General features: G+C 31.8%; 5 protein-coding genes and 1 long non-coding RNA gene across 8 annotated transcripts; all 6 read right to left on the bottom strand.

The window, feature by feature from the left end:
- Positions 1 to 7,413: 7,413 nt before the first annotated feature.
- Positions 7,414 to 10,705, bottom strand: LOC114370086 (transcription factor bHLH111-like). 3 transcript variants are annotated; one of them, XM_028327371.1, is made up of 7 exons: positions 10,273 to 10,705; positions 8,952 to 9,693; positions 8,717 to 8,845; positions 8,534 to 8,599; positions 8,336 to 8,401; positions 7,873 to 7,911; positions 7,414 to 7,767 (listed from the first exon to the last, which is right to left on the bottom strand). In XM_028327371.1, the coding sequence occupies exons 1-7, from the start codon at positions 10,578 to 10,580 to the stop codon at positions 7,600 to 7,602; spliced, it is 1,518 nt and encodes a 505-aa protein (XP_028183172.1). In that variant the 5' UTR covers positions 10,581 to 10,705; the 3' UTR covers positions 7,414 to 7,599. The 3 variants fall into 3 exon arrangements, with proteins under 3 accessions (XP_028183172.1, XP_028183171.1, XP_028183173.1); XM_028327370.1 differs by having other exon boundaries at positions 8,534 to 8,605; positions 10,273 to 10,704; XM_028327372.1 differs by having other exon boundaries at positions 8,534 to 8,605; positions 8,961 to 9,693; positions 10,273 to 10,703.
- An 18,326-nt stretch (positions 10,706 to 29,031) lies between these two features.
- Positions 29,032 to 37,059, bottom strand: LOC114372408 (peptidyl-prolyl cis-trans isomerase CYP21-4-like). Its single transcript, XM_028329941.1, has 8 exons — positions 36,853 to 37,059; positions 36,223 to 36,379; positions 35,670 to 35,709; positions 35,399 to 35,449; positions 34,982 to 35,067; positions 30,390 to 30,521; positions 30,121 to 30,271; positions 29,032 to 29,617 (listed from the first exon to the last, which is right to left on the bottom strand). Exons 2-8 carry the CDS (start codon positions 36,372 to 36,374, stop codon positions 29,531 to 29,533), a joined length of 699 nt encoding a protein of 232 aa, XP_028185742.1. The 5' UTR covers positions 36,375 to 36,379; positions 36,853 to 37,059; the 3' UTR covers positions 29,032 to 29,530.
- A 7,485-nt stretch (positions 37,060 to 44,544) lies between these two features.
- Positions 44,545 to 47,270, bottom strand: LOC114370911 (trihelix transcription factor ASR3-like). The gene is made up of 2 exons (XM_028328314.1): positions 46,262 to 47,270; positions 44,545 to 45,209 (listed from the first exon to the last, which is right to left on the bottom strand). The coding sequence occupies exons 1-2, from the start codon at positions 46,974 to 46,976 to the stop codon at positions 44,887 to 44,889; spliced, it is 1,038 nt and encodes a 345-aa protein (XP_028184115.1). The 5' UTR covers positions 46,977 to 47,270; the 3' UTR covers positions 44,545 to 44,886.
- Positions 47,271 to 50,016: 2,746 nt separating this feature from the next.
- LOC114370664 (membrane protein PM19L-like) lies at positions 50,017 to 51,539 on the bottom strand. The gene is made up of 3 exons (XM_028328056.1): positions 51,294 to 51,539; positions 50,766 to 50,943; positions 50,017 to 50,579 (listed from the first exon to the last, which is right to left on the bottom strand). Exons 1-3 carry the CDS (start codon positions 51,418 to 51,420, stop codon positions 50,339 to 50,341), a joined length of 546 nt encoding a protein of 181 aa, XP_028183857.1. The 5' UTR covers positions 51,421 to 51,539; the 3' UTR covers positions 50,017 to 50,338.
- A 6,072-nt stretch (positions 51,540 to 57,611) lies between these two features.
- Positions 57,612 to 58,289, bottom strand: LOC114369358. The gene is made up of 2 exons (XR_003657613.1): positions 58,025 to 58,289; positions 57,612 to 57,843 (listed from the first exon to the last, which is right to left on the bottom strand). It is a non-coding gene; the product is annotated as an uncharacterized LOC114369358 (long non-coding RNA).
- Positions 58,290 to 60,275: 1,986 nt separating this feature from the next.
- LOC114369301 (ABC transporter G family member 21-like) lies at positions 60,276 to 65,168 on the bottom strand. The gene is made up of 5 exons (XM_028326506.1): positions 64,626 to 65,168; positions 63,326 to 64,133; positions 61,749 to 61,919; positions 61,479 to 61,657; positions 60,276 to 61,187 (listed from the first exon to the last, which is right to left on the bottom strand). Exons 1-5 carry the CDS (start codon positions 64,866 to 64,868, stop codon positions 60,534 to 60,536), a joined length of 2,055 nt encoding a protein of 684 aa, XP_028182307.1. The 5' UTR covers positions 64,869 to 65,168; the 3' UTR covers positions 60,276 to 60,533.
- Between the last annotated feature and the right edge of the window lie 6,921 nt (positions 65,169 to 72,089).

Below are 72,089 nucleotides of genomic sequence, written 5' to 3'. Positions count from 1 at the left end.
AACAAAATGATGGAATGACATGAGCTATGTTTAAGTTATATTTCATTTATATGAAATGTATATCTACATGTTGTCTTGTTTCTCTCTATTAGCTAGGAATGTGATAACTCACTTCCCGTGTGCTATTTGTGTTTGGATCCTATGATGATCTCGAACCTTGTGTTCGTGAAAACAGATGATTAAATGAATGACTATGAAGAACCTTATGCTAGAGGACACGTGAACACAATATTGTAATAGGATGTGACATTGGGGTAGAGGTTTCTATATTAATTGTATGAAGTCTTGGACGACCTTGTTTTGAGTCGAAATGATTTATTATTTATTTTGACAAGTTTTATTATGATGTTAAAAAAGTGAATATGAGTCTTTTACCCTTTTGAAAGACTTGTATTTAAATGTGTTTTAAAAACTTTTAATTAATTCTGATTTATTATTTATTTTATTATTAGTACATATATTTGAGGGGTAGAGGACGTCACAATAAGAATAATTTTTAAAATATTATAAATTTAAGAATTTTGTAGGTCAGGAAGCGCTTTATTGTTATTTTTTAAAGTCTAATTAGTCTAAAGTGAATGTTCTCACTACGGGGTATTGTGAATTTATTTTCGTTGTTTAACTATTCAATTAACTTTGTAAAAAAAAAAAAAACTACTATTTAATTAACGACTCATCTTAATTCATGTTTAAGATTTTCAAAACTTTTCAGAGATTTCCACTTTGACTTTGAAAGTAGAATTTTGTCAAATGATTTGCTTTTCTTTATTAATCTTTGCATTATAAATTTATATTTTTTTAAGAACCTCTTAATAGTTTTTAATAACTATAAATGATTTTATTTAACTTTGCAACTCTTAAGTATTATTGAAGGTTAATTTTGAATATTTGACATCGAAACATTTAAAAGTTAGAGGAAAATTAAATATTTTATTTTTGTTACTATATTATTAGTATAAAATATCTATTATTTTTTTTATTTTCAATTACTAATTTTCAAGATTTAAATTCAATACTTTATTTAAAGGATTCAAATTTAGTTTCACTCGCTGCACATACATGTTGATAAAATTCAAATTAATGTCCTTCCTTATTGCAATATTTTTTGAGTAAAAATATTGTATTAAAAATTCTGAAAAAAATATAGGATTAAATATATTTTAGGTTTATGATAATTGATATATATAAACTTTTATTAATTGATGATATAATGCTATCTCAATGATTGATATATATTGCAAATATCTTAACATAGAGTGTGACACTTTCTATCCCGACATACATATAAATAAGAAAAAAATATAAAAATGTGAAATTTAATTAAATCAATTTTATTTAAATCATGTAAATAAATCCACTTGGGTAAAAGGGTCGCATTCGCTTCACTGTTACTAGATAAAACTTATTAAAAATATCTCTAGATTAAAACAAGGTCGTCCAAGTTTACAAAAGAACTCAAGTTAAGCAGCAACATGAAATAAAGTAAAATAACATGTTCAGAACATCATGCAATTGAAATAGAAACCCATAGCACGAGGTTCTTTAAACTCATCTACTTAGTCATCTGCTCTCATGAACACAAGGTTCGAGATCATCACAGGATCCAAACACAAATAACATATAGGGAATGAGTTATCACATTTGTAAATAAAATACGGATAAACAAATACATAAGCAAAATACATTATAGAAATATTTATCATATAGTTCAACTTAATACAATTTATGTCACTTCATTACTTTATCATTTAAAATTCATTTTTTCAATTATCAACCACATTACACATGAATCACACACTCGGATCAAGACGTAATAACACTCACTAATTTCATAATAAATAATTCACGGACGTTATGCAACAATTATACTAAGACTCAAGCTTATATGCAATGTGGTACCATGTCAGTGAAAAACAACACCAGGGCGTTTAGAAGTACATAACAAGACACGCCACATAATGGGTATATCAGGTCACTTTTACTAAGTAAAATTATAAGGTGACCAGTCAGAGTCACTCTATTTTGCGAGAATACTCCAACCATATGGAGATCAACATAGGCTTATTGGAGCACTCAAACCGAGTGTATTTACCCCAAGGCCTAGATTCTGAAGAATCCGTTAGGGTCTCACCTTTTTTATTCAAGTTCAACCCCTAAAACAACTTTTGCACACAGACACTACTCATGAATTATACAATACCCACGACCTCACACTTGTTTTCAAATATGTTTAACACATTGTGCTATAATTTTACACATTTGGTTCCTAACTTGAAACCTTACACTTTTCTTTTAACATCTCATGCATTGCGCTACAATTTAATACCTCATGTTCCTAACTTGGAACCCTACAATTTCCTTTTAACACATCATGCATAAACACTTTTTTCAAGGTAAACACCAGTTGAGTTATTGTATAATTCATAACTTTTGCACACAGGCACTGCTTTTGAATTATACAATACTCATGACCTTATGAATTATACAAGTAATAGCACATCAAGTATTAACCACACACTTATTCATAACCATATCCCATGTCCACAATTTAACATCTCACAATGTCACAATCCACCATCACATGCATGTTCACGTGTATCCCACAGATTAACACATGTTCAACTTGTCACTTATACTCAATCTCATTCACAATTTCATAATTCCAAAACGGTATGTTTTTACGTCTCATGTTTATTTATACATCTTCATAACATTCATAAAAATATTCATAAGGTAAAACATACACATGTACATCAAATCTAACCATGATATTCTCAAGTTCCAACACTTGAATAATTTTTCAGAATCATACTATAACAACACTACAATATTATTTACATCAAATATATATATATATATATATATATATATATATATATATATATATATATATATATATATATATATATATATATATATATAACTAGATAACTAGCACACATCATAGTGAATCATGAATTTCAAAGTAAGCTTTCAATGCACCAATTCCAAATAATTATATGAACACTTAACCACACACACACGCACACACACACACACATACATGTAACTAACATGAAACAAGACATAAATTCAAATATATAAAAAAAGTAGAAAGCAAATTTATTGGACTCAATTATATAAAAAAATTATCATAAGTAAATATTAATTATATAGTAACTAAAGTTGCCACTGAAAATACCTTTTCAAATGAACATGCATAATATGATATTATTAACATGAGTTAATCTCAAATATTTTTAAAACAGATATATATGTATATATAAATGTACAAATATGTATACATGAATTCATATATATATTATCTAATAATACACCACACAATCTACTAGGAATCTTCTGTCAATTTCAATTATAATATTAATTCCAAACTATATATAAAAAAACTCCCAAAGCACGAAAATGAGAAAATACAAAATTAATATCTCACTCCCTTTTACGGTAAATCCCGAAAATACAAAATCAATATCTCACTCCCTTTTACAGTAAATCCCTCCTTACTTAATTTCATCAAATCACACTAATTAGAGAAAGACTCAATTTCTAGGGTTTACACTTAACAAAAAAATAATCAATTTCACAATATTTTCGTATCGGAGCATCAATTGGTTCGTCAAACACAATCAATTTGTACTTATCATTGTACAGGAAGAATTAAAACACATAAAATATCCCAAAAATTAACCTCAATTTGATCCTCTAAGAATCCCTACACATGTTCACTCTAATCTCAATTGCAATAAACTCATCCCTTACCTCTAAGCGGGCTCACGTGTGTAGTCTATCAGCGATAGCGACATCTCTTGCGGTTCACTAAGATTCCTCAAGCTTTTTCCTTGGTTTCTTTGCTAGGGTTTCCAAGCGTTAGAGAGAAGGAGAATGGATTTGAGCTTCAATTTCACTGTCCCCGTGTGAGGGACATTTCTCTTTACAGACATTATTTCGTAAATCCCAACGGTGAGAATGTATGAAAATGATTTTTGAAGGTGTTGTCCAAATTTCAATACCATCCAACAGTTAACGAGTTCAACATCGTAGTTTTACTAAGACAAATTTGAATGTGTACAGAAAAAAGAAAAGATTTTGGAAAAAGAAGAAAGAAGAATGAATTTGATAGGAAGATATTATTATTTATAGCTAGGATAGTTTGAACCTATTATTTACTCTATTTTTCTTTATTTTATTATTTTATAAAAATAAACTCTATTTTACTCCTTATTAAATGAATAAATAAAACATTATTTTTATTTTCTAAAAATACATTTATTTATTTACTTTAAAACCATTATTTTAATTAATAAAATTATTTCTCCTTATTTATTTAATTACAAAAGTCTCATTATTTTCTAAAACTCTATTTATTTTTAAATATTTTTTTAATTCATTTTACGAAAAGTGAGATATTACACAAAAACTTAAAACAAAAAAAAATTACATAAGAAATCCAATGCAATGAAAATTTATTAAAAGTCCAAAACAAAAATAAATTATTTATCATGAAACCAAAACATATTTAAGTTAAAATATAATTATATTTTTAGACAATATATGTGTAGCTGCGCTCAAATTGTCGTTTATGTATGTGTGCACGAGGTGCGTGTCTTGGTTCTCATTATATGAAGTGCGACTGGAAATCTCCAAGTGCACCACCAACGTTGGCATTTGGCCATTTGCAAATTATGCTCATCTCTCCTTTGACCACTTTTCATCTGCGCATTGCCTTGCGTCATCTTTTCTTCTAGAACCGCTACTTGCTCTTGTTCAAGGATCCTCAACGTGTGAATGGACAACTTTTTTTTTTTTTTTTTAACGTGACCATTTTTTCCAGTTATATTATAATTGATGATTCAATTGTTTTAACGGAAGAGATAAAACCCTCTAACTTGTTTGTTTAATTGGTTGCTGTATTTGTGTTTGCAATCTTTCATTAAGTCAGCCCAATATTCTTGAAAAAGTCGATCGTACGTGTCGATCTAATGTCAGTCAGTAGCGAAATTCAGTTATAATTTAATAAAATAAACAGTTAACTACAGCATAATTACTTACAATAATTTCTTTTTTATCAAATGAAAATGATATGAAACAGATTTTATTTCTTATTTGTGGGTTTCTAAGCTACTATTTAAAGTCGTATAAAAAAAAGCTACTATTTAAAGAAAGCATTATTTCGATTAGACTTCTAGAAAAAAGAAAGTAAAAGTAAAGGATAAAGACATAAAATTGTCCGTAAAGTAATGCAGTACTAGATTAAATTAAGACATTAAAAGAGAATAACGAAAGAGAAAATGAATTTGATATATGTCTAGGTTATAGTTTGATGTACAATTAATTTATATGCCTATACAAGTAGTTGACTACTTATCTCTACTAAATATGTCTACCAGTTCCTAATTCCCTTAAACCATGCATGCTTACAATGATATGGAGACTTGGCAGACAACAATAGTGCGAATAACTGCCTCATCAACTAATATGTTATCATAATTCTAATTGATGACTTAGGTTTTAGTTAAACATTTAATTGATCCTTCAACCACAATCTTATCTAAAAGGGATGATTTCTATGTTGATAATTAGTTGTAAGTGTAAGTACAACTGATTATCAACCTATGTCGAAAAAGATGGAGCATTTGAGTCTGATTCTGCTTGTGCATGTATTTGCTTGGTTTTGTGTAATTAAAGGACTTTGATTCAATCATTCACAGTATCTGGGTGCATTTTGTGACATTTTCACAGGAATGCAACCTTACAGAAATGAACACTCAAATAACTCAGATACACAATTTGAAGAGCAACATAAAAAAATCAAAATAAAATTATTCAATCTAACTGTAAATGATGAATTCCGTTTATCTCAGGTATATTATTATGTAAATGAATTCTGATGTGAATGATTAACTTCGATTAGAAGGGGTTATCAATTCTTTGAACTGTTTCAAATTTGATTAGAATTTTGAGTTGTACTCATTCAACAAATCTTTCTTTGCTAATAAAACTAGGGAAAGTATTACGCTTTGAAGTTTGAACAAATGGCTGGAGCAGAATTGATATAAGGAGAATTGAGAAGCAAGCATTCCTAACTTTTTTTTAAAATTTTATTTTGGATTATAATTAATGACAAATATCATCCAGCATCTTATTAATAAAAAATTATTTTGATAAATTTTCACCAAAAGTTTTTTTTATAATATTAATCAATTTAAAATAAATTTAAACATAACTTTTAAAGTAATTAATTATAAAATTAATATTCTTACCCTGCGTAGCACCTTTTAATTAAATAATAATGTAAAAAATATTTGCAACAGCACATTCTAATTACTTTTTAATCAAAATGAATGGATTTGTAAATCACAATTCAATAAATGTCGCTATGCCAATGGGTAATTTTCGTTCTCATATTTTTCTCACAAGTATTTTCTTTTGAAATCAATCCTATTTAAAGTTTTTTTTTCTAATAATTGATTCATCACGTATAAAGATAATCTTAATATAGTTAAATAATTAAAATGATCCTTATATAAATGAAATTAATGAAAAGCTTTTACTAATGCTATTATCCATTTTAATTCTTAACATTTTAAAATTTTAAAAGGTTAACTAAAGCTATTTTTTCGTGGGAAAAAAACTAAAGCTACTTTATTTTTTAAAAAGTAAACATTTATTTTAATTATAAAATTATAAGTATAATTAATTTAGTTCAACTAATAATAAACGAGAAATACTAACGATGTATATGTTTTTTATCATGTTTTATTTTTGGGTTAATCATATATGACTCCCAATAAATAGCATGAGTCTATACTAGTTAAAAAGTGTATAATTAGTATTATCCATCATAACATGAAAAACGAGCCCTAATTTTCAACATAACATTGATGACCTTTCAAAATAACTTGATATGAAATTCTGTACTGTTCTTAGCATTTACCACATGATTTTTTACTACATAAAAAAATATCATTTTCTAATGAATAAAATATGTTAAATGTTAGAACTATATCTCGTTATTATAAACTTTGTCCAAGAGAAATTAAATTATTGGTATAGATATTTTGAATTTACATTAGTGTCTGATGTATTATACTTACACTTGCAGATATATTAGTAACATCTGTAGACTATTGCATATTAGATAAAGATTATATAATTAGAAACTGACTCAATTACCAAACTACTAGTATATCATGTTTTTTAAGGTAAGGAAACGTCGTATAAAAACGTTATTGAAAATGATAATTAAATTGTATTGAATCTCTATCCACTTGAGAGGGTTATTCTCAAGATATCCTATTTTAATAATATTTCTTTTGTTTAAAAACATAAATAAATAAAAACATATTGAATGCCAATAATGTATGCATCTTTGTTACTGAAGAACCAAATAGTATTAATTTGTGCATTTTGAAGATCAACCAAAATCGGTTTACTCATATATAACTCATGCATTACAGCTAGAAAAAAAAAAAGATTTACTTTTATCATGATATACCTTTATTCACTAAGCCTTTAATTTATAATTTTCCAAGTTTCGAGCAAGGTACATATATACGTACATTCACATAGTATATAGTATCTTAGAGGTGACACATTTTAATTTCACCTATACAAACATCCTCTGTATGCTGGTGTCCAGTAATCTGGTCCACTGCTTTCTCTGTAAACTAGAGGAGTACATGAAGTAGGAACTAAACACAGACCTCTGCTTCGAAGGTCTAGCTTTGTGTCCTCCTTATGATCTTTTCTATCCAAGCTTCCCCATGGATCCTTCAATCCCATGAAAACCAATGCCAATTAATTAATAGGGTTAATTGATTATTGCTGAGAGAGAAAACTTGAGAGACTTTTAAAATGAACGAACAACTTTCTTACCTTGTGTGAATTAGCTTTCAAGAAAGGGTTGCTCAGTAGCTGCAAAGTATGTATGAATGTTTTTTTTGTCAGAAAATATGCATGAATGCAATTGTAAATTAAGCAAAAAAAAAATATTACGTTAAAGGAATTGAACAAAAAGAAATTTAACCCTTATTGTTTAATAATTAGTTTTATTTGTGAAGGATAAAATAATAATTAATTAAATATTTTGTTGTTTAAAACTGCATCTTAGCTCTATGTTATATGTTGGGGATAGCCAATGGTTAAGCATTTACGTGATCTTTAATTTATGTTTGAAGTCTCATATATGATGCTCATGAGATCGAGAAAAGTGTGCAATCGTTCAATGCAACATTCTTTATTCATTTTAATAAGGGATTTTAATTTATTCAAGAAGTCTAGTTTCGTTGGCATTAAAAATGATAAGAAGAAGAAGAAACTTTTCCATAATGATGCCCACCTGGACTTGTTCTTGAAGAAACTTTATGTACCCTATTGCTTCAAACAGCACAGATGCTGTATCTGTCTGAAATTCAACAAAAAAAAATTGATCATAATGAAGTAGGTAGTGAGAAAAGTAGAGCACTGTTAATAACATATATTTATAAAGAAGAGGAAACGAAAAAAGCGAGGGTGTTAGTGCAATATGTGTAGTAACCTTTCCAAATGGAGACACAATTTGCTGAAGGGCTGTGATTTTGTCCCCTAGCTTGACTTTGGGTGCCTGCACCTTTTAAACAATGAATAGAAGTTTCTTAACAGTGCACACAAAAGGAGGTTCCCCACTTTATGCTTTTCTTTACACTAATAACTTCATGTGTTGGGTATTTTATATATATACCTTTGAAGAAGAAGCTGTTGATGTATCTTGCTTAGGCTTTTTCAACATTGCATCTGAAGATTCTTCAGATCTTTTCTTCTTTACTTCACGTGTTGTCCCCTCCCCTTTTCCATTAACATTAGTTCTTATCTGCACCACATGATCATATTGTACACATTTCATAAATAAAATTAAGCTAATTAAAGCTGTATGATAAAACCATATATAATAATTTGTATGTATATATAATAGTAACCTTAATTACCGGTGGTGATGGTGTCTGAAGACCTTGCTTCTTTGGTTCAGATACGTTCAGGTACTTCATACTAGGCTTTTGACCATGGACTCCAATAACTGGCCATCCCAATCTACTATTAAAGGATATAACATCTGAGAAATTTCTTGTGCATGAAGAAATATTGGGCATGTCATGGTAGAGTTTGCAACTATCTACCACTGAAAGGCTATTAAATCCATTTCGATATCCATTTGCATTTAATGGTTTTCCAAATACTGATCCTGGTGACACTTCACTTGCATGATACTCTTGCTTGACCTTCATGTCATGATCATAGCAATTAGGGAACACTCCAGAGTTTCTACTTGCTTCTTCAAAAGGTTGCTTGAAGTGTTCAAATTGTGGGAAGTGATGATCCATGGAATTAGAACTCAAGGACATGTTGTTTGTTTTTTGTGGATCAAAGTGGCTACTAACTTCTGGGTCTGGTGGGGCAATAGACCAAGTGCTCACAAGATTAGATAACTTGGTCAACCTTTCATTATTCTCAAGCATCGCCTCACTGAACCCATTTAAGTGCTTCTCAAAGCTATTTAGTGAAGTTGAACCATTATACTCCCAACTTGTATGATCTAGTTTCTTCAAGTAGTCACACACTGGTTGAAACATAGTGCTTGTCATGCTTTTGGATGACAGTGCATCCAGAAAATTCTCTCCAATTTCTTGGCTGTTGTGTAACTCGCCGTCTGATCCAACACCTCTAAAGTTATTTGTGAGAAAAATTTGTAAGTAAACTAAATGAAAAATATATCAAACCATTCTTAATATTCTGTGCACATGCAAAAACTTCATCTGGATAATGAAAGATTTCAAAGATAATAAAACAAGTATATTTTAAAGTTGTATGCCTTATAGTGTTTAAGATCAGTTTTATTTGTGTGGATAAATATACAAAGGAAACTAACCAAGTAGATAGAAAATAAGAGATCATAGTTTTATAGTATGAACACACAAACGAATTGGTTGACTGGAGTAGCGCACATACCAGCTTTTAGATAGTGGAAAGCAAAGGCCTAGATGATTATTTGACCAATGAAAATCACAGTACCTTAACCCTATTATTAATTAGGACCCATATATAAGCACCCTTAAATTTCACCCTTTTTCTATCCTTAAAGATTATTCTCTTATCTCTTCTTACCGCAGCCGGTTATATATAGCAATAAACAACATCGAATATACTTATTTATAAAAGTACTCTAGTAAATAATCTTATTCATCATATAGCTATATTTATTCCATCTTTTATTGTAAAATCATTAATAACATGCAAACTTACGATAAAACATGACTCCAAAGTTGATTATCTGATGCGTGTTCTCCCATCAACTCGGTGGAGGAAGGAGCAGGTGGCTCAATGAGTCTGCGAGAGGACTCAACGGTGAGGCTTGAATGGTTGGAAGCATTAGTGAAAGATGTAGAGACTGATATATCCTCCTCACAAGAAGAGGAAGAGTTAGGGTTTGGTTGGTTGCTCCATGTGCTATTAGTATCGTTCCAGGAAGAAAGAGAATTTGCCTGGAGATACCACCAATTGAATGGGGTAATAGAGGTTGCAACTGTGTTTCCAGCACTTTCTTCAGTCATCTCTCTCTAATATCTTTCTCTCAAAATTTTCTTTCTTATTACTCTCCCTTTTATTGGTTGAATAATGGACCTTGGCTAGGGTTGGATATATAACTCTCTCTTTGTTTCTTTGTTGTTGTGGTGGGGATTTATTGAGAAGATTGCTCCAATTTCAGTGACGTATAAATTTGTAGGTTATATCAATTATAGGGGAGACAATAAAATATGCAACCTGAGTTTTTCCACTAACGTTCGTGGGCAATTATTATATGAGGTGATGGGCCAGCACGAGTTTTGGCTTAATGTTGCTAATGTTGGTGAGCATGGTATTTGGGGTTGCTAGTTTTATTACCACTTAGGTTATTACACATTATTTTTTTTATATTACTTTCATTCTAGATAATTAAAAATATAAATTACATCACGTTCTCTCTATACTTAGGTTTTTAATATAAAAAGAAGAAAATATTGATTTACAAAAAATAACAATTCTGTATTGCTCTATACGTACATTGAGCACTTTCTTTCCGGTCTTTCGTGAAGAGTACAAAGTATTACCACTCATTCCATGGGGATAAATAACTTTCTCTAAATATTGTAAACACTTAATATAAATTAACGTTCTGTGCCAAAAAAAAAAAATACAGAACAGCAGAAAGTATAATCTCGAATGCAATTTTCCATATTCATGCACCTATACGTGTTGATCATCATCAAATTTTTTTATCATGTAATAAAATACTTTAAAGGATGCGATCTCGCAGTTCTAAACGAACTGCATGTAATGCTCATCCTAAGCATAGTGTAGTTTATTAATGTGGGCTAGAATTTGGATAGAGATAAGCTTTTTTGTGATAATTTTGACCTAGTTTGGTTTTGTTTAGTTTGTGGAAACTTTTTATTTACAAAATCTTTCTGAATTTAAAACTTTTTTAAAAGCAATTATGCCGATCTTTAGTGAGGTTACAAGTGTTAAAAAAGTTAAGATGAATAAACTAATATTAAATTATACTAGAAGTTTAATTTAATTTTTAAGTATTTATATATATATATATATATATATATATATATATATATATATATATATGTGTGTGTATGTATGTATATAACCTAGTCTAGAAGTTTGATTTTTCAAGTCTGAGATGTTGGAAAAGGAAGAATTTAGCATTTTTCATTACTTAGAATCATAGACTCCCGTACACTATTTCTGGACTCGCTGAATTAGTTTTCCATATGCGTTTGACTAAATTCAGCCTGTGAGACCCACCTGTTGCAAATGGACATGTTGTGCGTGGAAGGATCAGTTTGTTTTTGTCAAATGGAGCATGCTCACCACTCAAAATGTTCTTTTGAAGAAAATTGTTTTGGACAAATGGTGCCAAATGGAGTTTTACTCTTTTACCACTGTTGGATCGTGAAGAGAACTGAAAATATTAATTAGGATCTTGAATAATAATTAATAAGTAAAACCCATATATACAATTGTTAAATTCAAAATCTATCTTAAGGCATGTTTTCAACTTCAAGTAAAAATCATTCACGATCTAAGTCAAATCAACTCAAAATCTCTTAATAAGAAATATGTAGATATTTTTTTTAACTTGTTGTAGATACCAAAGTCACTTCAATCATATTTTTTTATCCCAAGTTAAGAGAAAAAGTCAAAATATATTCAAATAAAAAAATCAAGATTTATATTAAAGTTCAATTAAATTTAAAGATATAAAACTCAACTAAAATGTCCATATATATTAGACATAATAAATATGTAATGAAGCCATTTAAGTACAGAACTTAATACATGTTTTAATTGATTTGATCATATACCAACCTAATTACACAAGGTAAACTTCCTTTTTTTTTGGTTGAGGACACAAAGGTAAACTTAAGCATAGAAAAAAAAATGATAAATAACAAGTTGAGTTAACCAACTACTCATAATTAAAAACCCATTGTTACGTTTTTAAAGCTAACCTTTATTTATAACCAACTATGAACCTTTGCCATTTCCACCACTTCATCAGCATTTACTTTAAAAACTTCAACAAAATATACTTTGTGTGCAGCCTTATTGACCATAAAATGAAAATCCAAATAAGCTTCCAAATCTAGTAACAAAGCCAACATCATATGCTCCAGTTACAAACTTACAATATTGTGTCGCATTTACACGTGTTAATGAGAGCAAAGGGAATTCATGTGTTGGTGCATCTAAACACCAATATTTAATTTGCATTCCTTTCTGGGTTAAAATACACTTTTAGTTCTTTATATTTTTTAACTTGTCTTTAAAAAATTCAATCTAATCATTTATGTTTTTAAAGTGAGTCAAAATAATATGTTAAAACAATCATCATTTTTAATTTTAGGACACAATTTTAAATATTTTTTTACTAATACAATACATTAAACATGTCTCATTAATTATATCCACATATATGAAAATTATTGAACTTAATTGATGTTTGAACTAAAAAGAATCATAAATATAATAAAAATTGTCCAAAAAAAATGAGCTTTGCCAGCAATAAAAAAAAATTGATATTAGATTTTTTTTTTAAAAAAATTCAGTTATAGTGTATACCCCACTAAAGAGGATCCTCATATATAGTTATTAAGGTAAGGATAGTTTTATGAGATAGATTTATGCAACTCAAGAAGAGTTAAAAGAAAAAGAAAGACTAAGAGCCCCCCTACATGTCAAAGGAAGGGATAATCACCTTTAGACTAGGGGATGGGATTAACATTCTTCGGTAAGGGAAGAGTGTATGAGGGAACCTCTTCAATAACAAAGGTGGTTCAAACCACTTGAATCGGAAGGACATATAAATATGATATCTCAAGCAAAGGGGGACACCTCTTAAAGACTTAGAGCTCAAGTCAACCAAGGGAAAGTCAAGTGAAAGATAATAATAAAGCTAACTAGAATTATACGTTAAACAAAACAACAAAATGATTGATGCGGATGTTTATGTTAGAAATACATGTTTTTCCTTGTTTGGGTAGATGATCGATGCTATGTGTGTCTAGTTACTAGGTAAGTAAAATGAAGGAGGGCCTATACATTAGGTGACATAGGCTAGAAATGTTTTATATATGCTACCCTTTATATGCGTATGTGATACAGAGGCAGGGGTAGAAAAGGGAGAAGAGACACCAATAGAGAACCAAAAGGCAAACATGAAAGCAGGGGTAAGCATAGCAGGAACAATAGCATATCAACCCAAGAGAACTAAGAGGAAAATTACTAAGCCCAATTACCTTGGTGATTACGTTTAGTGAATCCAAAGCCAGTCCAAGGGATGTTTCGTGAATCTTGCTTGAAGGATTAGAGCTGTCGACCTCAGGGGAGCAGTGCACCAATTCTGTTAGGAATGTTAGGATAATATTCCATTAGGGGACCCACAGTAGCTCAATTCTGTTATTTTCATCCATTATAAATACCATGTAATGAATAACAAGCAAGATCAATGAAAAATAAACAATTACCTTTCACCTCTGCGTCTTCCTCTTCTTAGGAGGTTGCTGGTGCCTCGAAGCCAGTGCTAACATTTGGTGCTCTCGTTGAGCTTGCTCCATGGCTGAGCATTCTGGTTCTCAACCCTCTGCAGATCACCTCAAGGAGGTTCTTGTCCACCTCACTCAGCAATAACTCCACCTCACTTCCAAAATTGATGAGCTATTCACCCATGTCCACCCTGGTTCCCAACCCAGCTTCCCACCACAGCCTATCCACATGCAATTCCCACCTCATCCACCTATCCCTGTACCAAATCATCGAATGAATTTAGAAAGTGTCCCGATTCAATGGCACTGACCCACTTAGTTGGATCTTTAAGATCAACCAATTCTTTAAGTATAACGATACTACAGACCACAACCGTTTAACCATTGCGGGTTTCTACATGGAAGGAAGAGCCTTTGCTTGGTTCCAATGGATGTCAAGCAATGGGCAATTCACCTCATGGCCTGTTTTCTTGCAAGCTCTGCAAACTCGGTTTGCACCCTCGCATTATGAAGACCCAACAGGAACACTGTTCAAACTCACGCCAAAGGGCACAGTGACACAATACCTGTCGGAGTTCGAAGACCTCGCCAACCACGTGATCGGCCTTCCTGCTCCATTCTTGCTGAGTTGCTTCGTGTCCAGTCTCGCCCCCGACATTCGACGCGAATTTCAAGCCCACCAACCATTGACGATTGTCCAGGCCGTCGGATTAGCGTGTTTGCAGGAGAAGTTGCACGATCCTCGACTGCCACCGCGGTTTCGCCCTGCCCCACCATCAACCCCGACTCCTCTGACTTTACCCCCCGCGCACATTCCACTATCTCCTGCTCTGCTACCTTCACCATCGCGGCCGCCAACATCACTCACCGTGCATCGCCTTACTCCTGAGGAACTAGCCTCTCGGCACGAGAAGGGGTTGTGTTTCTCATGCGACGAAAAGTTCCATCGCAGGCACAAGTGCGCCCCTAAGGTTCACCTTCTCATTGCTGAGGATGATGACCCAAACGACCCTTCCCTTATAGAGTCGGGTGACCCAACCTCGTATCCAATTGATGGGCCTGACCCGCTCGCGGCCCACATTAGCTTGCACTCGCTAACGGGCCTTGTGGCCCCAGAGACGTTGAGGCTCATCGCAACCGTCGTCGGCCATACGATTCTTGTCCTAATTGACGATGGCTCCACCCACAACTTCATTCAGCAGGCCTTGGCGGACCAGCTCGGCCTTCCCCGGCAGACCACCTCTGCATTGCGAGTCATGGTTGGCAATGGTCAACACCTCGATTGCACCTCTTTTTGCAAGGCAGTCACCATTGACATGCAAATTACTTCATTTATGGTGGACCTCTACATCTTGCCCATTGCCGGAGCTAATATCGTTCTTGGAGTACAGTGGTTTCAATCCCTCGGTACCATTTTAACATATTACAACACTCTCCATATGCAATTCTTTTATAAGGGCCAACTGATCGAGCTCAGAGGTGATTACCTGGCCAATTCCGGCTAGCTATCTTCTCCACAATTTCGCCGCCTTTGTAAGAAACAATTTGATGGCCTTTGTTTCCATATTTCTGTCATCTCCGACACCACGCCACCTTCCCCTTCGATAGTACCCCCTGCCATTCAGGACATTCTAACGCGGTTCAATATCCTGTTCCACCCCCCACACAGCTTGCCGCCGGCGCATGACACTGACCATCATATTCACTTACTTCCATAGTCTGCTCCGGTTAATGTGCGTCCATATCGGTACCCACATTACCAGAAACATGAAATTGAAGTCCAAGTTGATTCGATGTTACAACAGGGCCTCATCCAGCCCAGCACGAGCCCTTTTCATCTCCAGTGTTGCTGGTTAAGAAGCACGATGGTACTTAGAGGTTTTATGTAGATTACCATGCGCTAAATGCCTTGACAGTGAAGGATAGATTTCCCATCCCCACCATAGATGAGTTGTTGGATGAATTGGGGGGAGCAAGGTGTTTTTCGAAGCTCGGCCTTCTTCAGGGGTATCATCAGATAAGGATGCACCCAGACGATGTTCCCAAGACAGCATTCAAAACCCATCATGGACATTACGAGTTCAAAGTAATGCCATTTGGGCTCTGCAATGCCCCGTCCTCCTTCCAGGTGACCATGAATTACATCATTCAGCCCTACCTTCGTCATTTCATCATAGTATTTTTTGACGACATCCTCGTGTATAATAGGTCACTCGAGGATCATACTCATCATCTTCAGACCACTTTCCAAGTGCTTCTCCAAAATCAATTTGTATTGAAACTTTCTAAATGTTTTTTTGCTGCTTCTCTGGTGGAATACCTTGGTCATATGGTTTCATCCAGAGGAGTGGAACCTGTTGCTTCCAAAATATATGCAATTCATCAATGGCCACCACCACGCTATGTTAAGGCTTTACGAAGCTTTCTTGGATTGGCGGGGTTCTATCATCGTTTCATTAAGAGCTATGCAATGATAGTTGCACCTCTGGTCTGACTCACCACCACTGATTCATTCCAATGGTCCTCTAAAGCCCAGTTGGCGTTTGATTCCTTGAAACAGGCCCTGTCGTCTGCCCCTATGCTAGCTCTGCCAAACTTTGAGCTCCCTTTCACTGTGGAAATAGATGCGTCGGGTGTGGGCATGGGAGCTGCTCTTTCACAACAGGGCTATCCCATCGCCTTTTTCAGCAAAGCTTTTACACCCAAGCTCCTACGATCCTCGACATCTGTCCGTGAGCTTTTCGCCATTACATCGGTGGTGAAGAAGTGGAGACAATATCTCCTCGGCCACCACTTCACTATTATCATAGACCATCGCAGCTTGAAGGAATTGGTGAATCAAGTGATACAAACACCCGAACAACACATGTATCTCGCGAGCCTAATGGGTTTCGACTACACAATTCCATATCGTTCTGGCAATTGCAATCAGGCTGCAAATGCCTTGTCCCGCTTACCGAAGCAGGATCATGTTGCTTTCATGGTTCTATCTGTACCATGTCTGACATTTATCGAAGAACTTCGTGCTCAGATTGTCGAAAACACAGAGTATCAGTTGTTACTTCAGAAAATTCAATCACACCTAGAGGATCATCAGGACTACTCCATAGCACATAATTTGATACTGTTCAAGGGTCGCCTCTGGTTTCCACGTGGCTTACCGCTTACCACCACGCTCCTCACTAAATTCTATGCTACTCCAACGGGTGGGCATGTCGGGATTGCAAAGACAATTGCTCGTTTGTCGAAAAAATTTGCTTGGCCGAGCCTCTGGGACGATGTGGCCTAGTTCGTCAGTCATTGTGCGGATTGCCAAGTTACCAAATATGAAGCCAAGCGCCTCGCCGGACTCTTATGTCCTCTTCCGGTCCCATTTCGACCATGGGAGGACTTGTCCCTTGATTTTATTACTGGCCTTCCAAACTATCGCGGCAACTCTGCCATTCTCGTGGTGGTCGATCGTTTCTCCAAGGGGATTCATTTGGGCATGTTGCCAACATCCCACACAGTTTTCTCGGTGGCTTCCCTCTTTGTTGACATTGTCATGAAGATACACGAGTTCCCGCGTAGCCTCATCTCCGACAGAGACCCCCTTTTCGTTAGCCAATTCTGGCAGGCCTTGTTTCGCGCGAGTCGCACCTAACTGCGGCTCAGCTCGGCCTATCACCCTCAGAGTGATGGCCAGATGGAGGTCCTAAACCGGGTGGTTGAGCAATACTTGAGGGCCTTTGTTCATCAACGACCGGGTCAGTGGGGCAAGTTCCTGTCGTGGGTAGAATGGTCACACAATTCCTCTTGGAATGCTGGAACAGGGTCTACTCCATTTGAGATAACCTTTGGCCGAAAATCGTTTACTTTTCCAGAGTATATTGTAGGTTCTTCCAAGCTTGATGTTGTTGATTCCAGCTTGGTCGAGAGAGATGTCGTCATTCAAGCAATTCGAAAGAAACTCCTGAAAGCTCAAGAACGTATGAAGCGGTACGCTGACAAGAAGCGTAAAGAGGTGACTTTCAATTGTGGTGAGTGGGTCCTGGTCAAATTACGACCACACCGTCAGACTTCGGCCAAGGGAGCTCAACATACCTCCGACAAGTTATCCAAGCATTTCTATGGCCCATTTCAGATACTGGAGAGGATTAGCCCAGTGGCATACCGGTTGCAACTGCCGGAAGGAATCCGCATTCACCCTGTATTTCATGTTTCTTCATTGAAGCTGTTCAAAGGGCCACCAGACATGGAAGCAATTGAATTGCCGGACAACTTTGAGGGTGACCAACCACTCATCTTCCCCATCGCCATCCTGAACTCTTGTAGAAAGGATTCCACTCCGAATGCTCCTTGGGAGGTGTTGGTGCAATGGCGCGGTTTATCTCCCGATGAGACATCTTGGGAAGATTGGTCCCAACTCTGCCAGGACTTTCACCTTGAGGACAAGGTGACTCTGCAAGGGCCAAGGGATGATACAGAGGCAAGGGTAGAAAAGGGAGAAGAGACAACAATAGAGAACCAAGAGGCAAAGATGAAAGCAGGGGTAAGCATAGCAGGAACAATAGCAGATCAACCCAAGAGAACTAAGAGGAAAATTACTAAGCCCAATTACCTTGGTGATTACGTTCAGTGAATCCAGAGCCAGCCCAAGGGATGTTTCGTGAATCTTGCTTAAAGGATTGTAGCTGTCGACCTCAGGGGAGCAGTGCACCAATTCTGTTAGGATTGTTAGGATAATATTCCATTAGGGGACCCACAGTAGCTCAATTCTGTTATTTTCATCCATTATAAATATCATGTAATGAATAACAAGCAAGATCAATGAAAAATATACAATTACCTTTCTCCTTTGTGTCTTCCTCTTCTTAGGAGGTTGTTGGTGCCTCGAAGCTAGTGCTAACAGTATGTCAGGGTTATACCTCAGTAAAGGTTCATGTGTGAACCTTGAATGGATAAGTAATGATAAGGTAGGCAAAAGAAAAGGTAAGTTCCTTACCCAATGTAAAAGAAAGTTTTGAGGGCCTTAGTGTATTAGTGGTCTTAGACTTGACCAAGATACTCTAATCTAAGTACCAAAAAATAGTAAGAGAAATATGAGAGAGATTGGTGGCGTTGGATTCATTGGAGAAAGACGATTTTGATTGGAAGGTCACACCGGTGAGATGACAGTGTAAGCACACTCACAACGTGCATGCTATTGTTCACATGAAAGCAGCGATGTATTCTTCTATTACAAATAACCTAACTCTTTGAGTTTTTTGCAACACACACCCTCACATCTAATATTACTGAATTTGGTGAATGAATGATATGGTAAATGACTCATTTAATAGATTTATAATAAACTTTGATATCATATATCAATATTTAATTGTTGTAATATTGTGTTGTGTGTTGTATCACACTTGTTATTTTGATTTATAATGAATGAAGACTCCAGAGTTCAATATAAAGAAACATAATAATAACTAATAATATGTATAATCCTCAATTAAATATTTTCTTATTTATTGTGATGAAATCATATCTTTAACATAAGGTAATGCCTCCTAGTATGCTACAAATATATGGCCTAACTCTTTAAAATTATTGGTATTTTTAATTAAGTCCACAGAATTTTTTAATCCTGAAAATTGTTTAAATTAAAAAGGCCTTGTAAATTTAATTAATTGGACCTCGAAACCAAAATAGAATTCAATTCCTTGCTCCACCATCGGCCATCTGCATACAATTAATAAATTAAAGCTAATTAGATAGGTCAGGAGTGCGCGCGCGTGTGCAAGACATAAGTCGAAACAATATATATAAGTATCTTAATCCATGAAAATTTTATTTCTGTTAACCTACCACCCCACATATATCCATGTATATAAGTACGTAAGAATAAGAGAACTATGGTGGGCTGTTGGAAGTTACAATTTTATTTTCTCCTTAAAGAAAATAAATTCAACTGTCTTTCTTATATGAATTGAAGACCATTGGCTCAAACAAAAAGTAACCTTTTAGTTCCTGCACTAGCCAAACCACTACGTAAAAATTACAGATGTTCCTGAGCCCCATAATCCATTAACTTTACAACGAAATTAATTAACTAAGACCGTAAGTGAGCCATCATAACCAATAATCCGTATGATTTAATAGTAGTGTCTTTAATTTGAAAGATGTAAAGGTTGGATAGGAGACGATATATACACAAAGTTGATAGGTTAGGTGGCTTTATTTTAACATTATGTCCTTTTGTTAGTAGTAATGTTCAATTAGAACTATTGATAACCATGAGAGAGATAGTTTAATTGTTTAGTATATATTATGAAATTTTTACGTGTGACTTTAGAAATTTGATTTGCTTGGGCCACCGGGAAGAAAGCTACTAATTGCATGAAAGGGACGGAAGGGTTACAGATTTCGTTGTGGATCAATATATGTTTGATATAATTAATTTGTCTATATATTGACCTGAAAGTTGACATTTAGGTATGTACCTATTTGATGCAATCACAAAGCCGATTATTACTAAATCCTTAAATGACCCTTACCTAGAATCCTTAAGTAAATCCTTATTTTTTTAGATTATTATATTTTTTAATATATTTTTTTTTATTATTTTTTAGTTTTAAAAAAATATATCTTAGTATATATGTAAACAAATACTTACATATAAAAAATTGTAGATATTGATATATATTCAAACAATTTTGCCAACACTAAAATTTTTGTAAAGATAAATAAAAATATAATGTAAAAAATAGAAAAGAACAAAAAAATAATGAAATAAAAAAATGTCTAAAGATACTTGTGTTCCAAATATAAGTAAATAAAATATCTAAGTCTACTAGTTTTTTAAGGGACAAAATATATATTTTTAATTAACTCTCAAAGAGTTTTAGAGCTCTCACAATTTTAAACTGTTTCTTTAACCTTTTCCTTTGAAAAAGATTTTATTAACTTTTGATTTTGAGTCGAATTAAGTTGAGAAATTTGAGTTAAAGCATAATATAAAGTATCACATTAGATAAGAATTAACTTGAATAACGTGAAAAGAACTTATAAACCCAATATATTATGATTGAATTAAATATTATGTTAAATTTACTTAAGTTGAATAATGCTTCACACGTTTTATATTGGTTCCATCAAAATTGTAAGCATGGAATCTCATTTCTTCTCCTTCTCTTTAGCAGACATCAGACATGAGACACCTATGCAGAAAACTTTGAATTAGAAACCTTCAGCCATGCGAATATGGATTTCTGCTACAAATCAACTTTTAAGTCTTTCTCCACTTTCGCTTCTCCTCTCCATCTTGTTACCCTCTCCTTCCCTTTTACAATCCAGTTGGTTCAAGTTCATCTCATTCCTTCTTGAATTTTTTTTATTCATCAAGATCTCCAAAATGATTTCAATTTCTTTCCTTCAATTTATTTTTTTATCAACTTAAATTTATCTTTCAAAATGAACGTCTACTGTCCTTCAATTTTGCATCCCCTTCCATGAAGTGCAACATATGCATGCTGAGCATATCCTTTTTCTTTAAAATGATTTCTTGAATATTTTTTATTTATTTATCAAGATCTCCAAAATGATTTCAATTTCTTTCCTTCAATTTTTTTTATCAACTTAAATTTATCTTTCAAAATGAACGTCTACTGTCCTTCAATTTTGCATCCCCCTCCATGAAGGTGCAACATATGCATGCTGATCAGCATATCCTTTTTCTTTAAAATGATTGCACAATAATTTGATATATACTTCTCTGCTGACCCCACTAAAAAAATATTTTCCCATAAATTCTCCTGAGAATTTATCTAACCTGCTGCGCTTATAAATATGATAATTAACCTGCATAATTGGATCTGAATTGATGAGAGCTTAACACACGATGAAGCCAATGGGGTTGTGCAGTTCTTGATGAAATTAAATCGGATGCCAATATTGTCATCACCATCATCATATCTAAGGTATTTTTCACGGACGTACTTCTAAGCTTGTAAGGAAATAATAATGTAGAAGAATTTTATATTATATCATCAAATCCGAGATAAATAAATTAAATTATGATAAAATACTAAAGTACTAGTACTTCATTATCGAAATACACAAAAGGATTACACTTATAATGTAACTCTTGAAGATACGAACACCTAAGCATATAACAATTTTAGTTTTAAAATTCACAGTTTGCTATTTGGCATGGTTTCAAAAGTTAACATTCTTGAAGTTAATATGGGTTTGTTTGTACTATATCCTTTTAACGATTGAAAGGTTTTAGTGATTAATAAAATATGTCTTTATATAAGTTTCTCCATGCTAACTAAGCAACCTTTTTTTACCCTCAATTATTTTGATATCAGTTATTTTAAATTAGTTTTTAAAATATTATAATCTAACCAGCATGAAATATATGTTAAAAGGTACGAACCATGCATCTTTATGCTCTAATTAACATTCTATACATAGTTTATATATTTAAACTTTTGAGAGGGCTAACTTTTATAGAAAGGGATAATTACAATGTTGAATATTGTACAGTAAAAGAAAACTATGAGCGTCACTTGTTTGAAATTGGTTTCCCTCATTTTTCTACCGCCTTGGTTTATGGGTATATGATTCCACGAACACCGGGGTGTATTTCTCAACAGCCCATCCACTTGTATTAGGCCAAGTACTCAGATTCTCTTAATAATCTAAATCAATCTTAGGTACGACAAATTTCATAAACAATGACCTTCCTATATAAAGAACAAATTTGGTGAATATAAACAAAACCATTTGATATGAGTGGCTAAAACCAAATTAGATAAGGGCATCCAATAAACCGAGTAAAAGTGCCACTCTTTGTCCTGCCTTGACATGCTTTATACGTTATAATCTTTCTTTAGAAATTAATTTCAATTACAAGACCTCCTTTACACATGTGATTACAGAGCACGAGTAGTCTTCTACTTTTAAATTAAAAACGCATTTTGGATGGGACAAGTTTGGGAGTGGCAATTGCACGCGACCCTTTTAAGTAATTATAAATAAAATATGCAAGACTTTTTGAAGATTGAAAACTCCAAACCAAAAAGAATTGTTAAACTAGAATAATTCGTGGTCGAGTGGTGCTTGCTTGTCTACATTATATAATCACTACTACAATAAAAGCTTGCTGACCTATTTTCTCTTTGTGGAGGAGTTATCTCGCATTTGTTATAGGGTTTTTCATTTGCTTTTTCTATTGTGATGTGTTTTCTACTTTCATGTGGGATTCCTCACACTTTTGTTCCAAGTCCAAATTCCACTAGGAGTTGAGTGTTGGTGGAGGATGGCCTATATATAAAAAACAATAATAATAGTAAATCTTAGCAACTCTCCTATTTAAAGAGAAATTAAAATCTCACTGGTTGCCCCTAATGTATTCTAACGTTCTGGATGTTGATGTTTTCTGAAGAAGAAAAAAGTTGCATTTGTGTTTAGTTTAAAGCTATATGCACATATATACGTATATTATTCATGAGAGAAGTTAAAGTTGTCAAGCTTTTTATGCTGAGTGGGTTACGAGAAAAACATGTAGAAACGATTTCGCATTCCTAATTAATTAGCCTATTCTTTATAGTGTAATCAGAAGTTGCGTTTAAACATTAGAAATGTAGAATTTGTTTCCATAGTTTTAATTAGTTAGCACTGGGAAGCGGATTAAACCATTAAAAAATTATTTTTTGCATGTCTAAATTAATAAAACCCTTATATGAAATGCAAAGAATTAACTTATGTGAAATTTTAAAAATCTTACTTAAAATACTGCATTTTATAATAATTAAGACACCGATACGTCTTTAAGAATCTTTATCAAATATTAGAATAATGTTAGTGGCTTACAAGACATTACGTCTAACCTAAAAGATGATGTTTCAAGCAGAATTTAGTACATACTAAAAGGATAAAATATACGGCCCTAATTTTAACTTTGCTTATATTTTTGTGATAAACTTTAGTCATGTACACGTGTCCACAAATTTTTATGTAGGTTTTTGTCACCGATAATCTTATATATATATTTTTCTAGCAAATTACACTAAAAACTTATTGGCTAACTTATTTGTTTTTTGGTTAGTATCCAATAATATGAACTTTATTAATGTAATAGAAATTGAAACATGATGTTAATTAATATGACCATTGTAAATTCTAGATAGTATATAACCAAGAATATATATATATATATATATATATATATATATATATATATATATATATATATATATATATATATATATATATATATATATATATATATATCACATGGTGATATTATATTAATATAATATAATTATCTGACAATTTATATGGGTTTTTTTTATTTCACATTACTCATTTTATTTTTAAAATTTTTCCCTCTTCTCTTCTTATTATATCTCTTTTTTTATATATAAAAAGTTGTATGAAAATGTTATATGAATTAAATTTTTCATTGCTTATGTCACATATATAAAATAAATTAACTAATTAAGTTACTACACAGATTGCAGAAAATGAAATTAGTAACATGAAAAATTAAGGGAAAAAATAGTTGAGGGTATATATGTTTCAAAAGTTTATTTTTAATTAATTAATTAAAAATACATCATTCGGGTAAAAAATTCCATGCCATTTATCTTGGCAACTACTCGATTAGTGCTTAAGATCTTATTGCTTCCTATACTCCCTCAAGTTCATTAATTTCATAATATCATCTTTAATTCCTTCTACTCATATCAAAGATATTAGTTTTCATCTGCATGACATGTATTTAATTAAGCTATATCATGTCAAATTAGTTTTAAGTTTCAAATGATAATTTTTTAATTAGAAATTAATTTGTATGTACTGTCAATGTAATGATTTTTACATTATTAATTAATCAATTAGAAAATTAATCATTCTAGATATAACTTTTAAAATAATTATAAGAAAGTCAGTTATCTTATTATGCAAAACAATCTATGATTGAATCGCATTACATTCTAATTAAATTCTTTTAAAACATGTTTTGTTTTGCCCAATTATCACTTGCGTACTTTTGTAATGTATGTATCTTGAAGACTTTGATATCCCTTGGTGTAGATTTATGCTTCACACAATTGCTCCTAGATTTTTCTTTTCTTTTCTTTTCTTTTATGAGAAAGCTGGTAGTAAGGGGAGTATTCCTAATATTGCCAGACATGCAGGGTATTATTAGCATGCTTAAAATCCTATAAGGTAGGCAAAGATCTAACCCCTCAAAGATTATTTCAGGATGCAATAAGCTGTTCTTAATTGTACTATTCAATTAGTTTTTGTGTGTTTAGAAATTAATCTTCCCAAAGACGATTGTTGATCGGTCACCACCTTCACGGAACCTTCAGTTACAAAAGGCATGTTTGTTTTAAAAGGGTGAAATTGATATTTTTTACAAAACTATTTCTAAAATATTAAATGTAATCTTAATCATAGGAGTATTTATATGCATTAAAATATGTGTTTTTTTATTTAACAATATGAGAATTTATTTTTCAACATGAAAACAAACCAATTAAAGTCTGAGTAACCTTAACCACCTATACCTGCAGCTTGAGTGATTCAACTTGGCTATTTCTATGAAAGTTTGGATATATGAATAAATTATTAGAAGAAATAAACGTCGTGACAATTTAATTAATCTTATTGGAATCTATTTAGTGTGTGTTTGCTTTAATGTTGTGGACTCGCGTTTCTTTTAATTTTTTTGCGTCAAAAGAAGAAAACGATATGCAAAAACTACAATATGTAGTGTCCTGGCATATGCCAGATTTATTGACTTCAAATGCATGTCCAAACATGCAGTTAAACATGTTATATATGAAATCGTTGATAGTTAGACTGCAGATTCTTTTATTCCTTGTTAAAAAGTTGTGTTGAAATCTCATATATAGTTTCGCATGTCCAAAACATCTACAGTATCATTTAAGATTCTAGGCAAACAGCTATATAGTGCATCTGCAATAGTCGAACCAAAGTTTCAATACATCTAGCTACTTCAACCCCTACCATTAGACCCACTAAGTTAAACTAACAAATATATAAATATATATATATATATATATATATATATATATAGAAGTGATGAAATTATATTAGTATAACTCTGATAATTATTATATTATTTTTATAACTTGATATAGAATGTGATTTTTATTGATTTAACCGTTAAATTATATCTATATATTATCAAAATTATTTGTGTCAAATATTGTCAAAATTAAATAACAATAAAAAAATAATCAAATAATTTATATTTTAATATATTTTAAAATATTTATATTACGTTAATTTAATTTATACAAAAAAGATAATGAATAATTTTAAATTAATATGAAATTTTACCTATAATATATATAAAATGAAAACGTCAAATTAACTAAATATTATTAACAACATGTGATAAGTTAACACAAGTATATAAAAAATTAAAGTATATATAGAGTATTAGTGACCGGCAACAAGAATATAGTGAGTCAGATTAACTTTATGGAGATTTTGACATGTCAAGACCATATAAGTTTCTCCAATAAATAAATATCAGCAGACCAGGATTTGACAATAACTTACACGTTTTGTTTTTTAGGATATCTCTTTGTGCAAATTACGACGAATTTCTTAAGCTGAAGTCAAACATATTCGTCCGAAATTGGTGTGTTTCTATTTTCTAATAGTGCTATCGTTTCATCATTGAGCATAGACTCCATTAATATACATTACTTGGTGTAAAACAAATCACCTTCCCTTAACAAATCTCCATTGTCGTCCAAGCGAGTTTTCACCCCCATCGCCCAACGGTATTGTAGATAAGCGTTTCATCTGATTTATATATTATCCTTTTCTTTTATCAACTAGGTCAAGACTTATAGTCATGAATTAACAAAGCTCCATACAGAATATAATAGATATTTAAAACATGCTAATTAGTTATCTAAAAATCATGCTAATTAGAATGTGACTATTAATCGTGTTTGTGAAAGAAGCAAAAACATTAATCAAAATAAATAAAATTCACTTGGATTGTCTTTTTTTGAGAGAATATAATCTCATATTTAAAACAAGTAGGGATGTAATCAAACTCTTGGTGACTAGCACAAAATCTAGAGGCTATTGCTAAGGAACGTGTAACTCGATTACACTGATACGTTTTATAAACGAAGTATATAAGATACGACATTGACGCAGAAGAGAACCATACTCAGAGAAGTCATCGTGGAAACACATGATACTATCAGCAACATGCTTGCAATCTACCTCTACCACAACAAGATCAAAGCTCTGGTCTTTTAACTTGGATAATCTTTATAACTTAAAAAAATGGTTTTGATTGTCAACTAGAAATATTCTTTTGTGCACACTAAAAATAATCATAATGCCTACCGTTTTTGTACCATTTTGACGACGCGTTTGATATTTTAATTTGCTCATACACATGTTATGACACCTAAATCTCACTTCGGCAATTACGTTAGTTAATGTAACAGCATTTTATTTTATCACTTTTCTGAAAAGTACTAAAGGCAGTTGGCACCAAAAACCCATCCTGAGTTAACCAATGGATGACATGAAAATTTAATCTTGAAGAATTAAATTGATAAATGAAATCATCTGAAAAATATAAAATTGACAACAATTGTATCTTTCATGTACTCCAATAAATTATTAAATTATGATTTCTCTCAAAATTTTATATAAATAGTACACACTTAAAAAAATATATAAATAGTACACAAATACAAGCCACTTATGTTGTCACTCATTTATTGGTTTAATCCATAAACACGAATTTTACCTAGTAGACCAATAAATTTTGAGAAACATTAATTAATGATTTTGTTTTTACAAAGATTAATTAATTAATGAATTTGAGAAATATTAAACACGCAAAAATTGATGATATAAGCACTCGTATTTCTTTTCCTGCATCATTAAAGTTACCTTTTTAAATTCGTATAAAGTCACACATGTACACTTTCTGTGCAGTCTTCATTTTTGTTCTTGAGATAATTGTGCGCTAGCCATCATATATATTACGATTTGGCTTAAGTAATATTTTTGTCTCACTATTTTTTTTTAGCTTTTTCAATTTTGTCCCATTTTGTATATTATGCCCATCTCCTTTTTTATCAATAAAAAATAAGATATGCCCTTTGCAAAAATCATTAATCGACAACCTCCCCAACGCTTAATTCAGGAACCCATGAAGAATGAAAATGCATAAACAATTTATTTAATTCCTCTAAAGTGAAGAAAGTTTATTAATTGAGAAAATGAAGATCAACCCACTGTTAAATAGTTTAAGTTTATAATATACTATGATTTAACAGTAAATAATTAATTACTTTCTCACTTTACAACTTTTTTTTCATTTTAGAAGGACCAAATCTCATGAACAAGTCAGTCCAATACATCTGGACCCACCATTTTGCAAATAAAGCAGCTACAAATATGGTACATATATGCTGTGGTGAGTTTACTACGAGATTGATTAGGTGATTAAGAAAAAAGAGAAGAAAGAAAAGATGGTAAATTCGATCCCTCCTATTAATAAAAACTAACAATTAACATTTACGGGAAAAAAGAAAAAAAAATACTAATCTTCGGTGCTCTCCAATTGTTGCTTAAAATAATATTTCGGTCTCTCCGGAGTTAGGCCACTGCAAAAAGTAGCTTTACCTCCAACCAGGGTGACAAGAACCTCATACAGGATAGTCAATCTATTGGCAAAGAAGATAACTAAACAAGTTTCAGACTTTGTTTTGCCAGCTTATTCCAACTGTACACTTCATATTTGCCAAGACTGATAATGGCATATCATACTAATTGCACAAAAACACTAAGTTTCATTTCCTAGGACTTGATTCCATCAGAATGTTAAATGTTTAGCTTGAGTGGCAAATTTCTTAGAACCTCAACAAAAGAAAGGATAAAAGTAGTCACTCTCCAACTGCTACTATGTCAATGATGTTAATGGTTGACTTTTATAGCCAAATGAAAATATGACTTACAAAGCTTTACCATTCTGACTCACCGCCAAATTGGCCATCAATGGAAACACAAATGATACATTAAGTCATGAACTGCATAAGGAAGTGATCCTGTGATCTCATTGAGGTTACAAATGAAAAGTAATGCCAAAAAAAAATGTGATATTACCAAACCTTACAAGCAAAATGCAAAACCCTTCCAACAAACCTAACCCGCCCCCCAATTTTTTCAAAGAAAAGAAAGAAAAACAAACAGATAAAATGACAGGATGTAAGGAAAGGAGATTGCATAATCCCTGTGTTAACTAAAAATGCAATAGCAAAAACAACATCAAGGCTCAAACACTTGATAGATGCACCCCAGGCAAAATTCTCAAGGTTCATCCCTATACAAAAAGACTTGACCAGTGTCCCCGAAAACAGGTTATGACTAAGTATCACAGCTAATTATGATCTTGATCTAGCAGAGAACCTTCAGACCTTTTGTTTAAGAGTCACATCAAGTATCCCGATAGATACTTTAGGCTTGTAATGTTCATCTGTATCCACTTCTTCAATTTCCTGGCACAGAATTACAAACATTTCAATATCAACCTTAATCATGAAACTCCTTGACATTGCACAGAAACAAGAAACATAAAGTAACATAACTGATATTCGAACAGCTTCATGTATTTTCATTCCAAGCACAACAGAAAATCTCAGAATTTTAACTCCAATTATACAGACGTCAATAGTCAATACTCAATAGTTTATGGTATCTACCTTCTACAACCATTATAGTGATTATTACCTAGTTTTAAAAATGATTTGTAAACACCTGCAAGGTGATAAATCTACAAATATTGGTTTTGAAAACACTTATAACCTTTGTTGTTTGAATTAATTTTAAAATATAACAATTGTTAACAGTCAACTCATGAAAAAACGAGCAGAAAAGCCTTCTTAACTAATGGGAAAAGGAAAAAAACTGGAAAGGATAAAATAAGCAACAAAAGTAAAGGGAAAACAGATTTCTGCTCGCAATATTGCAGACATGATGAGAATAAAGCAAATTCAGTCACCTGGACAACATCCTCTCCCTTGATGACTTGCCCAAACACAATAATTTTCTCATTTAGATCTGGTATTGGTGCAGTTGTAATGAAAAGATCAAATCCCTTGTTGTGGTGTTTGCCCTTGGAAGTTCCAAGCATGAATGCTTCATGTTTCATACTAGTTAATAATCACAATGTCCATCAATTAGAAAACTATGCAACTAGTAGATCATTACTGTCACTATGTATGAATATATCAGAAACTTAAATTGCAGAAACCAGAAGAATAAGAAAACCTAGTAATTGTATGTTGCTTTCCTCTCAAGTTCCAGTCTTCAGTAGCTCCTTGTCCTTGGTTATCCCCAGCCTGAATCACGTAGTGCTTAATTACTTTGTGAAAAAGCATCCCCTTGAAGTGCCCTTTTTGACTGCGAAACAATTGCAACTTAGGTTGGAACCATAAGCAGGTAGATTGACTAGATTCAAACAAATTTAATGTAGCAAACCACTCAAGTCATAATAAACATACTACCAACAAAAATTGATGCCTACAGAAGTTTATCAAACCACCCAGAGTTGTGTTGAACAGAAAAGTTGTCATTCATAACTGCTGGCCCCAAATGTTCAATTTGGATGCCATGACAGTATTGCTATATCAAGTGATATGGCAACACTCAAGTTGTAGTACTCAACTTAGTTTTCAGAACTGTCACAACATATGTTAAACATCTACCGAAAGTAAGTTCCATATAGAAAGTACAACTTTACAAAATGTTGTAGCAAGTTTTATGAGCAAATTAAATGAACACCTCCTGAGGTTTTTTTGAATCACACACAATACCCCTTTTGTTTAACGTTTACAACAGCCTCCTATATAGGGGGTGTCCGTGTAACATTAAACAGTTACTATTGTTGAAATTTTAGCAATTTGACAGAAAGGAGAAAAGAGAGAATACATCCTCTAATAGGATTCTGAATAAATGTGAGTTGTGATGTGAAATAAGGACTCTTATTTATACTAATAATCTAGATCTAAGTACAAATGTAGCAAGAGTTCATACAAAATACAAATAATCCCAAATATTCTAACTGTTGAGAATCAGGAATTTAATGTATAATGATGAGATAGGATATGATATCTGATTTAGAGGATCCGATTTAGAGGAAACTGAATATCCTCTAATTATGTGTAATCAATACTACCTGTCTGTATAAACAAGCATCCGTTGTGTACTCAAACACACAGTTTCAGTCTATTATTCCTCTATTTTCTCTCATTTTGCATGGTATCAGAGCCAAGTTGAGGGAATAACGAAAAGCGTCCTCCACCGGGGGCATACTGTCCCCCCATGTCCCTAGTGGAACTTTCTAGTCATCACACTTATTCCGGCGACCTTTTTCCGCATTCCAGTGGACCTTCTTCTAGCTGCCCCTTTTCTCGTCGCCCTCTATTTGGGCGACCTTTTTTCTCTACTTTCCGAAGTTTCTTTTTCCAGCCACTGTCACTGCTCCGACCACCACTCCGGCTGTTGACCCCACCATCAGCATTGCCATCCACCGATCTACACGATGGTGGTCATGACGTCGTGAACAGTCCAGCAACACTCTTGCCAAACAGCACTTGCGCGTCACCGTTCTCTGGCACATCACGATGCCTTTGCCGGCAAGCTTCCACCTCTGGCAACATCCCTTCCTCACACATCTACCCCTGCCATTTGGAGCCATTCCGACCTCGTTTGATGTGGTCTCTCTTTTGTAACCCATTTGTTTTTCCAGCTTTTTTTTGTTGCAGGTACTGTTTTTTTTCTTTTCCTGCACCCTCATGGCTGCTTCGGGTTCTTGTGAGAATTTTAGTCAGTGGTTTGCCATCGCCTCCTACTTGCCATTGATTTTCTGGCAAAGAATTTCTGTTGTCTATCCTGTCGTTGTCTCTTTTTAGCGTCTTTTCCGGCAAACACCTTCAGCTTACTGCTCATTTTCTGGCGAAAACTTTTCGGTTGCCTCTCTATCACTGTACTTTTCCGCATGTTTCTTGGTGACTTCTGTGCTTTGCTGGTTGTGCATTTCTGCCACTATTTGCTCTTTTTCAAGTTTGAATAATTTTGGGTTTCCACTGTTCTTCTGAAGTTTCCAAATCTTGGTTTTAAGAAGATCGGAACTTGCTTTGAATTTGCTTAAGCTGATGGGTAGTCCAGCTCTCTTTTTCTAGCAATATTCCCCGACTTCACCAAGATTCCCCGACTTCACCAAGATCCCTGAATTGTCTTCAGTATATTGGTTTGAAGCTTCCAAATGATGGTTTTAAGAAAGTTGGAACTTGATTTTCTTAGGCTGATGAATATTCCAGCTCTCTTTCTAGCAATATTCCCCGACTTCACCAACATTCCTGAGTTGTCATTCAAACTATTGTCCTTTTTAGTGGAGCTCAAGTTTTATGTTTTTTGTTGGGAATAAATTTCCTTGTAACAAGCTAAAGCTTAGTAAGCTTCAGCTTGAAGGGGAGTGTTGAGAATCAAGAATTTAATGTATAATGATGTGATAGGATATGATATCTAATTTAGAGGATCTGCTTTAGAGGAAACTGAATATCCTCTAATTATGTGTAATCAATACTACCTGTCTATATAAACAAGCATCCGCTGTGTACTCTGACAGACCAGTTTCAGTTTATTATCCCTCTATATTTTCTCTCATTTTACACTAACCATACCTAAGATTACAAAGATAAATTAGCATTTTTCCACAAGTGCTTACATTATATAAACTACATAAAAAAAAATTAGAATAGCAGCTATCATGCTATAGCATTTTCAGGGCAATGTTGTTAATGGCGGATGGCGGTTCATGGCGGAAAGTAAAAAATCCGCCATAAAAATATGGCGGATGGCGTAGCGGAATATGGCGGATGTCATGGCGGACCAAAAAAAAAAAAAAACATATATATAAACTCATTGAAATTGAAAAAAACAAAGGATTGCATTCAAATAAACTAAAAAAGTTTCATGAGTTCATACAATAATCAAGTACCAACACCAAATAAACTCATTAAAGAGTTCAAATAAACTCAGCCATTTAAAAGAGGACTGAACAGAAAAAAAAATTGTGGTGTCAAATACGAAAAAAAAAATGGGACTGTTAAAAGTAAAAAGGGGTGTCAAATAGCAAAAGGAAAAAAAAAGCTGCAAACAGAAAACAGGGGGTGTCAAACAGCAAAAATAAAACTAAAACCTACGCCTTCTTCTTCTTCGCGACAGCTTCGTCTTCTCCGCGAGAACTTCTCGCTGCAGGCCGCCGTTCGTGACAGGTGCGTCGCTGCCGGAGCTTGTCGCCGCCGTTTGTGCCGGTGCGTCGCTGCCGGAGGTCGTCGCGGCTGCGTGCGCATGCGGCTGTCGCGGCTGGGTGGGCGTGTGGGGTGCGGGAGGGACGCCATTTTCCGCCACCCCGCCATAACCGCCACGACCGCCATGGCTATGGCGGCCGCCATGGCGCCGCCATCCCAAACCCGCCAGGCCACCGCTATTCGGTGGCATTTTTTCGAAAAACCGCCATGGCGCCGCCATTTAACAACACTGTTTCAGGGTCAGCTTCTACGTAAGCTCCGCTATCCAGGATTTAAAAATTTGCAACAGTTTCAAAGTATCAACATGTTTTGCTAGTTATATGATAGGTCCATTATGAAAGTCTATAAAAAGGAAAGGCAAGAGAGAAGAGTATAAATAGAAGGTGTGCCTAAAGATCAAGGCCAACAAGTGTATGAAAGAAAAGGGAAAAAAGTGGGACAACAAATTTGTGGGAGGAAAGGCACACAAGGAATTGGTTGGAAGAGAGAGAAAGAGGGAAATAACAGAACTGACACGTGGCCAGGCGGGAGTGGGAAGAGGATATGGGAATCATGGAATGAGAGGGAGAATGAAATTATGAAGGGGGTACACGTAACCCAAATGGGGGGAGGGAATTTTCTTCAAAAGGTTCATCATGATGGCCTTGGCTGATCAGAGAAGCTGATTCTCTTAGTAAGCAGTGCTCTGTCATTTTAAGTTAATATTATGCTTTACCTTGTAAGGAGCATTGCTCCACTCCATTATCATTTTGATTTTTCTTCTCTATAAATTCTGAGAAATATTATATTGAAGATTCATCCTCAGGTTGAGGGAGTTTCACTAATACATATACTAGTTATCTCTTCTTTTAATCTACATCTAGCTCCTATCATTATTCTAGTTTGTGAAGCATTTGAGCATAGTACACCTATATTTTGTACATTTAAGCTTGCACTATGGTGTTTGAAATATGAGAGAAACTAAAGCATCTAGTTGATGCTTGGGTCATGCTCTACAGTCTACATATATCTGATTGGACTTCTATTGATAAACAATTTATGTGCAAAGAAACTAAAGTTGAGATATAGCACAACTTGATTCAATTCCCAATGACAGAAAACTATCTATGATGTGAATTATGGAAAAGACTTTAAATCTTAAATAATGATCTCACAATGAGTTGAGATGGAAAATTAGTAAAGGTTAAATTATAAAGTGGATCAAATAAGGACCAAAATATATTGTAGCATAAAGCATCCAGATATGCACCTAATCCAATCAGAATATATTACTGAATTATACAAGCATGTGGCTTTATACCTATTCATTCAATACTATTTTTTAAGGATTATAGACACAAGGGAAATAGTGAAAACAAGGAAATGCTATCCAAGTCCAACAAAGACTAGATTTTCCTACTTATGTTTATAACATACATCAACATTCAAGCTTAACAATGTCTTCCATTCCAGCCACAAGTCCAAACAAAAATAGAGTCTGCAAGAATCAAACCCTAAACCATCTAACAGCCTCCAAATTAAAATTTCGTAGGAAAAGCAAGTACTCACCATAAGTCAATGAATTCATCAACAACTTCAGGAGCACTTTCCTTGTACAGTTCTATTATTATAGAACCTTTAGAGGTATTTAAAACCTGTCGTAATGAAGGAAGAGGAAACCAGTTTACAAGATAAAATGACTTCATTTAATGAGTATTCTAAAGTAACTTCATTGAAATTTAGGGTTTATTTGGTTTGAGAAAACATATTTTGTTTTCACAGGTAATTACAAAATCTCACCTTATTTTTACTTGTTTCCTTTATGAATCTTTGAAAAGAGTAAACAAATAGAAAACAATTTGGCATTTTTGTAATTATTTGTGAAAACAAGAAATGAAAATAGAAAATATTTTCTTCTACCAAACAAACCCTTGACTAGAAAAGGTTGAAAAACAAGGAATTACTGGTAGTCTGGAAAAAACTTACAGCATATCCAGGCAGCTCAGATTTCTTGGAGTCCACAAAAGTATTTTCACCCTACCAAAAAATAGTAGTTTGACTAAGAGAGAATAATTCTATTGATAAGTGAAAAACTATTGAGCTTGCAGCAGGCCTATCCAAATGGACAAGCTCAAACACATAATTTGCACCCATCAGATAAATGGAAGAAAATACTATGCAAGGGCATCAGATAAGAAGCAACTATAAAAGGATTGAAGAAATATGAAAACCCTTAATAATGCATTTAAGGATGTACCTCGGAGACTGACAAGTGATCTTCTGATTGCAATCTTGACCTGAATGCATATAAGAAATGAATTATTAGGTAACAGACAATGTTCTTCTGAAGTTCCTAGTCTATATGAGAAGTGGGACACAATGACCTTACCAGAAATCATATTACTTGTCACGCTAAATTGAAAATCACTCTAAAAGGTCCAACGAAAAAACTATTGTCCATGTTTGATAAACAAAAAATTTCTTCAGCCAGAAACAGAACATAAACTAGAGCAACATCAGAATGAAGTGAAAAGGTTTGATCACCACAAATAAGAAAAGAGATCCATATCCAAGATAGCAGTTAAACCCTACAGCAACAAAGTTCTATTTTCTGACATTCCTCTATCTAGTTAACAATTACATCTAAAACACCATCAACCACCCATGCTCAATAAGTCTAAATGAAGCTGGAGCTCAATTTAATAACACATCTTAATTCGAATTCTGTCTAGCAAACAAAAATACATAGTATACCATTCCTCAAACAAAGAATCTGCCTTCAGAGCCAAAACAGAAAGTCTTTCACTAACCTGCTGGACCAATGTCTGTACGAAGCAAACAGGAAAAACCCAAGCAAGGCAAGAATCAAGAAATAAAATATAACAGTCGCGGCGCTTATCCTTGAAGGACCCTTCTTCCTTTTGCTTTGCTGTAGCAGAGCCTGAGGTTTGATCCTTGCCATTTAACCTAATCTCCAGTTTAAAGGGTACCATAAATTTCCAGGTAATAAAACAAAATCAAAGGTTATTAAATATGATGACAACCACAAAGAAACAATCAGCAATATCTATATCATCCAAATCTTGTCACTAACTTCAAAACATCAAACAAAAACAAAACCCCAAGTCATAAAGGTTGAAATTTTCAACATGTCTGAAAATTGAGACCTATGCTAAATCCGTAGCAAGAATTTTCCATACAAACAAAATCAGCATCAAGAGAAACCTCATAATCGAATACAAGTTAAGATCCAACAATCAGGAGACGGATGCATCCACTAAGATTTGGGGAAAAGCAAAAATTTTATTCAGGACCGTGGAAAAAGGAAAGGAAATAAACAATACCCAGTAATTATGAGAAGGCAAACACGGCATAATGTTTTTAAAGTTGGGATATTTTTGAAAAGAAAGAAAGAAAAAAGGGTTAGAAGAGGTAAGAACCTGCAGGAGTATGTGCCTGAAGCAGAGGAACAGGCACGTAGTGGATCGAAGAGAAGAAAAGGACACGATGTTGTGTTGGGTTTAGAAAAGGAACAGAACAGAACATGAATCAACGAACGTATGCGTGGGTGGTGTGCTTCGATTCAAATTCAATGATGATAGCCGAAAAATAGGTACAAGATTCCGACCGGAGTTTTCCAATGTTGCCGGGTCATTTATTACGTATTTTTGTGTATTAAATTTAATTAGTAATATTATGATTATATGAAACTAAGCCTCGTGTCTATCTATGTATTTTAAATATAAATAAAAGAAAAAAAAGAAAGATTTAAAAGTTAAAAAAAGTAAAGAAAAGAAGTAATTATAAAAAATAGTGAGGTAGTTGTTAAAAAAAGAATAAATTGACGGAGGATAAAATTATCATATATATATATATATATATATATATCAAATGAGATAATTTTTATTATTAATAGTTATAGATGAAAGGACGAAATTTCTTTTACTTTTTTAGTTCAAAGTTACATTTACCTTACAACGAATGAGAAAACTAAATTTGTGACTTTTCACATGTAAAATTATGTTTTATTTCTCTAACTCGACCAATTTCTTATTATGAATTATAATTCTAATTTAATTTATATATTTAAAAATAATTAATTATTATAAAATTTAGTTATATAAAGTAAATATTTTCATGTTTATTGCACAGGTTAAAATATACTAGTTATAAAACAAACTACATAAATAATGAAGCTTCTTGTATTTGGAAGGGTATTGTCATTTGTTGGGATTATAACAAAGCCAATCTAGCTTAGTCTATTAATAATGACCATATAGTAAGGTTCTAGTTTGATCGTTAGATTTCTAATTGGACAGTCTAGTCACTTATTGTAATGACTATCTCCTCTTGCAAGAAAGATAATTGCATGTGTAAGTTTATATCTCATATAAAGGTTGAAATTGGGAAACCATTAAGGTGTTCTGGCTCATCAATCCTAGGACAAGATTGTCGTTATTCTCCCTCTGATGGAGGATACTAAGAATTTTCTCATCTAGAAATCGACTAGGGATGAAATTTTCTCTATCAAATCTATATATTATTATCTATCTCTGGAGTCCCATCAAACCAATCAATACGATGATTTCAAGTTGTTTAAAATAACTTGGAATTGGGAAGGGTCGCAGAGGGTTAGATTGTTCATTTGAAAACTTATCCATGAGAGACTTCTTACTAACGCTGAACGTGTCAGGAAACATATGACCAATGATTATCTATGTCCTAAGTATACCCAATAGGAAGTGACCATAATGCATGTTTTAAGAGATTGTAATGAGGTTATGTATCACTGGAATGAGTTTGTCTCCCAAAATTGTTGGGAAAAATTCAACTATTTGGGCCTTCAACAATGGTTGTACTTTAACCTTACCCAAAAAGAGCATATCCCATCAGGAACCTAGGCTACATTCTTTGGCATCTCCATCTACAATCTATGGAGGGATATGAACAACTTGGTGTTCAATAAGGCTCGGGTCCTCGCTAATGACTTCAAGCATCAAATTTTGGCTTAGATGCATTCTATCACTAATAGCTTTAAGCGCCTAAATATTGATTCACCTTATGGAGGGATGACTAAATGGCAGATAGTGTGGACTGCCCCCTCCCCCCAAGTATTAGGTCAAACTCAATGTTGATGGGTCTTATTTAACTTCGTCTGTAAAGGCTGCTTGTGGTGGGATCATCAGAGTCTCAACAAGAAGATGTCTAAAGGCTTTTCATGTCAACATGGGCACTTGTAATGTTTTTTGGGCTAAATTATGGTACTTTAAGTGGGAGATTTCATTGGCACGCCAGTTGGGTTTTAGCAAAGTTATGGTGACATTGGACTCACTTTTGGTTGTGAATATGATTAAGAGAGGAGTAACTAACTCTAAGCGTCTCCAACCTTTAGTCTTTGACATTGTCTAGAACCTATCTGCTTAAGATTAGACCACCTCTTTAATGCACACGTACAAGGAAGCAAATCGTGGAATAGATTTTTTTAGCCAATCTAGGTCATTAAAAGGATTTTCAGATCTCCCTTTTGGATAATACCTTCCTCTTCTTCGCTTGATCTTGAAAGAGAATGTTAGACACTTGTCTTTTGTTCAGATTGTTCCTTCTTAGTTGTTTTTTCCCCTCTTTGTAAAATAACAATAATAATGAAGCTTCACACTCTCCCAATTAGACAACCTCATACTATTATAAAAAAAATAAAAAAAACAAAAATCTCTCTTTTTTGAATATACATTTCATACACTACTTATCCACTTTTGCAGCTAATTTAAAAAGTTATTTCAATCATTCAACTAACCTCTTTTATCTTTATTTATATATTTTTTATAAGTCTATCTTTTTTCTATCTATTATCTTTTATTTCTATCTTTAAATTAAATTATGTTTTTTTTTAAATATGCAATGCAAGCCGGTAACATTGTCAATCCTTTAAAAAGTCGAAGTTCGAAGTTTATACAATATTATGATAATTTCACTCTACTAATATATATGATTATGGCATTTTATTTTTATATTGGTTTCACTAACTTATTAATACTTGATACATTATCATTTATTTAAGTTTATATACTACTAATTTTATTAGTAGTTTTTTTTGTCACTGTGATATTAATCATGAAGTATTTATTAATTTTCTTATATAAAATTTAAATTTGAGATTTTACTTAAAAAAATTGAATTTAATATAACTTGAATTGGCAACGTGTTATTATTAGTCTAACTCTCATCAAAAGTATCAACTATTACGAGTTAATAATATGAGAAAAACTCAACCAGAATAAGTAATATTCATTAGCTCTCAAACCCTATTACTTAAATAATAAATACTACAATCCTGTTCTTATTTCACTCATTATAAAACCCATAACTATTTCGAATATTTGCAGGACCACACCAAGCCTTATTCTTATCTTCTGTAACAGCATATACATCTAGCTTAAATTTGAAGAAACTATAATATTAATAGCTTAGATTTGAAGAAACTATAATATTAGTAGCTTGGGTTTGAAGAAACAATAATTCCACTCTTTCTCATAGGAAATTTGTCTCGTAGCTCTCACCACTACTTATATCTGTTTCTCTATTTTTTTCACAACTATCAATGATGCGTACTTTCCTCTTTAAATTACATTTATCTTACATGAACTCATATTTTAGTGATAATTATATTGGTTATTTATATTTAATGAATTGTACTTTAAATAAATATCCGTATGAGTACCAAATGATGTAATATGAGCTTAATAAGTGAATTTATTGACCCACTTTGATATAATGGGAACTCTAGTGGTGTTAGTAAATTAGAAACTCTAATTATAATCCAAATACACCAAGCTGCAAAATTAGATAACAGTCACAAGAAAAATGGAATGGTGTCAAATGTTAATCTATCTGGTCACTCTAGTTTAGTAAAGAAGATATGTGAAAACAACACTATTTGGTGTCACCAGCTCACCTTTTGGTGGCAATATGTCTGCTTGCAGTGCATAATCAACATTTGTTACACTGACACATGATTCAAAGAATGCATCCACATGCCAATTGAAGGCTGTGTCTGGGTTTGCTCTACCTTTCTCTGGTGTACCCTTGTATTTTATTTTAATTTTTATATTTTTCCATCGTGGCATTTATGAAGCAATGAATCGAAGACATTGGGATCAAGCGACTTATTGGGGTAAAGATGTATTTATCATCAATAACACTACCTTTAATTTAATTGTTGGAGTATACTGCTGTCAAAAAGAATTGTTGGAGTATACTACTATGTAGTGTATATTTCTAACTTGTCCAATAGTCTTAAACTATTAAAATGATTTTGAAGTTTTTTTTAAATAAAAAAAATGTTTAGATGAGATTGTTCTGGGACTCATTGGAATTTTTAAGTAGACCTCAAACTTCAAAAAATATTCACTGAGATACCTACACATTACTTATTAATAAGATCTTCACATTAGCAGCAAGAAACAAACTCTCATTCTTTTGAGAAATGAGTTTAATCCTTATCTACTAGTTATCCTTTGTTGGGTTTTAAAGTTATTTTAAACCTTACCCTACCAAAAAAATTTCTTTACCTTGCAATTTAAATGTAGCATGCTCGTGATGAAATTGCTACCCGGAATAAGTGTGTGATCAAATTCAGGCTTACATGTAGATGGACTATTATAGCGGGCCACTAGCCCCATGGTTGAAATCTATAAAGCAAATGGGCCACACCCTTGTGTGTTGTATACAGTTCTAGGCTTCTAGCAAAAATATTTTCCCAAATCGTCACATGACACACACGAAAAACAATTCAATACTCTCAGCAATCGAAGTTATTTGATTTTTTTAATGGCTTATAGTATGTATAATCACTCTCGAAAAATGAAATCCATATTATAAATCAACTTAGAATAAATTAAATAGATAATACTAGTTAGGCATAAAAGCAAACAAGGTTTTAGAATATATATATATATATATATATATCAGAGATTGTAAGGAAACCTTAATTAACCTTTAGAAATAAAAAAATTCCTTCATTTAGATAAATTGTGGGTCAGCTTCTCTAGTTTTCACCATTAGATAAAAACTAGGTACAATTGCTGGTAAAGACGTGAAATTGAAGTTTTTGTTTGTAGTTTTTAACTCGTGCCTTTTTGTTAGTAATTGGTTAAAAACTATTTGTTTCTTTGTCACTAGTAATTTAAGTTATCATTTTTAGATTCTTTTACTTATTTATGGTATGATCTCACATTTTACTATTGCTTAAAAACTGTCTCTATCCGAAACAACATGCCCGACTCAATCCTGAATCTGATGTAATCAAAAGGAGAAATGCTAAAGCATGCGAATGGCTTTCTCTTAAACTTCAGTTTATCCAATTAAAACACAACAGCTGTCAACTAGTTTATAAATAAAATATAAAATAATAACTTTTTAAAAGATTTTTCTTTCAAATTTGTGCTTTACACTCCAACACTTACACTTGATATGACTAAATTCTAAAACATAAGACATATATATATATATATAAAATAATCATAAAAAATCATATTAACTAGAATTATTATCATTTAAAGAAAATTATAAGATAAAAATTGTCTTAAAAGTAAACTTGCTAATATATTTAATGAAGAGTCTTATCTAAAAAAGTATCAAGATAAATATTCATGATTGAAAAGATAAATAAAATTGTTAATTCTAATGTATTTAAGTTTTTTTCCTTTTTCCTTAATCATTATCATTAAAAGATACAATTTCTAATTCTGATTCATCAAGAAATAAATTAACAAATTCAAGAATTTCATTCTCATCATGTAATTCAAACTCAAACCAAACCAGTAACAAATAAACATAAATAAGAGAACCAATAAAGACACACACGAATAAAGGAGTCACATGACACAATTGACTTGGAGAAGAAATGTTATTATTTTATTTTGATTTAATCTAAATTTTAATTTGTTGTTATAATTTAAAATATAATATTTTCTTTAAGATAAAAAAAAAGGAAGGGTAAACCACCACATAAAGAGGAAGTGAAGATGAAATAATAAAAATCTAATATATTATTATAATTTAAAATCTAATATTTTATCTTTTAAGTTTAAAAAATATATAATTGTGAAGAAAAAAAATCAAAAGATTTCAGCACCCAACTCACTCTCACGCGATGAAGACGCAACCAGAGACAGTGTCATCGCGGCCACACCCAACTCACTCTCACGCGATGCACCCAACAACGATTTGCTAATGATTTCAGCACCATGGTTGTATCATCATATTTGTCAAAGTAGTAAGTTAGGAATTAAAAATTACTTTGATTACAAGTTTTCATGAAATTCTGATTGGGCCTTTCTTAAATTGTGCAGTTCGGAACTCCCTTCGACAATGTCCCCTCTCCCAAAAAATAATCGCAGCAAAGAAGCTCTCCTTGTTTGCTGTCGACGCCTCCGTGTAGATATCCTCCATCTAGGGTGTGGTGAGCCATTTTGACATCTATACCCTTACTCAGGCCTTTTGTTGGTTGATTTTCTACTCATGCTTTCTGATTAGAGAGTGGTGAGCCATTTTGACAACTTTACCCCTATTCTCACTGCGTTCTTTCCTCATGTTTTCAGTGAAAAGAAAAAGTAAACCATATAGCTAATATTTGCCCTAGCCAAATAGCCAAAGTACATAACATAAGAGCCTATCCATTCTCTTCATTAATTGTTTTCAACCGTGTAGGGCACCTCTATGAACAGTGTCTTAGATTGTAGAGATTGTTTAGTTTTCTGAAACAATTTAGTTTCTTATTTTGTTAAAATTATTTATAAACAAAGTGAGATTCGAAAAAGGTTACAAAGCCCAAAAGGGATGGTTGTTTTGAGACAAACCATGCAGTTAGGTAGCATAAGAGGACAAAAAAAAGACCTAAACATGGTTATTAAAGAAGGTGCGTTAGGCGATTAGGACAGAGTGCCAAACACAATGTGGGAGAATTTGGTAAGGGATTGCGTCGGTGATAAAGTAGAGTAGGATTGGTGAGTTAAATATGCCTGGAAAGGCAGTCTGTGTAGGACTGTACTAGGCAGGAAGAGAGAGAGAGATGGGACGAGGAGGGGCATTTTGGGAAGTTCGGTTTATCATTGAGGAGAGTCTATCATGGTTTTGGCGTATATGAATGAGATAGGAGGAGTGAGAGTGTGGAAGAGAAGGGTACACTAGGCAAAGTGGTGGGGTTGGTGTCCTATGTGGTCAAAAGAAAAATTGACTCAGACCCTTTCTTTGACTGTCCCTAGTGAGTGAGAATGGATGAGCACACTCTCTGCACTCACTCTGCCACACTTGTCAGCAACCCCTTTCCCCCCTTCACTCCGTGGTACCCCAAAAACCCACCTTCCATTCCCAAAATACCCTCCTTTCTACTCTCTTTAGCTACACAAAATTCCCCCAATTATGTCTCAAGAATCCACCCCATCACAAACAAACCATTTTGTGTGTGTGGGACCAACTAAATTATATTAATTTCATCATTTTTTTTTCTCAACTTTCAAATTCTCATTTTCCATTCAATTTTTCTTTTACAGACTGAATCAATGAAATCATCTTCTATTTAAATCAACCAAAACTTTAAATTTCACCAGACAAAATTCTTCTTCAAACCCTAATTTTATATTTTATAATTTTTTTCTTCTAAATTTATTATGTTTTTCCTGAATTTTTATACTTCTAAACTTTTAAGGTTATTTTTTATTCTAATTTCATCATTATATCCTAAATATTTGAGAGAAAAAATGTCAACTTACGAGTTCTAAGTATAGAAAAATAGTTGAAAGGCCAAATTTATTTAGTTTTAAAATAGAAAAAAATTATTAACTTGAAAACAATGAAAAACCAAAATCACACATGATCCAAACTAAAAACTCTAAAGTATTATGAAATTAAACAAATGAAAGAAGCATAAGATGAATATAGAAATTCGGTGTGAAAAATCAGGAGTTTTCAGTTTTACAAGTTAGATATGTGGCACTGGCAGAGATAAGGAAGGACAACAAAAGGGAAAAAACAACACAAATAATAACTTCATGTCTAAAATTTGTGGCATGTTCAGCGTTTCAAACTAGTCAAACAGCACATACAGATTTCCATAATAAGAGAAACAAACAAAATGTAAGACAACAATTAAATTAAATTATATACATAATAATAACAATCACAAGAACAACTGTGTCCCAATAAACAATCAATGTTTAGGGCATGGTCTTGATCTCCATCAAAGAATAATGAAACATATACCATATGGATCGATCACATACCAGCTGACATATATCATATGAAATCAATTGGTGGTGAAACCGACTCAAAAATATTAGACAACAATTGAATTTGGAGAGGAAAAGAATGGCCGATAGATATCATATGATTTTCTGATCAATCACATAATAGTAATAAACTAGCTAGCTAGGCGAAGAAGCATATATTATATTATTATATGGTGCCATATCAATTAATTATCTTTGGCCATGGCGTTCAGAATTATTAATGAGAGACTGAATGGCACCGGAAAGGTTGGTGACGGCCGCGACAAGGGTGGCGATGCCTTGCCGGTGAACCTCGTTCCGAGCTTCCTCCATCTGAATCCGCCTTTGCTCCAGCTCGATCATTTCACGATGCCGTTTCTCCTTCTTCTCCTCGCAACTCCTAAGAGCTCGTGCCAACACCGATGCACTTTGCATTATGCTTGAACCAAGGCTCTTAACTTTCCTACGTTTTGATTCCGACTCATCGTCATCATCATGCTCATTGTGCTCAGTTCCTGATGATTCTGATCTCTCTACAATCACACATGTTGCACAATCACAAAATCCGTAACATCATTACAAGGTTTCATTATTAGAACCACACATAAATTTCATGAAATGATACATATGTTGGAGATAAAAGATGAATTGAATAAATAAATAAAAAAAATCGTTATGAATTTAATGTTTTTTACTAACAAATTAACATTAGTTCATAAAAAAGAAAAACATATAATAATATGTGATACAGACCAGGAACAATGGAACATTGGCCTAAGTAATAATTAACCATATGCATGAAATTAAAAATGGGCCCTCTATAGAAAGTGAATGTGGAATTAATGAGTATTTAATTTGCATGAGTTCGGTTATGAGAGAGGGTATTGGTGAACGGCTACGTGGAAAAGGGAGACTAATAAACAAACATTTTATTTAATTTGCAGTAAGATTTGGGCTTTTGTTAACATTAAGGATTAAGAATTATGTTAATGATTACACCCAGAGGGATTAAGGAACTTAGAATCTATTTTCTTGGACAGCCCACAAAATCCATGACAATCATGAGGTGGTACCCTTTCACACACCGGTCTGCATGATTGTACTGTAGAGCCCTTTATTTTTATTTTATTTATTTATTTATTTTCTCTCAGCGTTATTTTTAATTATTAGGAACTAAAAAGAAAGAAAAAAAAAAGAAATTGAAAGGCAGAACATTTTCCCCGAGTTTTTTAATGGAGAGCAGAATCTTTGTGCAGTGGAGCAACGTGATGTAAGATGCCACCAATGGAACCGCACAGGCTCACTCTCCACACGCGCCGTTCGATGCAGTCCACAGATAGATCAAACGGTCAGAAAGGAAGATGTATTTAAAATAGCATGGAAGTCATTGTACCATATGAATTTTTTAAAAAAGATGAAAGATGGGTCCCATTAAGTGTGGCAGGTTTACAGACCCTGCAAGTTTGACCGATAAACCACACACAACACAACATCCAAAAATTGTCAAAAAGAAAAAAAAAAAAAAGTGAGTGTGTGAGCTGTGTAGCACATTGCTAAATGCTAATGTTAATGTTAATGCATATACCTGAACCCGCCGGAGTGGTGGAAGTACCCGGCGGAGGAGGAGGCGTTGGAGACGGTGGTGGTGGAGGAGGAGGTGGTGGAAGTGTTTGAAGTGGTGAGGGCGAGGAAGTAACTAATGGAATAGCCAGTGGTTGTTGTTGATGTTGTCTTTGGGATTGTGTTTGTTTTCTTTGGAGGACATCGGTGATGGCTTGGTAGACTTCGAAGACCATGTTGGAAGGGAGGTTCTGTTCCTTACGTTGTTGTTTGTTGAGGGTCCAATAAGAAGGGTAGTTGTTTTTGTCGTTGTCGTTGTCGTTGTCGTTGTGGGATTGTGATTTGGACTCGTAGTCGCGAACCTTTTTGTAATCGCGGAGGAGGTTGTCCCATTTGTCATTGCATTGGTTCTGGCTTCGCAAGCACCCATGGCTCCAGCAGTAGTTCTCCACCCATTTCCACCGGAGCTCGCCGCTGGTTCTGGTGGTGGTGGTCGTGGAGGTGCTACATGCAGGGGTTTTGAGCCTTCGCTCGTCGTCGAGCTTTTTTGCAGTGATGAGGATGAGGGTCTCTTGAATGGTCCAGTTTCCCTTGCGGTATTCTCGGGCCAGGGTAGTGGAGGAGGAGGAGGGTGCGGTGGCGGCGGCGCCTTGGATAAGTGGAACATGGTGGTGGTGGGGGTGGGGGGAGGGTAAGAGTGGTGGTGGTGGTGGCAATGGGGTGGTGGATGGGTCAGACATGGTTTTGATTTGGCATCAGATAATTGGACTAGTCAAGTGAAGTGAAAAATGAATGAACTTGTTGTGTTTTTGACTGTGTGAGATAATTTTATGGTTATGGTGTTTGTGAGGGAATTGAGGATTGTGTGGAGAGAGGAGTGGGTGAATGATGATTTAGAGCATCGGTTGTGGAATGGTGCCACGTGCGGAGTGGTGTGGAACGCAGCTTCTTTGCACGTGGCTCGACTGTGGAATTGGATGAGTACTCTTGAGTCTTGTGTGCAGTAAAGAGGGGATCATTTATTTATGATCCGTTGAGTCTTGAGTGTTTGGGTTTTGGAGGCAGAGGAAATACAAATCATCATAGTAAAACCATGGACTCAAGAATGAAGCTGCTTCATTAAGATTTAAGAAAACAAATTACCGTGGTCATGCAATTTTTGTACTTATAACGTACTTGTATTTGCCTATATAATGCGAATAAGAGGTATGTGGAACATAAGTGAATTAAATAATTTTTTTAATAAATTATATTTTTAAACTCTCATTTATTTAAGAAATTTAAAATATAGTTTAAAAATACATATAATAATCATGTCAAATTCTTCTTTCATGATGTGATAAATTAATGGACTGACAGTATCTCTAATACATTATCATCAGTTGAAGTTGATGCTTCATTACAGAAATTAAAATAAAAAAGTTCAAGCCTATAAAGGATTAAAGAAAAATAAATCTTTAAAGGACTTAAATAAAAAAAACAACATATTTTCTTATAAAAAATGACTAAAAGATTATTTAAGTCTTAATAGATAAAACAAAATCATACAAATCACGGAAGATCAAATTTGTAAAAACAAAAAAGGTAAAATTCAAAATTTGATGATAACGAAGAAGTCATTAAATCTAAATATTAACATAAATTTAGGTTGAAAATAATGGGCCAATCTTATGATTTAACATCTTGTATTTAAAACTCCTTTTCACTTAAAAAAATTTAGATTAGAAAAAGACAAATTCCTTTGTAAGACTAAGAATGACCACCAATTTCAATGTGAATTTATAGAGGAATTTACATATTGTCTGACAACAAGAAAAAAAGTAATAATCAAACCCAAGTTACAACTAATGTGAACGGAAGACTCATGTTAAAACTTTTATCCGAAAGAAAATAGTGTCTAGTAATATAATAAATTAATAAATATTTTGTGTGTGATACATGTAATTTTTAATTTAATTTAATTTAAAATTAAAAGATAAATATGTATAATTAATTCGAACAAACAAGTGAGAAAACATAAGGGTTTAAATTTAAAGAGAAAAACTAGATTATAAAACTTTTGAAAATAATTTAAAGTTAAATAATTTGATAAAAAAATAATATGAAAAATTTATAAATAATTAATTTAAAAGGTTACATTTTTTAAAAGAATTCAAAGAAAATTTTGAACCGGGTTGATACTTAAATTTTTAAAAAATGATAAATAAATATATAATTCATAAGAAAAAAGTAAAAAAAAAGAATCATTACTTTTTTTAAATAACATCTTAAATTTATAGTATAAAATCAAATAGTTATAATAAAATTTTTCAAAAAATCACAGAAATAATCACTAGTTGAGAGTAGTGTAAGTTTAGGAATTTCATTGCCTCTCCTAAACTTTTTCTATATGACAACTATTTTAGAGCGATACCTCTTACACGTGTCATAAAATTTGAGACGGAATGAGCTATGATTGAGGTAAAAATAGTCATTTTAATATAATTTTATGATTGAAATTAATTTAAACTAGACTTGCTATTTGTGTATAAAAAATATATCTTATTTTTGTAATATTTTTAAATTTTTTATTATAAAATTATTATTTATATAATAATAAATTATTGCTACATATATTTTTTTGTTATATTTATTTTCTATAATATTTTTCTACTATTTAAAATTTTTTATTTTTATTATTATTGTTATTTTAGTAACTCTTTTTTCTTGAGGCGGCGCCCAGAGTAGAAACTTTAACTATCTATCCGCAACATAACAAGCGATACTATTAAACACATTACACACACCAACAGAATGTTCCTGCTTTTTTCACCGATTACAAATTGCAATCAATGTCGGCAGAATCACTTACGTTTCTTTTATGTGTTAAGACAAAATAAAAAAATTTATCAATATTTAAAAAATAATTTACGTGTTACTGATAAAATATCTTATAATATATATATATATATATATATATATATATATATATATATATATATATATATATATATATATATATATTAAAAAGAACTTTATATAAAAAGGTGACGATTTGCGTTGTCATACAAAAATTATAAAAAGGTGACAACTATTGATAAAAGTTATGATGTAAAAATTAATATATATATATATATATATATATATATATATATATATATATATATATATATATTAATAAGAACTATATATAAAAAGGTGACGATTTGAGTTGTCATACAAAATAAAAAATATGATTAAAGAATTCCAAAAAATATATAATAAGTTCCATATCATACTTAATATTGAATATATATTTCATTTAAGAAACTTAAAAAATATATAAGCACATTATCTTAAAAAATTATCATAAATCTTTCAATTTTCATTGATCACTTTATTTAATTATCATACAATTTTCTTCTAAATATCATTCTTTTTCTTCACTCAACGCTGCATTTTAAATCACTTTAACATACTATCTTTTAATTTTCATTGATCACTTTATTTAATTATCATACAATTTTCTTCTAATTCTTCAAAATATCATTTTCTCTTATGTGCTTTAAACAACTGAGTTATAACGCATAACTGCTACATGCACATTGGTGGTATTAGCAAGGCCAAAATCATTTGCTAACGCGGTTCAGTAAATATTGAAAACATCAATTCAATTGATTTTATATAGTATTTTTTTTTTTTATTAAGCTCATCAATTGAATTAATTTAGATTCACTGTGCATTTACCTTGAATTCACAATATATAAGTTACCAGCAGATCGATCAGTCTCAAGATGGGGGCAGAACGATGAGTTAAATCCGTTGAGAAGTAAAAGGTTACGTCTAAGAAATTTATTAACTTCTCAGTAAGCATGAAAAATTCATGTCTGAGATGTGGAACCACAAACATAGATACACATGATAGAGGGCTGATACAAAATCAATTACAGCCATTCATATACACCACACAATGTCATGCTACAAAGTGACTATCATGTGTAAGAAAACAACAAGCCAACAAAGACATTACACAATCCAAGTGATCTAAACCAAAGACAATGAAAAAAAGAAAGTTCCAACAAAAGGTAAAGTAGAACATGATTGAAGAGAAGAAATTAACAAAGGTGGTGCAGTGCAGTGGCACTTAGACACGAGTTCCTGCAGTAGCAGGCTTGTGCATTGGATCTCCTGTAGTCCCTCCCACACCATGTCCATGACCATAGTCAGTGTCATGGTACCCGGGACCATATCTGCTGCTATATAGCCCCGCGTGGATCAGTATCAGGTACAACAACTGTGTGAATGTTAGTATTATTATGAATGCCTCCACTACCCTCAGCCTCCACCCTCTATGCCCTCCTAAGTGTATTTGCTTGCAAGCCAACCTGCAGTTCCATATCCACACACACAACTTTTTGTTACCCCTCATAACACACGAAGATATATAAGATGAATTCAATGGTTAATTAAAGAAAAAAAAAAGACTAGTGGTTAATCAAACAAACTAACATTTGGTGATAGAAAAAAAATTAAGGCCACATAGTGAGGTTAGTTTAGTATGTATGACTTACCCAAATGCTAGAGCTGTGACTGCCCAAGCAACCATTGATGTGGCTCCTGCAGATGCTAAACTGTCACTCCTCCATGTCCTCATGTGATTCCCACCCAAAAGTTTGGACACGATGCCCAGAACAGCTGCTAGTATGGAGAAGGTTAAGAAAAACATGGTTGCACCATTTCCACCAAAACCTGAAAGGAAAATAAAAAACAAGGGGTCATTTTAATTTAACACTTTTTTCAATTCGGAATGTAACGACAAGATGCTATTTTTTGTCATTAATTAACTAACTGCTACCAGTTCATAAATTCAAATAATTATAAGACCATTGTTAATTATCTTAGCTTAGACACTTTACTGTCCACTCTGTGAATCATTAATGAATGTTGTTGTAGTCTCCAATAGATGATGGGGGAAGTTAGAAAAAGTAACGTTTTGTAACGTGAATGATGAACCAATCAATCAAATGATAATATATAAAATGACAAAATAGTGAAGGGGAAATGGTATGGAAATGGATAGATGAAGTGTATAAGCTTACTAGGGTGGTAAGTTTGGCCATTGATGAACCTGTTGAGGCACCAACTAGCAAAGCCAAGAACAATAAAATACATGATCAAGTTAAGAAACAGCAAAGGAGCTGCAACGTTCCTTCCTACTGTGGCCATTTTTGAGTAGCTAGTGATTTTTTGTCTTCACAAACTCACCGAATTTTTTTAGATAAAGTGGAGAATTTCTTGCACCGATTTCTACTTCACAATCTCTCTCACGTCGTGCTTCGTTGCTTGTTGACGGTGGCATTGTGAAGCCATATATATAGAGACTCTTCAAGGTGCCTTGAAGACACGTGTCAATCAGCAAGGTCATGCACGTGTGCTTTCGTGTACAGGTGGTAGGACACTTGTCGTGGTTTGTCATTGTGTTTTCCACAAATCTCTTTCTGGCTTCTCCTTCACTCTCTTTCTCTCTATTCAATTTGGAATCGGTGCATTATCCACAAACTTAAATTCAATTTCAGGGTACCTTTTTTATAACTTTAACTAAATTGTTAAAAATTAATAATTAAAAGAGAAAATAAATTATATAATTACAATATAAAATAATTTTATATCATATGATAAGTTTAAACTAATAAATATTAGTTTGGTGAGAAATGTTAGTTAAAAAATTTAAACTCATAATTTTTTTTTCCTTTATTCTCTTTTCTTTAATCACTCTTGTTGTTGAAGCTTTGAAGACATATTTAAATATATTTATTATTTCACAAATTTTTTATTAGTATTTTTTGTTATTAGTGAATTCGAACTAATTAACATCTCTCGCGTTCCCTTTCACGCGCGTGATTTTTCTTATATATTCGTTTTACTCTCATTTGAAAATAATACTTTTTTTATATATTCATTAATTTAACAATTTAGAAATATAAAAAAAGTGACGCGAGATTATTTTTGTATTTAAAAATAGATTAATCAAAGTAAAAAATGTGAAATATCAGGAAAGAATTTGACCCAAAAAGAAATGAACAAGAAAGAGCTACTCTTGGAAGATTGGCTACAATAATTGATGTATTTATTTATGATTGAGGTGTGGTTAGCAGGGTGGATAGCTATTGGTTGAACACCTATGCAGAAGGTTTCCGTCCAGAAGAAATCATTCTTATCCAATTGGACAAATATTATATGAGAATTTGGAGTGTTCCGTTTTGGAAGTCACCCACCGTTTCGGGAGTCCAAAGCTTAAGCATGGATGGATTTTTTATACTGCCTTTTCTTTTTCTAATATTTTTTATTGTGCGGTTAAAAACATCTTTAATGCGCGAATTTAATGAGTGACTTAAAATTAAAATTAAGTAATATTATTTTAATTATTAAAGTGGATGAGTTTATAATGTATTATTTAAGTGAGTTGTTTATATAAATAATTATTATTTAATTCATTCTTACGAGTTAAAGAATTATTTTTTAAATATAAAATTTAACATATTTCAAGTTAAACACTCACTCTACGTATTCAAGTAAATTTCTGTGTAAAGTTCTTAAATCTATGAGATATTGTAGGATTCATAAATTTTAGACAAATAACTTATTTAAATAATTATGTATTGTAGATATTTAAAGGATAATATTTTTTCCTGCTTCACAAAGGATGTCTCTCGACCGATTCACTGGACTGATTAGAAAAAGAATTATACACCAATAATATAAAAAAATTTATACTGTTATTTAATTATAATTCACAATAACAAGTTTGTTAATTTTTAAGATAAATATTTTAAAAATCTCATTAACAATAAATTATGATTGAATGATTGTATAAAATTATTTTTTATAACATCCATCATTATTAAATTCTATTAATGTATCGGTTCCTTTTTAAATATTTTATAAGATTTTTATATAAAAAAAATAAGAAATATAATTTTTTATTTTAATAAAATACCTAAGATTTTTATGTAAAAAATCAACAAATGTACAACTTTTACATTTTAATCCAGTCAAACGTAATATTCAATTATTAAAATTTATTTCTCATAAATAAGAATAATCTATAACTATTTATTTATATACTAATAAATTATGCAATCATATAAATTTGTATATTGATAGTCAAGATGCAGGTTTTGGAGGTTTACTTTTTTTTTTTTTTTGTTTTTTTGAGGCAACTTGGGGATTAGACTGTTGGCTTCATTGGATATATATGTTGAAATTGCCGCAAGCATTCATGCAGATTACTTGGGCTTTTTACATGGGTTAAATATATGACTTGGAATCATGGGCAAAGAAGAGTAAAATGCTACACATTTTCAAAGTTTTTTTTTTTTAATTGCATATTCACAGCTTGTTATTCACTTGATTAAACACTCCTCTTCAGTCTTCAGTATTTCATGTATATGCTTTCTATCTTAGAAAGCATCTGCAGTGAGAGATTGAATGGAGTATTGCAAGCATCACTTCGTCATATTGTTCGTGAAGGAAATTATATAGTGCTTAATTATGGTTTGGCTAAAATGGGAGCAACTCAAATGGAAAGCATGTGTACTTAAAAAACCACCCTCTTCTCCTTCTTCTTGGCTTAAAAAAAAAGTGAAACAGTCCTATGTATTTGAAAAGAAAAGAAAAAAACGGAAAACGTACTATAAAAATAAATGACCATATTTTGCCACAAAATTACAAGGCTGTTAATGAGTTGAAATTTTTTCATGCTACACAGCGAACATTTAACAGGTTTATAATGCTATGTAAATTGCACAAAACAAAATTGGGTTAATGGGCTCAAAAAGGGATGCAGATGGGTTTGTGAATATTATCCGTCAATTTGCCCATTAAGCATGGGTTGGCATCAATGGTTTAGAAGAATGATGTGCAATGCTTAATCCCATAAAGCAAATTTTAATTAATTTTATCCTAGTTGATGTAATCATTTTCAAAATATTTAATTGGGATTATATTTCTTATTTTTATTTCATATTCTAATAAAAAGACAGTTTAAAAAATATTATTTTTTAAATAAATGATTTAATTAACTTTTTTATTAGCACAAATTATTTTTTCTTCTTATATTCAATACTGGAATACGTTTCTTGATTTTATCATCAATGACATCAAAGTTTTGTTGGAAAAGCCATGGCAGGTCTCTGCAATGCATTCGAGGATGATTCTGAACAAAGAAAGAGAGAAAGAAAGAAAAGCTTAAGGCTATAAGCTCAGTAGTGACTTTTCGTGAAACAACAACAACTCGCGTCTAGAATTTAAGTTTTATCCTTCATTCATTGATTTAAGTTTTATCCTTCATTCATTGATTTAAGTTTTATCCTTCATACATTGAATATCAGTACAAAACTATTTAAATCATTTTTTTAAAGGAAAATGTTTAAATCATTACATCTAAATTTTAGGAGTAAAAAAAGTGGAAGAGAAGAAATTTAGACTCCATTATTTTTCCCTCTAAATTAAGAAAAAAATTATAAATGTATTTTTTTTACCTTTTTATTCTCTAACCAAATACCACATGTAACGACAACTTGTAACAAAAAAAAAATGTAAGGACAATAAACCCCCAAATTTTAAGCACATCTCAATATAAAAATGAGGCAAAATTGTTTTAAAATGCAAAAATATTATTTTGATTATATATATCAAGCCTAGAGCAAGCTGATCACATAGGAAGCCAAGATACCTTGACTGCAAAGGAAAACAAGGTACAATTTTTATTGTATCCAATATTTGTGTGGCTTTTTATTCTTACAATTAAACCACACTTTCCTTCAGTAAATTAATAAGGCTTTCTGGCTAGTGCTTTGTAGATGATTTGCCTCCTTTTCCCTATATATGCACAGAAAAAGCAAAAAAAATAAATTCATCTAGTTATACTTAGATTTAAGCACATAACAAGAGAATCATCATAATTCATAAAAAGAACTCAATATGTAACACCATATTAATGTGTCACTGTTACGAAAAAGGAGAGATACCTTTTTCTTGGATTCTTGGGGCTTCTGTACTGGAACTTTCTTGGTAGCAGATTTGGAAGCTGAACCCTTGGATTTGGATGATGCACCATCACTAGCTTTGGGAGCAGCTTCCTTTTTACCCTGCCCAAAAAGTTGAGTGCCAACGGGTTTGTCAGCCTTGAGGGATGCCATGTTACTCAAAATATCTAAAGCAAAATACACTATTTATATATATAAATTGTTATGTTTCTTTGCTATGCATGCAAGCTCTGAAACACAGTGCCTTTTATAGGAGTCTAAAACTCACTAGCTTGGAGGCAATAGCAATTGGAGTAGAACTCGAATCCCAGCTTACGTTGATGATGGTGAATTAATGGTGGAGATAGATTGGAATGAGAATAAAATGACTTGTAGATCATCCAATCCATGCATGAAACACTTTAGAATCAGATACTTCTAGATCTGCTCAGTAATTTTTTCTAACATTATCTTTGATGAAACCATATTCCAGAAGTAGGTATATTTACTGAGCAGCAGCGTAGAAAGGAAATTTGATTTTTATTTTATATATATTTTTCTTTCCAGTTTTCTATTGGCAATTATATATATTATTATTTTTTATGAATAATTAATTTTGAATTGTGAAAGAAACGGTAAGAAAATATTTGTTTGATTTTTCAATTATTTTCACAATCTTAAAAATAGGAAAAAAGGATGATAATTTTTAATTATATAAGTAAAAATACTTTAACAGAAAACAAAACAATCTAGTACTAAACAATTGAGTGAGTAACATTGGTTAGAGTTTGTACTAAAACAAATTAATAATAAGTGTATTATCAGATATGAGTATAAATTAGTTTTAGATTTTTAAAGATTATAATTATAAGTTGTAAAATTTAGGAATTATAATGATACTGCTATCTCCATTATAAAATGACTGGTACTTACTATTTTTTTTTATAAATATTACAATAATCAATAAGTTACTTATTGAAATAATTTTATTAAAATATTTTTACTCTTTCATAAACATATTACTTATAATTATTTGGTGACTAATGGTGGTGGTTGAAATTTTGAAAGTCACAATATAAAAAAAATTATTAGATTGATATGGAATTCATTTAGGTAAATGTGAAATATAAGTTTTAATATGTCGTTGAAAATTAAAAATATCAGTAATATATATATATAAGTTAAAAATATCGTTGATGGAATAATTAATTTTGAATGGTAAATCATCAATCATTTGGAGGAAATAGTTATAAAATCTGAAAACTAAGTTAATAATAATAATAAGTTATATACTAGTATAATGATAAAAGAATTTGGATTGTAATTTATTGTCTTTTTGTTTTTGTCTACATCACAAATATTTTAGAGACAATCATCTCCGAGTCAGGTATAATTATCATGGACAACAAAATTTTCGTTATGAATATTTAATATAATTACATACACAAAATTCAAATTTAAGATCACTAATTAAATCAGAATAATCTCATGCTAATTAATTCACGTGTTATATGATTCTTTTATCTTTTTGTAATGTATTTCATTATCATTTTATTTCCTAAAAATGTGTCATTTAATGTACATCTATGATGCAAGGGATTAAAGCAATTAAAGCTTAAATCTTAGATTCATCAATAAAAAAATATTTGTCATTATATTTTTAAAGCAAAAATGGATTGACAAAAAGGCCTAATGCATAATTCTTTTATTTAAAGTAAAAAAAAATCTTTTTAAAATATGCTTTAGTTCTTACTTATGATTAAGTTTGCTTTGTCATTTTTTTAAAAATATGGTTTTCGACGATGACAAGAATTAATTAACATGACTAACAAAATTCAATTTCAAATATTTATTTGACATTTTTTTTCATTTCAGAAATTGATTTTTATGATAACATTTTACAATTTGAGGAACTTAATTTACTTTTTTTTTATTTATAGAAATTGAATTTAATGCGGAAAGATTTATAATATTCACCTATCTTATTCACCCAATTCAATTGAGTTAGATTCTTTGTTATACTACTCTACTTCATTAGTTTCTCCTATTACACAATTCAGTTCTCAATTTTTTTTAATCCTGTTGGGTCGGGTGGGGGCTTTTTTTTTCACAGCTGTCTTTACAGTTAAAAAAGAACTAGCTCTTTTTGTATCGATTATTTTCGTTTTTCATTCTTTTCAATAATTTAATAATTTTGTAATTTAATACTTTATGAAAACATAAAATGAGTGTAAAGAAGAAGAAAAAATGACGTAAGACAAACATATGTTCATTTGAGTCCTGATACTTAGGTGTGTGAGAAAGTGGTAGAATTTTTTTTTTTTTATCAGTTAGGGAAAAAGATAGTATCAACTATCAAAATTAATAAAAATTTCTGTTTGAACAACTTCATCATAGAATAAGTATATTTTATTTATTAGGCCAAGGCATCTTGGAGTTACATAACAAAGAAACAACATAAACAAGTGGTACAGACAATAGCACTACTTAGTATAATCATGGTTGAAGAGCACCATATAACATTATCCTTATGGACTCCTCCCATAATTCCAAGTCCAACTACTATTTTTTAGCCATTCGTACTTTTCACTCTCACATCTTCAGCTTATTTATTGCTGCTTGCCTAAAATACCGTTCAAAAGATTACTTGATCAGTGCCAGAGTCAATTAAGTAAATTCATGCATATGTATATTGCTATGGTTGTGTGGTGTGAGTGTGACATGAATACAATTAACATTTGCTAACTATGAAGTATATGAAATTAATGAGCTTAAAAAGAATTTGCTAATATATATATATATACCTTCTTCCTATTCTGGCTTGGAGTTTTCTTTGGGGTTGGTTTGGAGGCTGTGGCTTTGGAAGTGCCTGAACTAGGTTTGGCAGAAGACTCTTTCTTCACCTGTCCTGCAGATGGTTGAGAGCAACAAGATTTCTCAACAGGTATCTCAGCTTTGAGTGATGCCATTTTACACTACTCTTCTCCTTGCCTCAGGTTTTAACGCTACAAGATTCATGCATTTATAGCTGAATTTGAACATAGGGTTATTACAATTACATGCACCAAATTTCCAGAAACCATCTTGAGGGAATGGAATAAACTCAACCATGGGATGATGGAGGGATAATGCTGCAACATCTAATGCTTTTTTTTTACCTTAGGCATATTTTGTAGATATTATTAATTATTGGATTCATATTCTACAATTTGGTTTCACATGGTGATGAGGCCGGCATGATTCATATGCCGTTTATCTGATGCCATCTAGAAGGACTGGTATTTGGATATGTTCTTCTTTGTTTGGTAACAGCTATAGACCTATTCAATTTAGAGGATATAGATAATGGGTTCTTTTCCTTGTTAATTAAAGGCAACAGCAAAAAATTCGTGCCTGACATGGTCTAAGAAGTAACTACAAAAAAAATTATTTGTTGTAACTTCTATTGTCTGTCAAGGAATACGTTTGATTTGGTGAAATATAAAGGAGTGGATGTCAGAAAAATAATTGTTCTGTGTTTATGTCAGACATTTATGTACGAATTTATGTTAGCGAGAAAACTTTTCCTCTGAACTACATCTAAGCTATGTTTGCAGCCATATGAGGATTTATATACTAGATTAAACTTAATAGGATGAACGGTTCCTTGATGAAGTATCGGAATAACAGGACATATTTATTTAATAAAATATTACAAAAATAATTTATTGATGAACATATTCGGGTTTTAAGAACAATTAAACCCTCAAGCATTTAATTAAACCCTCAGCCATATTTGTATGTTTCAAAATGAATATTTTAAATTATAATTAAGTTAGATTTTAAAAGGAAGTATGATGTATTTCTCAATTATTTATTTTAGTGTTGATTTCAAATAACTTAAGACTTTTATTTTATCTCAGATAATGGACCTCTAAATTTGAACTAATAATTTAATATATATATATATATATATATATATATATATATATATATATATATATATATATATATATATATGAATTCTAAATTATAAGAGATTTAATTTGTTACGTTAATATTAGTGTTACAAATAGATTAATTGATGTAATCATTTGTTTTTTATTATGCAATTTTATAATAATTTAACAGAAAACAACTATTGATTAATTGATTTCTAATATTTTATGCGGTCATTTGGAATACGTCATGCACAAAATATTGTTGGTTTGAAAAAAAAAGGCAAATAAGGTATGCTTTGCTCCTTCTTCAAGCTAAAAGATTTGTTTTCTTTTATTTGTAATCTATATTTTCTAATTTTTTACTTAAGATGTATTTCGGATTTGTTCTAAAAGGCATACATTAAAAACAGTAATGATAATCTTTTTGTTTTCTACTCTTCTTTCTTCCTTTCCGTGTCACAAAGGATTGATTTTCAATGAACAATGGACCAGTAGAAAATGTAAAAGATGGAGATTCAACCCAATGCACATCATTAGTATAATGTAGTTGCCAGGAAGGCAGGAACTGGTATAAAATGCTATCTGATAAAGATGAAAGCGGCTTTAGACCATTATGTTACAAAATTAATTGCTATGCTTGCCTTTAGTTCAATGTGTATTACTCCTCTGTTCTTATTTATAAGAAAAAAATATTAATTTCACAAGAAAATTAATTAATCTTATTAAATAGTGTCAATTCTGATAATATTTTTTTATAACTTACTTTTTATTGAAATTTGATATCAAATATAAACTTTCTCTTAAATGAAGAATATTTTAAAGATTGTCTCATTAAATAAAACTCATGTAAATGAAATTTATTTATATTTAAAAGCAAAAAATATTAGATTTTTTTTCTTATTAAAAAGACGGAGAAAGTACTATCTTGTTTCATCTAAACCAGTTCTACGTAATCTTGATTTTTTTTCATCAAAGCCAGTCCCACACTCCCACTGAATCATTTTAAGGAGTCAGCTCCAAATAAAGGATAGGGTGTGCAGAATTTTCAATTAATTAGTTTGGTTTTGCAATTTCACTTCAACAAGATAATAATGGAACGAATCCATTTAAGTACCAGAATAATAAAATCATAAAATGAATGAACAATAGTGTGCTGGTCTGATAGATAAACAAGGCCAAATACATATGCTGAGAGAGGGCAATGGTTGATTGCTGGCATCAAAAGGTGGTGATTAAAATTACAATGGTTGATTGCTTCATTTGTCAATTAATCACAAGGACTTAAGATATTCACCGTTACAATTTGAATCGAATTACCACATTAACTGAGGTGGTGATTAAAATAACCAAACTTGAAAATTAATAACCTGGTCTCTAATTTGTCAAGTCTTAGTCAGTGAGGCTGCCCCATCCTCAAGGCTAGATATGCCACAACTCTGTATCCAATCAACATTACAGTCAATGCAGCCACATCTCCCCACATAGTATCATCAAGCCCCATACACTTTATGGCAGGAAAATCTCTTACCCTACAATGCAACCCTGGTCCACATTCGTATACCTCATTTACTGAATACTGTACTCCTACTAGTAGCTTATAGCAGTAGTGGCTGAAAGAAATGTACTTCAACCAAGCTATAAAAGCCGGCATTTGCTGAATGTAGTAGCCACCAGCCAAGAGAAACACCAACATGGTCACTGAAGCTAGTGTTGTGGCCTGCTTCACATCCATGAGAATGGCCCCAAGTGCTAGGCCTATGCCTTGAGAGACTAAAACATTGAAAAGCATGATCAAGAGGGTTAGCACAAATGTGACCAATGAAGGCTTGAGACCACCCATCCAGTAGGAGATAGTTACAAAGATGGTAGGAAGCACTAGCTCCATTGGTAAATCTCCCACCATCCTAGCAACATAGTATGAGGAGAGTTTGTACATCCCTGATGATCTTTCTTTTATTAACATTGGCCTCTCCAGAGGGAAGGCAAAGATGGCATTGAAGAGAGGGAAGAATCCCCAAAAGATGGAGAAGAAGAAAAGGAGTCCCACCTGTTACAAGTGTCATATTGTTAATAAGTATTACTACTCAAGAATTAAGATATCACTTTTCATTGAGTGTTTTAATGCAAATTAACTAGGAACTGAGTATTTTTTTTTATCCGGAGGAATGGAAAATAATGTCAAGGAATTTACAATAACTCAACCAAATTGAGCTAGACCTCCTTGTCTAGGGAATTGGGTATATAGCACAAGAAAAATGGCAAGTATCTTTTACAAGTAGCCATGTATGTACCTATGAATTTTCATCCAAAAAAACATAATATATAGGTTCATAAGTACCTGATCTTGTACATGGGCAGGATCAGAGTGCCACCACAGAAGTCCTGAGAGAATGGATACAGACAAGACTTGGAAAATCCTTAAGCCAGAAAAAGATTCATGCCTCCTCTCTTGTAAACCCCTCTTAAGAAGCACCCTGAATTGCTCCCACCAGCTAGAGGTCCATTGGTTATCAGAGCCTATCAGGCATAAATAATGGTGTCATTTAATTAGCCATGGTGTTGTGCATATATAACTAACACTGTTTAACATACAATATTCAATACTTACGTCTAGGTGTTCCTGATGTAAAAGCTGACGGATGACTGTTATTTTGGTGAATGTCTTCTTTAAGAGCAGGATATAAGTTCTTCTTAAACGATGAAATTAGGGACTGTTTGACTGAAGCTTGATCCTCATGGTGGTCTATTTGATCATCATGTTTGACATCAGCAACTACGCCTGCCAAACCACAGCATCTAAAGTATTAGAAGGCTCTCCAGTATGTTTCGCAACAAATTGAATGCAAATTAATCCACTAATGTTTTTTAGACTTGTGTGACCAAATATAACAACACATGATCCAAGGACAAATTAGCAACCATGATTGAAGATGCTTCGACCACCCTGTCCACCATGCCACTATTTCTGTGCTTCAAATATCTTGTGCAATTATAGGGAATTCAATTTAATTTCTCATCAAATTTTAGAATTAAAGTAGAATGGACTTCTAACTGTTGTAGCATGGCCAATAACACACTGGCTAAAGACTCCATTGTTGTTAGGCTGTTGATTAAATTGATGGCTATATTTCTGAGAAGGAAAATTGCGCTGCCAGAAAGAACTTTTTACCTTCACAATAAGAAAAAGTACCCCACTAGTAAGGGTGAGAGCAAAAGTAATTAATGAAAAAGAAAGAAAACAAAATCACTTATAAATGCAGAAAAAGTAAAAAAATAAAAAAGTAATAAACTTTTATGATGTCTCGTAAAAACTTGTGATACTTGGAAATATATGCTAAACCATTTCAAGGTAAATCAAAGGTAAATAGTAGTACTAAACAAAAAGCAGCTCTAATTAATTCCAAATCACAACTATATCTTTCGCAAAACTTTATCTGGCCACCATGAGAATCGGACCATTCCAAACACCTTTAGCATTTATTACATAAAGTTTGTCTGCTTATAATAAAAAAAATTACATAAAGTTTGTTCTGTGTTGATCTATTATATATGCCAACACAAAAGAAAGCTCACATGTTGCGAAATTGGTCCAAGAGGGATGAACATCTTCGTTATGTAGTGTCTTATCAATTTACTGCTTCTAATGACCCATTATTATTACCAGCTATTGCCGCCTTGAGAACAAGGTTCATGGGTTCGGATAAAATCCCCAAGCTTTATTTGCGCACCTCTACTACTATTAGTATTTATTATTTAAAATCTGAAAACGAACCCTCACCTACCCAATTAATGACAAGTGTAAAATCTCAATAGTCAATCTTGTTTCGTGAAGTTGACATGCATAAACTCCCCAACTTTCCTTTCTCATCACAGAAATAAAAATAGCAACCATTAAGGTTTCAAAAGTCATAGAGACATGTTTAGTGCCCCATTGACAAACTTACAAAATAAATTCCCCTTACCATATATCAAAACTTGTGGCCAACATTAATTTAACTCATCATGATGATGAGAAGTGTATGCTTAATTACTTTAAACATATATTCTAATAATTTATGACTAAAATTGATCTAATTTATAGACTATAATCATGTATAACCTTCAAACATTAATCCTCTCAAAATCAATTTTATTAAACTTTAAAAGAAATGAGTCCTTAATTTGGTGACACTAGTTAGTACTTACCATTAGCAAGGTCAAGCAGGAAATCTGCCGGGTTCATGAAGTTGAAAGCTGGGACATATCCAACGGATCCGAGATAGTCCATGACCCGACCCGCATGCCCGCTATAAATTGGGTGCCCGTCCGACAACACGATGACCTTATCAAACATCCTATACAATCGGCTGGAGGGCTGGTGGATGGTGGCGACGACGGTCCGACCCGCCCGGGCGAGTCCATGGAGCACCGACACGATAAGTTGGGCCGTGGTGGAGTCCAAACCCGAGGTGGGCTCATCAACAAACAATAAACTCGGGTTGACCAACATCTCCTGCCCGATACTGACCCGTTTCCGTTCCCCACCCGAAATGCCACGGAACAGAGCCATGCACCCTCCAACGGGGCTGTTACGACACCGTGTTAGCCCTAGCTCCGCAATCACCATCTCCGCGTGCTCCTTCTTCTCTTCTCTGCTCAAACTCTTCGGAAGTCTCAATAACGCTGCGTAGGTTAAAGTCTCTAACACTGTGAGGTGAGGGTAGTGAACGTCGTCTTGGGGAACGAACCCTACCTTGCGTTTCACGAAGGTGGGGTCGGTTTGGCCGTTGTAGGTTATGGTGCCGGAGACTTTTCCGGCGAGTCTTCCGGCCAGGGCGGTCAAGAGGGTCGTCTTGCCGCTGCCGGAGGGACCCAGCATTGCCGTTAACTCTCCGGGGTTCACTACTCCGGTTACTCCGGTTAGGACTTTTCTTCTTAGCTTTGATTCTTTACGTAAGACGCAACCCTTCTTCTTTTGGCTTTCGAAGGTTATGGTGTAAGATACGTCTTCAAACTATACCACAAAAAGATAGACCAATACAAATAATAGATAATTAGAGAAAAACTTGTTTTTACAACAATCTTTTGCAATAATTTACGTACACACTTTTATTTCATATTTCTTTATAGAGTATATATGATGCTTTCATCATACTAACATAGTTAATTTGGTGTCGCATGATAAACTAGAAAAAATGTCACATTAGATGAAATATGCAATAAAATAAATGTAACAATTTTATAATTATATGTGCATATATGGAAATGGATAGTAAAAATAAAATTATTTTGTGAATATAAATAGGTGATTATATAGCCAAGTGATTGAGAATAAATGATTAATGTACTAAATTTAAGGTTAAATCATTCATGTATTATTAAGTTTAATTTTTAATAAAAATAATTTTTAATTAAATTTTACTTATTTATGATTGGATTAAGACAAAAAAAATAAACAAACAGGTGGTTATATATTATAAGGAAATGAGAGAAGATTGATAAGTACTTTGAGGGTAATGGGGCGCAAGGATTGGTGAAGAACGGAAAATCTTGATGTTGTTGGTGGTGGTGGTGTTGGCTGAGTCTGTTGCTGCGCAGGAATGCAATTATCATCCAATTCTAAACTTGGTTTGATTTTGTTAGTGTTTGAACCCTCTGAATCATGGTGGATCGAGCTGGTCTCTTGTCGGGTTGTGATGGCTGGAACTTTTGGTGCAATATTAGTGGTTTCTTGCTCAGGGGGCATCATCTCAGAGATTGGTTATCCACTCAGATATTAACCAGAAAGTACTAATGAGAAAGAAGAGTACTTATTAATTAAGAAGGGTATTACTACTTAAATATGATGTGTGTATGAAGTATGAAGAATGAAGATGAAGGAGGAGATAGATGAATCGAAGGAGGAGTAGAATTAAACCAGAAAGAAGAGAGTCACATGAGAGAACGGGTGTATAAAGAGAGCAAGGCACGAGAAGCACACAAGGATATCAATGTGATTGAATGATAACACAATATATAGTCTTAGGAAGAGAGACCGCCATCTCGCAGCTACTGTGTTGTTGCTGTTGCTGTCACTACTGTTGTTTGCTGTTCAATGATGTTATTATTGTTTTGTAACTTGTTGCCTATGCTCAAATAAGATTATCAGAATAATACTAAAGAAAAGCATGGTTTTTGGTTTCGGTTGTTTGTTTTCTTTTTCTTTTTTCTTTTTTTTTTTGGTTTTACCTTTACAATGAGAAATTTATTGAATTGTTGATGGATGGATATAACGGTATTGCATTCAACACAGCCACGTGTGTGGAGGGCATTTCTTTGATTCCTTTTTTTTTTTTGAAAAAAGTAATGGAGATTTTTAAAGTTTGCGGGAAAAAAGGTTTGTAATAATACCAATAATCAAAACACCTTGGGGGGCCAACATCCGATTTCATAATATCCACTTGTCCTCATAGTATGAAAATGCATAATGTTTTTTCTGCTTCCACTCTTTTATTGCATATTTGCATGTATTTTTTACTATGGTAATAAACTAAATCAGTATTTTTTTACTTTGTAGTATAGGTTCTAGGAATTATATATAATTAAACTATCAGTGATCAAGACATGTTCTGCTATAGTTAGGGATTATGTTTTGTTTTTTTTTTTTTTCAAGGTTTCGATTTATCAAGAAAAAAGATTCTAACTAATATAGAGTTTGGTTTGAAGTTAAGTAAAATCTAATAAAAATTATTTTCGTCAAGAAATAAACTTAAATAATATTTGAATGATTCAATCTTAATTTTAAGATATGAATTACTTGTATTGATTTAGATATGTAGTTGGAATAATAGAAATTGATATAATTATTAGAATAAAAAAAAATAAAAGGAGTAATCTAAATTGAAGTATCTTATTATTAGATAATAAAGTGATTACCTCTCGCATTATGTAATTAGTCCGTCATTGAGTATGTGCTTTATTTTGGACAGAGCTACCCGAAAATATCTGAATATAAAAAAGTAAAAAGTGAATACTCTTTTTTTTACTAGTGCGCATTTGCTTGAGAATAATAAAGGTGGAGAACTAAAATTACATAGGATACATCAATTCCCTGCTGTAATATTGTGAAATGCAGCTTGACATAAAGCAAAACATAATATCTATATTTCATTAAAAGAGAGAGAGAGAGAGATATATATATGTTTAATATTTTATATAAAATGAGAAAAACATGTTCTTTTGGCACAACTTGTGTTGAAAAGCAAAGGCCTTTGTTTTTTCAATAATATATTCTCTTGCTTCTAAAAAAAAATAAAAAAAATGTCGTAAGTGTACGTAACAATATATATATATGAAATTAATTTCTTAAAAATTAAAGATAGTTATGAATTTTAACAGAATTCAAGGTAATTTATTCAAAATTAATTTAATTTTTTATCTTTTCTTCACCCTTTCTAGGCAAACATTAATTAACAGATAAATCTTGAAATAATCTTATCTCTTCTACTTTCAGCCTCTACTTTTCTTTTGCTTTTTGACTGTTAACCAAATAAAATATCTTCAATTACATAATCCTAGACTCTTATTTTGCTGTGGATTGAAGACATCAGGTAGGACACCAAACCTGTAGTAAAGACACATGACAATTCTTTTATATATGTAGGTAGGATAACCACCAAAAAAAAAAAGCACTTTGTAGCTAGATTGTTTGCCTTAGACTCTCTTTATAGGGTATCTATTTTTCGAGGGTGTGTTTGAGAAATAAAAAGTGTATGAAAAAAGCATGGTTCCCCCAAAGACTTTCTAGGTGTCAAATACCGATTCATCCATAGAAGTAGTGGCTGAGATTGGTGTCGTCTTTGCCATAAAAGCCATTGATTACAGTATGGAGTCATTGTCACTGAAAGGAGGCTTGTTTTTAAACCCTTTTCTTTCAATTAACCAGTTGAGGTAGGTGTGCTTTTTCATTTTTTGTTACTGTTTTCATGTATGCCATCCCACGTTAAAATAAAAACTTATGGATAGCTCAGAATATTTTTATTCAATTTATATATATATATATATATATATATATATATATATATATATATATATATATATACCTTTTTTATTTATCTAATATAGATATATGTATAGCTTAGAACTTGAAATATTGTTAACTTAATTAAGAAAATAAATTTGACTTGAAATATATATGTATTATCTATGAAGTTGGAAAAGTTCTGATCATGCATAATTGCTATTTTGAAGAGGATTTTATCTAATGATTAGCTTCGACCAATATATTTATAGAATTAGTTTCACAAATATATTTGTGGTACGTAATATCTTCCTCAAGATAAAAAAAAAATGTTAAACTATTCTGTAATATGAGATTAAATAATTAAGATTAGAACTTCAAATTGTTATTGAATTGAGGAGGGAAAAGCTAGGAAGGACGAATAATATATTCAAAACACATGAAGATATTCCCATTATTCGCTATATATGTTCCACCATGACAAATGGTGGCTGATCACTAGAAGCTAGCTTAAGAAGATTTGAAATGAGATATAATATTCTAAAACTCTTTCGACCAAATATTCATCAGATTATATCTTGACGTTACGTGTCCAAGTTTTGATGTTGTAAAGGATTAAAACGCTGCCTACAAGTAAGAGACAAAGATAGAAGACAGTCAATTTTAAATAAACAATTAACAAATGCATGTTTTTCCTAATTGAGAATTTGAGATGACGGTTTATCAGAACGTAGCTCCTTTTTCTTCGGAGGATTTTATTCGTGAAGTGCAAATTAACTGTGTGTGCTTGGATGAGTATTTGATAAAATTGATTTTGAATGAAATTGATTTTGATTAAAATTAAATTTGAAGTAATATGATTTATGGTTGAATATTTTATTATAAAAGACCCTGTTCGTCGATCCATTAATTGTATTAAATTATTATTATTATTACATGTAATACATAGTATATATTTTTAAATTTTAAGAAAATCAAATACGATTGACTATTGATTACATAGATTTATCGACCTGAATTGAATAAGTATCAATATATCCTTAACCTTCATGATCAAAAGGATAAGAATTTTATTGATTGAAGCCACTTCAAATAGACTTCTAAAAATATTCCGAATCTATTTACAACGAATAGACCCTATAATGTCCCATTGATATTGGTAAAAAAAAAATATTTGAAACTCATCCTCGTTATATTTATTGAAACTCCTTATCTCGAATATGATATGTTTAATTTCTCATTCCCTGTCAATAGATAAATAGATAGATAATAATAAGTGGACTGAAGTGAGGTGTGATAACATCATAATTTTTTTTTCAATAATTTTTTTAATAAGAAATAGTTATATCTTATTCATTTAATACAAATTTTAGTTCACAAAAAATATTATGTTAAAAAAAAACATGCAAAATTAATGTTTTGATCCGTTAATCTAATCCAACCCAAACTGTTTAAAAATAAGTTGATTTTGATTGGATTTCATTTTTTTCTTAGAAAATCGATCTAAATCAATACGTTTAAATTTGATTGGACTGAATCATAAATTTGACTAAATTCAATTCTAATCAACCCACTTACACTCCTAGTTGAATTTGTAGGTATTCACCAAAAAGAAAATTTGAAGTCAAAGGTAAATCGTTCATGCCCTAAAACATTAATTATAAATTTAATTACCATGTACGTTTTTTAAATAAAAATTAAAAATAACAATTAATATTGAGATTTAATTTAATTCATCTCATTCAATTTTTCCCCATTATTTTTTTTGTTAAAGTTTTAGTTGTTAAATTTCATAAATGAACTCGGTGTAAAGCGTCGTTATGAAGTATGTTTATACGCACAACTGTACGTACAAGTAAATATAAAAGAATTCATTCGTTTTTCTAATACTACTTTTTTTTTTGGAGTCCTAAGAACACATTTTTAGTATATTTTTTTAAATACATTTTCTCTGATTAAAATTTATTAAAAACTTTGAATCTAAAAAAGAATCATTAAATATAATGTAAAACTTATTAAATTTTATTATTTTTAATAAATTTTAATTAATAAAAAAATGTATTTAAATGTATATGTTAAAAAGTGTGTTTGTAGTATTTTTATTTTCTTTTTTATTGTCTATAACTGTATGCTTAAGTTTTATCTTTTCGTATTATGTTACAATGGCATTTTTCTATGTCTCCTACCTATATGGAAACGCAGTATTACCAATGATTTAGAGTCAAAATGTATTAAAAGTATCAAATCCCCCACTTAGGATTCTCTAACCACAGTACTTTTCTCCTTTAATTAATTTTATTTTTGTTTTTAAATAATCCTGAAACGTACATATATCCATTTTGCCTTTTTTTTTCTTCTTTTATTGTAGGGCACACTTTGTTGTGTTATTCTTTTTTATAATAATTAAGCACAAGTGGCTATGTGCCAAGTGTTCGAGCATTGATCTAGTGTCGGACGCTTTCAACAATTTCCAACAAGAAAAAGAATAAAATGACCCTAACTTTAATTGAAAATTGGAACCTTGGTTGACAATTTGACAGCGTTTTTTTTTAAAATAAAAAATAAAAACCTTCCACCCTCTTTCTAAATGCATCTTATTTTCTTATGAAAAAAAAAGCTAGGGGAGAGGGAAAAGGGAAAGATATTCCGTTTTAAAGTGATTACACGGTACAACTCTTGATGATGGTTTAGATTATTTACTAAATCTCATATACATTGACAACTCTACTACTCACACTTCATATGTTTTTTTTATGGTGGAAACTCACACTTCATATTTAGAATATTATAAAAAAATATGTATGTATAAAACTCTAGTTCAATGTTAAATTCATAAACCTCTTTTAGATTGGTTTAACAACTAGTTCAACAGTTCGTTTTCATAATTAACAACTATAGAGAGAAGAATATGATTGCTGAAAAAATTAGTAAAGCAAGTTTTTTTTCTCCACTTATTTGAGTTACATTCGCTAATATATTTCAACTAGTTTTTAACCTTTTTTACTATTTAATTGTTTGATAATCAAGTTTTTTATAATTTTTAATGTTTTTTGAAATATTACTTGAAACAATATTTTTTAAAACACTAGCTTGTAACTTCTAGTTTTTTATATATTATTTTCACTTTTATCCTTTATATATTTATTGATTTTCTTGTTATCATTTTAAACTAAATCATGATATTATTATTTTGTAATTTTACATTTTTTAACTACTTCAACAGTTAATTTTACAAAACACTTATAATTTAATAAGTTAATTTTTAATTTTTAGCTAACTTTTCAGCTAATTTTATCAAATATAGCCTAGATTGTTATCTTGTTATTGGATATGAATTATCTCATGCTAAATTTTATCCAAAGATAAAATAATTATGTTAAAATTTTGTGTTTATCTTTTGTTTCAACCATTAATGTGATTCACCGAATCACCAACAAGATGCTATATGTCATCCATGCTATGGATAAAATAAAGAAAATTCTCTATTTAACAATCTTATCAGGCCGGTCATTGAATTAGTGAGGACATTGTTCATTGTTCAATAGTTCAATAGGAGTGGAATTGATTTTAATAAATACATTTTTTTTAATTTTATATAATATATTAAATAATATTAAATAAAAAATAACATGATATGCATATATTTACAATATTAAAAATTAAATTTTACTTCAAAGTGTCGTAAGTCATAAAATATCACAAAAGTAAATTATATATGAAAGTAAATTTTATATATTATAATATTTTAAGTTTTTTATATGTAAGAATTAAATATGATATCAAACAATTTATAGTACTTACTCATCCTATCTCACCAACAGAACTAGACTTCCTTTGCATAATTTAAGTTCATCAATAACAAATAAAAAATCCATTAGCCACTACTGGTTTAAGTTAAACAATAACAAATAAAATTAATTAAAAAAAAACTGTGATTTTCATCGAACCACCAAAATCAGTCAAATAGTCGATTTTTAGCAATTTTGCCTCTTGACTGATTTTTTCAATTCATGACCAGTTCAATTACACACTAATTTTGGGATTTAAACCCACCAGGCAGGCCACTAGTTCAATTGGTTGAACCGGTTAGTTTGATCTAGTTCTAACAACCATGTTATTTAGTGTATGATGATTACAAACGATTCAAATGAACTTTGATCTTGTAGATAAAAATAACTTAATTAGAAAAGAAGACTTCACTAAAGACAATTAATGAGTCTGTTGGAATAATTTCATATATTTTTTTAAAAAAAACATGTTTTTAATTTTCCATTAATTAGTTGACATCATCAATTATTTTAAGTAGACGAAAAAATGTCAAAAGAATGTCCCAAAAATTTAAAATATGAATCAGATGAAAATACAAACAATTATATTAATTTTTACAAAATATCAACAAATAATTGCATTAAAATATGTAAAAAAGTTCTCTAAATTTGCGTATATTATGGATTTATTAACGGACACATATCACTGTTGTAACTATTTTCAGTCACTATAGAAGTCAAAGAATGTCTCAAAATTTTAAAATATGAATCACATGAAAATACATACAATTATATTAGTTTTCACAAAATTTCAACAAATAAATGCATTAAAATATGTGGAAAAGTTATATAAATCTACGTATGTTGTATTTTTTTAATTAATGTGGTCTGAATTTCAAAATTCAAACTATGTTACCACTGTTGTAAAAAAAATGCTACTATTTCGTTATATAACGTCTATGACTTACATCAATGCAATAATATTTTTATAAACTGCACTTATATCCAATAATTTGAAAATGGAATTGCACCAATCCAGTATGTAAAAAAAGTCTATATACGCATTCACATTCATATATTATCCCATTATCCTTTTTTTTAAAAAAAAAAACTTTTTATCATTCATTTACAACATCAACATCCACATCCACCCTGCAATTTTGACTAAGTAGTGAGCATTTCTTGTGCTCTCACTTAGCTCAGG

The sequence above is a fragment of the Glycine soja genome, chromosome 10, assembly GCF_004193775.1.
Source record: "Glycine soja cultivar W05 chromosome 10, ASM419377v2, whole genome shotgun sequence".
NCBI classification, from domain to species: Eukaryota; Viridiplantae; Streptophyta; class Magnoliopsida; order Fabales; family Fabaceae; genus Glycine; species Glycine soja.
The sequence above is the reverse complement of the archived record's forward strand: the minus strand, read 5'-3'. Positions and strand labels throughout refer to the sequence as shown.

What these genes read in the sequence shown, in the direction of transcription:
- LOC114370086 (XM_028327370.1), bottom strand. Translation starts at nt 10,580, where the DNA reads ATGACTGAAGAAAGTGCTGGAAACACAGTTGCAACCTCTATTACCCCA. An exon ending in CAACAGCTTCTTCTTCAAAG is followed by an intron (nt 8,606 to 8,716) that starts GTATATATATAA and finishes ATTGTTTAAAAG; the next exon opens with GTGCAGGCACCCAAAGTCAA. An exon ending in TGAAAGCTAATTCACACAAG is followed by an intron (nt 7,768 to 7,872) that starts GTAAGAAAGTTG and finishes ATGGGATTGAAG; the next exon opens with GATCCATGGGGAAGCTTGGA.
- LOC114372408 (XM_028329941.1), bottom strand. Translation starts at nt 36,374, where the DNA reads ATGGCAAGGATCAAACCTCAGGCTCTGCTACAGCAAAGCAAAAGGAAG. An exon ending in TACAGACATTGGTCCAGCAG is followed by an intron (nt 35,710 to 36,222) that starts GTTAGTGAAAGA and finishes ATATGCATTCAG; the next exon opens with GTCAAGATTGCAATCAGAAG. An exon ending in ATCACTTGTCAGTCTCCGAG is followed by an intron (nt 35,450 to 35,669) that starts GTACATCCTTAA and finishes ATTTTTTGGTAG; the next exon opens with GGTGAAAATACTTTTGTGGA.
- LOC114370911 (XM_028328314.1), bottom strand. Translation starts at nt 46,976, where the DNA reads ATGTCTGACCCATCCACCACCCCATTGCCACCACCACCACCACTCTTA. An exon ending in CACCACTCCGGCGGGTTCAG is followed by an intron (nt 45,210 to 46,261) that starts GTATATGCATTA and finishes GTGTGATTGTAG; the next exon opens with AGAGATCAGAATCATCAGGA.
- LOC114370664 (XM_028328056.1), bottom strand. Translation starts at nt 51,420, where the DNA reads ATGGCCACAGTAGGAAGGAACGTTGCAGCTCCTTTGCTGTTTCTTAAC. An exon ending in TGGCCAAACTTACCACCCTA is followed by an intron (nt 50,944 to 51,293) that starts GTAAGCTTATAC and finishes TTTTCCTTTCAG; the next exon opens with GTTTTGGTGGAAATGGTGCA. An exon ending in GTCACAGCTCTAGCATTTGG is followed by an intron (nt 50,580 to 50,765) that starts GTAAGTCATACA and finishes ATGGAACTGCAG; the next exon opens with GTTGGCTTGCAAGCAAATAC.
- LOC114369301 (XM_028326506.1), bottom strand. Translation starts at nt 64,868, where the DNA reads ATGATGCCCCCTGAGCAAGAAACCACTAATATTGCACCAAAAGTTCCA. An exon ending in TGCGCCCCATTACCCTCAAA is followed by an intron (nt 64,134 to 64,625) that starts GTACTTATCAAT and finishes TTTGTGGTATAG; the next exon opens with TTTGAAGACGTATCTTACAC. An exon ending in CTGCCCATGTACAAGATCAG is followed by an intron (nt 61,188 to 61,478) that starts GTACTTATGAAC and finishes CACTTGTAACAG; the next exon opens with GTGGGACTCCTTTTCTTCTT.